Source organism: Chionomys nivalis, chromosome 22, assembly GCF_950005125.1.
Source record: "Chionomys nivalis chromosome 22, mChiNiv1.1, whole genome shotgun sequence".
In the NCBI taxonomy this organism is placed as follows: Eukaryota; Metazoa; Chordata; class Mammalia; order Rodentia; family Cricetidae; genus Chionomys; species Chionomys nivalis.
In genome coordinates, this window is record NC_080107.1 from 1,962,476 (window position 1) to 2,034,564 (window position 72,089).

Here is a 72,089-nt window from a genome sequence, read left to right on the forward strand (position 1 = left end):
CACAATAGTGTCGCTACCCCAGAACAAGCCTTTAACACATGGACTTTTTGGGAGGATATTTCTTATATAGCCCCAAACAATCTCATTCTGCATCAGCTCTTGGATACACACAAACAGGGACTTAGATCCACTGTAACTCACATCCCATTTAAATCTTTGTCTTTATGTCTGCCTTCTACAATGTTATGAGACTGTTAAGGCACTTTAGTAGGTGGAATTCTGTCATGACTCCTAAGATTCCAGCCTGTTGGAATAATCCTCCTCTCCTGTTAAATGTGGGAAGCTCTTGTGATGAGATGGTTGCTACTTTGATTAGGATTCTTTAAATGGATAAGATGACTATTCCACTTTGTATACAGCTATCAAATTAGAGATTACTTTGCTGACCTTAAATAATTAAGCCACTTGACTGAACAGATGCAGGGAATGCATTTGAACGCAAATGGATGGAAGTGGAAAAAATCACCTTGAGTGAGGTAACTTAGACCCAGAAAGACAAACATGGCATGTGTTTACTTAAAAGTGGTATTAGCTGTAAAGTAAATGATAACCATGCTACAGATAATCTACAAATCTAGAAGGCTAGGTAACAAGGAGTACACACACACACACACACACACACAGAGAGAGAGAGAGAGAGAGAGAGAGAGAGAGAGAGAGAGAGAATGCATCAATCTCTCAGCAAAGGGGAAGTAGAAGAGATCTCGTGAATGCACGAGGGGTGGCTGGGGATGGGAACTTGGGGGACTGGGTTAAGAAGTAACTGGAGAGGGAGAGTACTGAAAGAGATGACTGGAAAGGGGGGCATTTTGGGGTCAGGTAGAAACCTGGTATAAACAAAACTTCCAGGAATATACAAGGATGACCCCAGCTAAGATTGTTTTTTGAGCGAGGGGTTCTCTCTGTAGCTTTTGTGCCTGTCCTGGAACTTGCTCTGTAGGCCTCAAACTTACAGAGATCCACCTGCCTCTGCCTCCGAAATGAAATTGCCAAATAATGGGGAGACTGAGACCCAACGGGCCACCTCTTCATACAAAATGAAGCTTCTGGTACCGGGATTAGGTTACATCTAATTGAGTTGTTGGCCAAAAGGGTCCAATGGGAATCTCCAAACAACCTATTCTGTTGCTAAGACAATAGGTTGCTCTCCACAAATTGGCACCAAGGCCCTGTTGCTGAAACAACACCTACACAACTTATTGATCATGGAGAAGTCAAGTTGGTGCCTTCTTCCCTCCATTCTAGTGTCTTTGGTGCACGAAGGTACTCTGCACACTACCAAAAGAGAAGCAGACACCAACCTAGACACAGTCTTTGATGTACAATGGTGTCTTGCCTGTAAGATACGCTAGGGCAATGGGGGCACAAAGCTTGTGGGAGTAATCAACCAACATCCAATTTGATGCAAGGCCTGCTCTAAGAGATGGAATCCATGCCCAGCACTGCTTGGGTGACCAAGAACTGGAAACTAGTTAGCCCAGAGACCTAGGTGTTGTAGTACTAGTGTTAAAAAACAAAAAAAGTAGTTATGAAATGACTCCTAATGATATTCTGCTATACTCATAGATCAGTGCCATTGTTCAGCCATCATCAGAGAGGCATCCTGCAGTAGATGGGAACAAATATAGAGACCTAGAACCAGACACTATACAGAGATTAAGAAGCTTTGCAACACTGAGCCCTAAGTGGGATATTTTCATCAGATCCCTCACAGCTCTGGGAACCCCATGGAAGAGGAGGCAGAAAGGGTGGAAGAGCCAGAGGGGTTAGAAGAGACCAAGAAAACAAGGCCCTCTAAGCGACATAAGGAAAGCTCATGAGACCTCACAGACTGAAGCAGCAGGCGCAGGGCATGCGTGGGTATCAACCACATCATCTGCATCGATATTATGACTTTCAGGTTAGCGTTTTCGGTGTGGGTGTCTAATTCTTTGGATTTCTTTTGGATTCTTTTAGTTGGATATGATTTTTCCCCTTTGTTTCGATGTGATTCTTGTTTTATTATATTTTATTCTGTTATATTTTTAATATCATCTCTTAGAAGCCTGTTCTTTCCTATTGAGAGACAGAAACGGGGTGGATATGGATAAGAGGGGAAGTGGGAAGGAGCTGGGAGTAGGAGACAGAAGGAAAACCATGATCAGGATATATTATGTGAGAAAATAAACTATTTTCCACTATGGGAAGCAAAATCCTATTAGAATTCTTATATTCTGCTTAGTATTAATACTTTAAAAGTCCAAATGCTTAAGTATTTAGGATATTTAGTAATATATTTTTTTGAAAAATATATTAAAATCAAGTTGTCAGAGGACAGAGGGCTGTAAGATCATTAGTGACCAGATAATACTTCAGACTGTCCGGGTCTAAGAGGACTCTTATTCAGCCAGGGAGCTATCTCATTGACGAGGAGCTTACTGAACACTAAACACAAGAAAGCCCATTTACAAGAAATGAGCCATTTGGTGCATCAGATCAATGGTTAATCTAAGTGTGGCAGGGAATTAAGGCATTGCGGTAGCTTACTAGAATGAATATGGGTTCTGCGTTTTCTTTCTCATTTGTTCTAATCACAAAGCAATTCAGCTTTCTGGCTTGTGTTCTGAAGGGCCTGTCCATGGATACATGGAGAGAAATTTAGAAATAGTGTGCAGAAAATTTAGATTATGCAATCTACTTAGGGACATACTTAAATATAGCAAATTCTGTGCAGCTGTAGCAATGTGAATATAGATTAGCTTCCCTTATGCAAAATTATGTAAGCTTTTATCTCCACAAATCTTATTTTCAGGAATACAAAAGAATAATATTGAATTTGAAATTTAAAACATTTTGTAAGAAATTGAGGCTAGAAGGGATAAAACCGGACTCTCTGAACATGGCGGACAATGAGAGCTGATGAGAGGCCAAGGACAATAGCACGGGGTTTTGATCCTACTTCATGTTCTGGCTTTGTGGGAGCCTAGACAGTTTGGATGTTCACCTTTCTAGACCTGGATGGAGTGGGGAGGACCTTGGACTTTCCACAGGGCAGGGAACCCTGACTGCTCTTGGGGCTGGAGAGGGAGGAGAAGAGGAGTGGGGGGAGGGGGAGAGGGGCGGGAGGAGGGGGAGGGAAATGGGAGGCGGGGAGGAGGCGGAAATTTTTTTTTTCAATAAAAAAAAAAAGAAATTGAGGCTAGGACTATTATACTACTAACTACAATTGGATTTCCTCAAAAAATGCAACAGAAATTTTATTTAAACATTATGGCATCACAGGACAGGTGTGCAGGAAGAAATCCTGGCTGGATGGGTATCTGTGTGAGTGTGGCAAAGAGATTTAACAGCTCAGGTAGGACTTATGCCATTGTGAGGCTTACACTTTGCTTGAAATGAGTTTGGAGGTTACGGGAGGGTTTTATGAGAAGTGTGATTATAGAGCTGGTGTCACAAAGTGAATTTCCCTGAGCATTTTGTTGATAATGTCTCTTCTGTGCATAAAGTTACATTTATTATACAATGTAATAAAAGTTATAGGTAAAAAGTTACATATGAAGATTGTAAAACTGTATTACACAAATGTACAAGTCTGCATAAAGGTTCTACCAGTGGTCCCCACCTCTGCTTCTTTATTTCTGAATAACTAGAGCTCTCAGCGGAGGAGGAAAGAGCTCCCAAACAAGCAGCACAAATCCTTCAGAGACTTCAGTTCCTTCAAAATAAAATCTCTAAAAATTGTCAGGTGGAGAAATATCACACGAAGTGTTCTTAACACAATAGAATCAAAATTGAAAAATGGTAACAAATTAAAAATGCAGTAATATCTATTATTGTGGGTTTTTTTTGTTTTGTTTTTGTTTGAGACAAGGTTTCTCCATGTAACAGCTCTGGCTGTCCTGGAACTCACTTTGTAGACTAGGCTGGCCCCAAACTCACTGAGATCCATTTGCTTCCTGAGTTCTGGGATTAAAGGTGTGTACCAGCACTGCCCTGCTATTTCTGTGATGGTTTGAATAAAAGTGGCCCTCACAGGCTCATAGATTTGAATGTTTGGACACCATAGATTTGCAGCCTTGTTGGAGGAAGTGTATCTGTGGGTAGGCTTTGAGATTTCAGAAGCACAAGTCAGGCCCAGTGTCTGTTCCTGTAGATCAGGACGTAGAACTCCCTCCAGCACCCTGTGCTTCCTGCCATGAGGATAATGAGCTAAGCCTCTGAACCTGTAAGTCAGCCTCAATTAAATGTTTTCCCTTAAAGAGTTGCCTTGCTCATGCAGTCTTTTCACAGCAATAAAACACTAAGACAGTCCTTGTAGGTGCACATATTTGAATTCTTGGTCCCTAGTTGCTGGAACTGTTTCTGGAACTGTTTCTGGAAAGATTATGATGAGTGCCCTTATTATTATGAGGAGTTGTGTCACTGGGCTTTGTCAGTCCAATCTTTTTCCCTCTGCCTCCAACTTGTGGATCAGATGTAAATTCTCACCTGCTACTCCAGCACCGTGCCTTCCTGCCTGGTGTCACACTCCCTGTTGTGGCCATAAGTTAATTTGTGTTGACAAAAGCAGCAAACGAAGTCATTACATCAGATCTTGTGATCCCGGTTATTTTGCCTGTAGTTGGTTTCATCGTGTTGCTTTTTGTTTGTCTTTTTGAGACAGGGTTTCTCTGTGTACCCCTAGTTGTCCTGGAACTCACTATATAGACCAGGTTGTTCTTGAACTCCCAGAGATCTGCCAGCCTCTGCCTTCCAAGTGCTCAGATTAAAGGCATGCCCCACTCCACTTGGCACTGTATGGCTTTTAAATTGTCTTAGCATCACTGTCTTCTCTTTAGAGGAGAAGGTTATAGGGTGCAGCTTCGTCATTTCATAGCATTTTCTGCCTGTACCCACAAAGCAGAACCCATATAATTTTCTTTTATTCAGTATGAAACTGAAGACCATGGAAGCACAATGATGTGCTCAAGTTCATGTTGTTAATGCAAATTTGCAATTAAAAATGGAATCTCATGCACAGATCTCCCGATTCTACTTCTAGTCACATAGCAATTGTGAATAATTTCTATAAGCAGAATCTTGTCTGGAAATGTTAGAGATTATTCACCCTTAAAGAACTTCCTTAATTTGGACAGATACCATTCTTGCTCCCACTGTGCTGAAAAGCATAACCGGAGTCTTGGGGAATTATACATTGGCATTTGTAACAGCAGCATTTCTAAATGAAATCGAATCATTCATAAGCTTTTATGTATACTGATGATTACTAACAATATTTCTAGTAAATCTTCATGTAAGCTACTTTCCCCAAAATATTTGATTCTGATCTGGATTATGAGAAAATTGAAAAATTAATATGTAAGGTTTTTAGTAACAGTAATGCTGTATCCAAAGCAAATACTACTTTCTACAAATAAGAAATTTCTTATCTTGTTTCTTAAAACTCTTAGGAACATAACTAATTTTTGTTACTAATTGAGGAATTAAAAAAAATAAGCCTAATTGTGAAGAATTATTTAGGACTGGCAAGACAGTATTCACACACACACACACACACACACTCACACACACTCATACACATACCATCACCATCACTAAAAATGCAGTAAAATCAGAAAGATTATTTATAGGATGAAGGAGTATTTTTGTCAATATTATATTTTGGAGCTGTTTTGTACAAGCAGTTTCTTTTTCTATATGTTAACAGTTTTATAGAGTAGTTTGCAAGTAGATGACATTTCAGAAAACGAGTCGCAGTGTTGCAGTGCACATCTAAGTCGGTAAACAATTTCTCCCGGAGATAAGAAAAGTAGTTAAATTGTTGCAGGATCTGTGCATTAAAGATATATTTTAAATTATAATAAGGATCTCATTGAGCAAGAGTGCAGTGTTGTAATCCTATAAATAAACTAATTAGTAATTTGAATGTTATTATGTATAAATAGAGAGATAGCTGACAAATGCTTTAAAGACTCTTGTGTGTACACACAGGCGTGTGTTTTCAATAGGAAAATAGATCTATTCCTATATGGGTTAAATTATAACCAGTAAAAATTTAATACTGAGGTAAAAATATACCTATTTTATACCTTGAATTCCACATCAAAAAATGTCTTTCACTAAGATTCCAACGTTTAAAATTACCTGCATTATAGTTTTCTGAACATTTTCAATTTGATACCGAAGTGGTAAATTCAGTAATAAATATTTTTACCATATTTATAGTGGATATATTTTCTCCCAGAGACAGAGACAATTTTCCAGTCAGTCTTGCACAAGCAATTTCTCATATGTTCTTCAGGACAGAATTTGTGAGATAGAGAGTCTGTGTTTCACCCACCACCAAGCTTCCTGTGAGACTTCACTAGGGTTCAGTCCAAGTTACCAGGTTATATTTCCTGCAATGAGCCACATAAAACCACCTGACAGCATAGAGAGACTCTTATTCTTTTCAAATTATCATCATCATCATCATTATTATTATTACTATTATTTTGTGAGACAGGATTTCTCTGTGTATCCCTGCCTTTCATGGAACTTGCTCTGTGGAGCTCAGAGATCCACTTGCCTCTGCCTCCCGAGTGCTGGGAATAATGGCGTGTACCACCGTTGACAATCAAATAATTATCTTCAACTTCTTAGGGGCATCTTCTGACATAAAAAACATTTCATGGACATTAGAGGCTTGAATAGTCTGGGTGTTATCATTCCCATCACCCAAAATTACCAATGCTCTGGCAAAATGCCTAGCTACCCCACGTGCTGGTACTTCAGGGATCCAAGGCCTTGCATGTACCATCAAGCCTTTCAGGCAGCCTACACAGTCACCTAGGGTCCTCAAGCCCTACGCGATCTACTGGGGCTTGCACTAGACAGTCTTTAAAAGTTGGATGTGCCCACTCCATGGTCTCTTCCCGCACAAGTTTCTGATAGGCCTAAGCACTTTCTTTCTCTCCTCTTAATAAACTCTTAAAGTGGGTTCTGTTGTGTATCTTGTGATCCATTCTCGTGCCTGGTAATATCACCGGAGACCTAGGCTAGGACCAAACACGACTGGTCAGTCTCATAGCCAAACATTAGGCAAAGCTATGTGAATCCTAAGGAAAAGGAGGAGGAGAGATTGTAAGGAGCCAGAGGGGCCAAGGATACCACAAGAAAAGGAGAATAAACTAACCTGGGCTCATAGGGGTTCACAGAGACTGAACTGACAATCAGGGAGCCTGCGGGGGACTGACTTAAATTCTCTCCATATATGTTACAGTTGTGTAGCTTGGTCTTCTTGTGGAACACCTAACAGCAGGAGCAGGGGCTGTCTCTTACTCTTTTATTGGCATTTGGGACCCTTTTCTTCGTACTGGGTTGCTTTCTCTAGCCTTAACAGGAGAGGAGATGCCTAGTCTCACTACAACTTGATATACCAAGGCTGACTGATATCCATGGAAGGCAAGCCCTTTCTGAAGACAAACAGAGGAGGAAAAGTAGATTGGGGACAGAATGGGGGGGGGGAACTTCAGTCAGGATGTAAATAATAATAAGAATAATATCATCAAAATATTAGGAAAATTAAAATGAATCAGCACAGTGGATGTGGCCAATGAAGGAAAACATCAGCATAGTCCTGTAAGTGTTAGCATTCAATTACCAGATATAAAATACTATAGCCATGAAAGCAATTGCTTCCGGAAAGGTCCTTTACCTGTATAATTGTCCCCTCCTGCTGTGTGTGTTCTCTTGTGTGTGTGTGTGTGTGTGTGTGTGTGTGTATGCCATCTAGAGAGGCATAGATAATCCTATTTGTAGGGTGTTTTGTACTCTCTGGAAATGTAAAATGAAGAGAAAATTATGTAGCTCCCTGCATAATCAGGACCTCTCAATTTCTTTGATATTCATCAATAGGTTTCAAGAAGGCACACCGATTTTATAACAATACCAAGATGCTCTTTGTTTTTTTCCCATAGTGCTGTCAATGTAGTAGTGGACAGAATAACCAGCACATTGTCCTAACTCAGGGCAGTATCACCAAACCATACTAACTCAAGGCAGTATCACCAAACCATACTAATTGCCTTATTCCATGTTGTCATGTACTCCCAGCTTCCAAATGGCCAGGTTTACTTACTTAAAAATGTCTTTGAAGGCCGGGCGGTGGTGGTGCACGCCTTTAATCCCAGCACTCTGGAGGCAGAGGCAGGCGGATCTCTGTGAGTTCGAGGCCAGCCTGGTCTAGAAGAGCTAGTTCCAGGACAGGAACCGAAAAAGCTACAGAGAAACCCTGTCTCGAAAAATCCAAGAAAAAAAAAAAGTCTTTGAAGAAGGAACCAAATGATTAAAAATCTGCTGGATAAGAACATTTAATTTTTTTTGTATGATATAATGGATAGTCCATATATAGCTCTTCTGTCACTTCCTAGGCTACCATGGGGTCTTCAGAAAATGAAGATGGAGATAGCTCAGTGGCCAAGAGCGCTTGCCGTTCTTGTAGAGGAATGAGTTCCCTTCTAAATACCCTTGTCAAGGTGATCCAAAGCCCTCTTCTGGCCTTATCAGGCATCTGTGCATGTGTGTGCATGCATCATACATCTCTCTGTCTCTCTGTCTCTGTCTCTCTCTCTCTCTCGCACACACACACACAGAAAAAAGAATATGCGTGTTTTGCTAGAATGACTTTTTTTTTCCTTTAGAAAATAGCTGAAAGACAAACTGTGACTATTCAGACTTGGATATTCACCAGCATTTCCCACAATCAATTAGGTAAACCTGTCACTTACATGCTGGCTTTCTTGTCAGTGATAAAATTTTAGAGTTTGTTGAAAATTAGATAATTAGAAAAAAATTTATCTGCTATTGTGATTCTGACAGCTTCCCAGCAAAGTATTGTTAAATAAAACCTTCATTGTAGAGAAGAGTGGTGACATTAAAATATGTGATTTTTATGTTGTAATTGAAATGTATCAATATTTGGTAGTTCTGTGATACTCAACTATGATTTCAAAGGACATAAAAGGATACATGACCCAAAGATCCCTTGAAACTGTAAAACAGATCATTACATTGAAATGAAACAGTATGTAAAGTAAAATGCTTTCTTAGTTTTCTATTTCCCAGGGCCCTTTCTTGCTAGGCTTTATTTTCTTCATATACTTTAGTTGGAGCAAAACAGTGACTGCCAGAGGAGGTGTGAGGGCTTAGTTGTTCTCAGGGTACCATATGCTGAAGAAACCTGAAAAATGCAAACATTTTTCTCTTAATTTCTTTGTTTTGTTTTCTTAAATCATAGTTACATTAACATTTAATGGGAATATTCCTGCTTTAATATAACTGTTTAACTATTCCTCAATTTTTATTTCACACACGGCACATGGTGAACACTGAAGGTTATAATCTAGTATAAGTGGAAACCCTGACTTTCCTTGAATTTAAAAAGATTCCAAAGCTGGGCAGTGGTGCCACACACCTTCAGTACCAGCACTCAGGAGGCAGAGGCAGAAGAATCTGTGAGTTCTAGACCAGCCTGGTCTACAGAGCAAATTCCAGGACAGCTGAGGCTACACAGAGAAACCCTTTCTCCACAGAGAAACCCTTTCTTGACTCCCCTCCCCTGCCCCAAAATTAAAAAAAGGATTCAGAGACAGAGTCAGAGATCTGCCTACCTTTACTGTGGAGAGCTACAGGAGAGTCTTTGTCTTCCCTTTTATGAATGGAAGCTAGATTTTTTTCCAAGTTCCATTCATTTGCCTGCAAATTTTGTTATTACATTTTTAAAAATTTTAAATAACAGAATAATGCTCTATTGTGTAAGTGTATCACATTTTCTTTATCCATTCTGCTGTCGAGAGACATTTAGGTTGTTTCCAGGTTTTTGCTATTATGAATTAAGTATGCAGAGGCAGGAACAGCATGAGAACATGTTAGTACATTAGCACATCTCCTCAGTGCACATGATCCTTTCTGGTGCACAAGAAATCATTCTCTGTGAGGAACCTTAGGTCTGCTCACCTACTGTTCCAAATGGATTTATGGATAAGGTGGAGGGAGGCTGTTTATCCATGTTCTGAAGGCAAGGATTGACTGAGCTTTTGCAGATATTATTAAACCGCATCAAATTTCTCAAACAAACAAGAGTGAGAAGTCCCGCAAATCAAGAGAAAATAGCAAGTTGCCGTGCTTGTCATGCTAATGGAGGCAGAACGTAGAGAAGATGTTGAAAGTGAAGCAATTTTCTAAAACTCTGCAGTGCTCTTTTTCTGTGCAGTTAGTTTATATGAACACATTGTATTTAGAAACAGTCCAGAATTTAGCAACATTCACCAGTGTTTGATCTTTGCAAACTTCTAATCCTGCACCGATGTTTTTACAATACCAAATGATATATCAAAAAATGAATTGCAGCAAAGTTTGCTGAAATTTGAATGTTGTTTGCATTATTTTGGACCTGAAAATGATCAAAGACAGTGAATTTTCTCAATTTTTCCTCTACAGTGTCCATGAAGGGCTGTTTTATTCCTGAAATGCTGCAGAGGAGACTATTTGAATCAGTCATACGATACTGGCAAGGCATGAAAGTCAGGTAAAACCACTGTGGATGGGAAGGAGCTGGGGTGTGGGAAGAAGTCGAGAAACACCTGGGCTAAATACTGGAGTTTTCATTTTTTAGCAGTGGTGAACAAACCATTTATGAGCCTAGATGCCCCCCTGTGCACTGGAATTACAGTTATGTTTTGTTGTGTCGCTGGTCTGTGTTGATCAGAGGACACTTGCATGAAGGATGTGCTCAGGGAACAGGGCCTTTCTGTCCCTCTGCTTCAATCCATGAAAACTAGCGCACTCTGTACTTACTGAGCCCAGAATGTTCAAGACAGTACATATGTGATTTTATAACTAAACAGCGAAGAATTCAGGATATCAACATGATTCATAGTATGCCTTCAAGGAAAGTATCCTCTTTTTATTGGGGATAACTAGTGCAATGCATTCAGGGGCTCTTTTATATTTTGAATTTATATATTTTTTTGTATACACTGGTCTAACAGGATTTTATTTTACCATATCTGGAAGACATCCTGTTGAGTTAATTTTATAACTGATAAGTACCAAATTCTTTGTCAGGTCATATTATTCCCTATCTGATTTCACATCTTCCTGGAGGGAGCATCAAGATCCTTTTAGACATAGAAGATGCAAAAAGTTTCCAAGCATGTAATTTCCGAGTACAAAATAACTCAGTTCAGGTATTTGGATAAATATTTGCCTAGAACTTTGTATTTTGATATCTCTGTGTGCATAAATATGAAGGCACATGTTTACTAGTCATGGAGAAATCTCATCTTAGGCGATGAGGGTTTGAGCAAAGGAAAGCGGCTTCATGGGAGAAACAGAACCATGAAGTCCAGTTCACCAGCCATGATGTTTGAGCCTCTGAACTTTTATAGAAGAGAGATGACACAGTACTGTGGTTATTTTCATTTTTCTATTTCCTATCTGTTTTCTGGTAAGACATTCTGGTTGTTAATATTTTAATAAAGTTATGCTTGGGTGGAAATTAACCTTAACAGTTTTACGTGACAATTAGAAAATGTGCAGCCATCTATGTAACAAGTTATCCTCAGTAAATACAATCTAGCAACACATTTTATCTTCATGTTCACTTTTAATGTGTACTTTAAATAGAAATGCTTTCTACATATTTTCATGGAAATGAAAGGGATTTTTTTTTGTATAAGATGGCCATGGGATAGAAAATTGTTCTTTCAGATTTTGCTGTTTCATTGCCTGTATTTTATTGTAAGTGATGGTTCAAAGATTTCTTTTACCTTCAAGTAGCGATTTTTTATTAAAAGGTAGGAAAATTGGAAAATAGAACTGGGCATGGATGTTGTTCTCTAGGATTACTGAATGCCTTGGAATGGATTTATTTCTGAGGTGCCTGTAAGAAGTTGCCTGGGGTTGACAAATTGCTGTTTGCTGACCGCTTTTGCAGGCTTGTCCTATCCTTGTAATGTTTTTGTTTTCCTTTAGCTTGAAAAGATTCTGGAGGAAGCCCCCCTCCCCCCTGTTTTCCACAGAAAAGGACAAATTTAAAATTATTTTATATAGGAATTTCTGTAACATCCTGAAATTGCTATTTGAGATATATTGGTTTTCCCTTTTTAATCTCTTGGAAAAGATTACTTTCTCTGTATTCAATAACTTGTAGTATGTTATAGCTCTGGCCTGTTACCATTTCCCCAGACATGGGATTCAGGACGCGTTCAGCAATGATTCACAGGGTAGCAAATGCTGGCCAGGAAGTCAGTCTGCAGGGACCTCTGCACGTTAATAAGTGTGGGTGCTGAACCCTTGTTAGAGTGACTAAATACAGCGCTGACCTATACCTGTGTCTCTCTGTTTCAACAAGTACAGATTGATTTTTCTGTGTCTGTTTCCTCTTTTGACTTTGGTTCTTGCTTGCAAAAAGCAGGTATTTCATACAACTATTTAGAGCACTGTCTGTCTGTTTTGTGCCATTATTAAGCCTGGGTAGTTACTTCCTATAACACCTTAGCAGAATAATACGGGAAATATTTGGAGTCCTAGGCTATCCTGTTGGTAACTATGCAGTCCTTTCCCAAATAGAGTTCTGTTTCTCACTGCTTTCTTTCCAAATATGTGGAAATAACAATTTGCTTACGTAATATCGCCTATGCGAAATACATTAGATAACAGTAACAAACACTTCAAATTACTTATTTTAAAATAAAATCTCCAGTATCTGTTTGCTTTACCTTTGTCCACTCCTTTAGTGTCTTTGTTCTCTGTCTCTAGTTGATTCAGGCTGCTTTTCCTAAGACAATTAAATCTAATTGTCTCTAAAGTGCTACTTGAAATTAATCTTATTCATACACCATATTTACTTCTCATCATGTTGCTCACTAAATTTCTTCTTCCTTCCTGCCTCCCTCTATCCTTCCCCCTCCCTTCCTCACCTCTCTCTCTTTCTCTCCTCTCTTTTCCTCCTCTTTCTTGAGACATGGCTTCTCCATGTTATCTCTTGTTGTCCTGGAACTCTGTGTAAACCAGGCTGACCTTGAACTCACAGACATCTACCTGCCTTTGCCTCCAACACAATGAAATTAAAGTCATGCACTGCCATCCCCAGAGGTTCTAAAATTCCAACATAATCTCTGACTTGCAATTTATTATTCTGGAATTTTCTGGAACTTTCTAGAATTAAGATAATTTTACTTATAATGTGCTATGTATAACGTGTTTGATTATATTGAGAGACATATCCATATGCTACATTGAATTATGAATGAAGTGATAGGAAATAGTGAATGATGTTAGATTTTAACATTAAAAATCTCTTGAAAGTTTTTCTTCTTGTTGACTTAGGTTTCTGTCCTGCCTGGACCTGCAGTCATTCAGTCCCAAATAAACACACAGAGGTCTACATTAACTATGCTCTGATTGGCTTATTAGCTCAGGATTCTTATTAACTCTTATATCTTATATTAGCCCATAATTCTCTTCTGTGTTAGCCACATGGCTTGATACCTTTTCCGAGAGGCAGTCACATCTTGTGTCCTCTCTGCCTGAGTGATGTATGCAGACTGAATCTTTCCTCTTCTCAGAATTTCCATGTTCTCATGGCCCCACCTACACTTCCTGCCTGGCTACTGGCCAATCAGCATTTTTATTAAAATACAATTGACAGGGTACAGACCATTGTCCCACAGCATCTTCTTTTTCTTAGTATTAAAAATCTTAAAGAGGATGGATTGGAAGAAGAATTTCTCTATCAAATTACAACTTCTGAGAGATGCAAAAATTTTCATCTTTCATGTGTCTGGATGATGCAGGATGTAAACAGCTACACACTGTCAATGGGCAGTTTGAAGTCCAGGACAGGTAACATGTGTTTGAGTTGTGAGCATTTAATTTTATTCAAGGCAGGACATCTATTTCATGAAACATCCTTCAGCAGATCACTGTCCATAATTACCATGTGTTAGGAGGTCTAAGAAGTGGAAAATAAATAGACAGGGAAATATTGGCAAACTATGCTATAATCATTTAAGCAAAGACAGGTGAAGAAAATGAGAAGTAGATTTATTCAGGTAGGCAATATAGAACGATAAACAAAACAGCTTAAGGGAGATATAAAGTTATTAATAGTAAAGTTGAGTGGGGTCGAAGGTGAGGGAAAGTTCACACTGCAAGCCAAGAACTAGTAGCAAACGGAATGATTGCCTACACCGTGTGTGCTCCATCACGAGCAGAGTTAAAGTGCCATTGTCGTTCTTGAACTTGTCTGTTGTGCTTTATCTGGTGATGAATTACACCACGTTACTTCCAAAGTAGCCCAGGAAGTGTCCGGGAGCCTCTTTTCTCTAGTTACTTAGAAAGATGAGCAACTCTGAATGTTCTAAAACAAATGATGCTTTTAATTCCAAGATTTTAATTCCTTGGATTGTTATCACAAGGTAGAGGTGACTTATTTGTTTAATTAAAAAGACTGATGTTCATGAGAAAAAAATGTCTAACAGTGTAAAGCAAAAGCCAATACCAGAACCTGAGTTTACATGAGTGAGTTATCTTTGTACAGATCATTAAATGAAATCCATCTCTCTATGCCACTTAAGGGAGGTAGTTCAAAACACTTTATATGTTTTGTGGAACTTGCACATTACATGGTATTTATCCGAGTGTTTAGTGAAGTAATGTTTGTTCAAATAATTTGTCAACAGCTTGACTTTAGTTTTTTTTAGCACTAAACCCTTTTTTAACACAAGTTGTTAATTTCTTATAAAAATGAATTATGTCAAAGTAATTAAGAACACTGAAGAAATTAACTCAATCTCTTTTCTTTATATTTAAAAAAGTTAGAAATGTTATGTCTTGAGGTATAAACAGTAATATTAATTCCTTTTTTTATAATTTAAGTTTTTATTTTACATACCAAGCCCAGTTCCCCCTCCCTCCCCTTCTCCTAATTCCCCTACTCCCCCCTCATACCAACCCCATCCACTCTTCAGAGAGGGTAGAGCCTCCCGTGGCATGCTAAGTTGAGGCAGGGCCAAGTCCTTCAACCCTGTAATCAAGGATGAACAAGGTCTCCCACCATAGGAAATGGGCTCCAAAAAGCCAGTTAATGCGTTCAGAATAAGTCCTGATCCCACTATCAGCATTTACCCCCGCAGCAGATCAAGCCACATACTGTGATCCATATTCAGAGCACCTAGATCAGTCCTATGCACGTTCTCCAGCTGTCAGTCCTGAGTATCTGAGCTCACAGCACCTCAGGTCAGCACCTCAGGTCAGCCGTCTCTGTGGTTTTCCCAGTCATGATCTTGAACCCCCCTTGCTCATGTGATCCTTTCTTTCTCTCTTCAACTAAGCTCCAGGAACTCAGCCCGGTGCTTGGCTGTGGGTTACTGCATTTGATTTCATCAGTTACTTGATGTGGGTTCTAAAGGAACTTCCAGAGCTAGCACCATCCCTGACTTCAAACTCTACTATAGAGCTATAATAATAAAAACAATGTGGTATTGGCATAAAAAAAGATATATGGATCAGTGTAATTGAATTGAAGACCATGACATAAATCCACACAACTGTGACCTTCTGATTTTTGACAAAGAAGTCAAAATTGTACAATGGAAAAAAGAAAACGTCTTCAACAAATGGTGCTGGCATAGCATAACTGAATGTCAACACGTAGAGTAACTTTTGGTCTAATCCTTACCCTGGGAGCTTGCATCATGCCTGGTGGTAGTATTACAGCTAGTCCTTAGGGAGGAGGCTTTCAGGTCAGATCCAGCTTGGATCCTGTGTCTGAAGAACATGGTATCTTCAGCAATAGGGACCTACCTTCAGCCCATGTGGGAAAATTTAAATAAATGGATAATTATGTGAATACCTATGACTTTTGCAGACATCCATACTCCATCTACCTCCCTGATTGCTCCCCTCCCCATTATGTTTTAGATTCACCCTTTAAATCAGCAGTAAAGCACTGGAATTATAAAAACCTCTCATACAATTCTAATGGTGAGTGGTGAGCGGGTATCATTACCACCATATGGCTCTACCTAGACACATACAGCTTTGTGCTCCTTAAAGCAGGGGGAAAGTCTCATAAACAAATATTAGGCTATGCTGTCACTGTGAGAATGTTACAGGGTGCTTATAAAGACCTAGATGGTAAAGTCTACCACAAACTATGCTGTGTGCTGAATAAATGCATATATAGGTATGCATTTGTATATCACATTGTATACTAGAGTATGCACAATATGATCTTTTGAGCAAATGGCAAACAAAACAACTTGCAACAAAGTCATGCTTAAGAGAAAAAGGAAGCAATTAAGAGACATGAACAGATGAACTGGGTGCTGCCTGTGTAACAGGCATACTGCTGTATAGTGAACACCCTTTTGCATGTATTGATACAACAAGTGTGCTCCCTAGTAAAGGTGAGAAGCAAACTAGAACAAGTACATTAGACAGTAGTATACATGTTTATTATGATTAACAAGCATTATGTAATGCGCACAATTAAATGTGCCGCGCAGTATGCTTGTTTATGCAGCATCCCTATGGCGATGCGAGAGATGTATGGTAGGGTGACAGCACAGCTGTCACCCTGGGATGGGAAATTTGGGGCTCCAGTATGTCTAACCTTAGGGGACCACTACTATATCTATATCTGAATTGATCTCAGCGTTTTTGGGTAACACTCCACCGTGTGTGTGTGTGTGTGTGTGTGTGTGTGTGTATGTACAGATGTATATACTCTATTACTCCAGCAAACTTTGAAAGCGATTATAGATAAATCTATCAAACTCTTTTGAGCTAAAATTGTTCAGACTCTCTCTTGATCTATTATTTGTATTTGTCTTTTCAAAAACCATCCCATGAAACAGTCGAATCCTTTCTTTGGTTCTTCATAGGCTAATTTACCTTTCAGAAAGCCCTGTAACTGGAAATCTCCCTGTTTTGTTAGGTGACCATACAGAATCATTAAATTTGTCCTAAATGTTCTGTGAGATTTTTCAACCAGAAAAGCCCGGAAATACTGGTGCGGGGGGTGGGAGGGGGGAAGAGGAAGGAAAAGATAATTTCTGACTTCTGAGGTCACATTTTTGTTATATTGAATTCCAAACTCAGAAATAAATCAGATGAATAAGAAGGCTTAATATATCATTTCCAACAACTGATTTAAATGTTTCAGTCCAAAACATAAATTCTCAATTACAAAAGTTTAGACATTCAGTAAGACATCTTTGAGGGAAAGTGGTGGGATATGCTTTGAAATCATTCAGATAAACTGATTCCTTAAGTAGGCTTAAGAGTCCTTTTCACATGACATTGCTAAATTGGGGTGAAAAGGAAATTATAAGATAAATATGTTTTACTCAAGAGTGTGACTTGGGGTAATATAACTTACTACATCTCTCTGTATTTCTTGCCTGCACTACTATTTTTTATTTTCTGCTATGTTACAACCTTAATTTACTATTCATTGTGCTTACAGAGTATCTCTAATCCTACGTCCCAGGAAATGTATTTTCATCAGCACAGAGAATCAAATGGTGACATGTTTATGGGTTAATATCATGAAATAATAAATATTTACCAGACAAAATACACAAAAGAATTGAATAAATTTTGCTCAATATTTCTTACAGTATCACCAGGAGACCAGTTGAAAAATATTAGCACTGAAGTAGATTTTTGTGCGTGAAAATTTATAGCAATAGGAAGCAGAACTTTAAGATGAAGCTGCCGGCATAATCTTACCGCATGATCCCTAGGCTCTGTCGGGGAGATTGAAACTTTTGATCTCCATCATTATTTTTAGGTAGTGCATTCATAAACCGAGCAGAGGTGAGTAATGTTCTCCAACAAACTCCGTTGGTAGAGCCAGTGTCTTGAAAGGCACCTCCATCCCTGCTTCCCACCATCTATCGACAGGGGACCACTCGTCTCAGCTCTTCTGGTTGTGTTACAAAAGCCCACTGTTTACCTTAAACTTCTCTTTTTCCTTACCAAAATTTTTTTTCATAGTATTCAGACAATTTTTGCTAAGGTATTTCCTTTTGGGGGGGGATTACAGTTTCTTCTTTAACGCTTAGTATCCCTTCTAATAACTACAGGAAAGAAACTGGGGTCTCTAAGTTAGATGCTTTGTGTGTGTGACAGTAAAGCTTTGAAGCGATTCTTATGTTCATATGCTTATGTGCACACAGTGGCCATGATGTCAACCACAGGAGCTGTTCCTCTGACGCCGTCGGTCATGTTTCTGTGATGGCCAATTAGACGAGGCTGGTGGACCAGGGAGCCTAGAGGTTCATCTATTTCTGCTTCCCCAGTGTTGTCAATACAAGTGTGTGCCATCATGTTGGCTTTCTGTGTGGATGCTGGGGAGAGAATTCAGGCTTTGCGCCTGATTCAGGATTATTGATTTCTGTCAATCAGCAGTTGGTAAATAATTCACTGCTAAAGAAACACTCATGCTTGCTTTCTTTTGATCTCATAAAATAGTCTTTTCATTTGAAACATTTCTAAATAAAACAGTATTAAATAATCTTATTAACTGTTTAAAAGAGGAAAGTGAATTCAAGTGTGACTGATTAAAATACAATTATCTTTTATAGCCTTAGTGTCATGGTCAATTTGTTTAATTTTATTCTCCACTGGTTAAAGGTTTTTGAAAATAAAATGAAATATATACTTATTTATAGAGGAAACCATTGTAAAATTCATAAACAATTTTTTTTAGTCATGTTTGTTCTACCCTAGGCATTTGGGCTATGCAGTCTATTGTTCTTGGCCATTCAGGCAGTGGAGGGAGGGCATGGACTCAGTTAAACCAAACAGTGTTTGGCCACTCTCACAAGTTCTAGATGTCATCTCTTGGAGGTCTGCTTTCTCCAGTCTTTGGTCTTGGGAATGAGAAAGTAATAAATACAATTGGTCAATGTCGTTCACATGGTCATCCTATTACTTTGTGATTTTGAGACTGGCTTACAGAGCACAGCTGGAGTAGGGCAGAAATGGCAGTCTGCATGCTAGAGAGGCTGGGAACCTCCTAGCTCTTCAGTTCATTGTGTTGTAGGTGCTCAAGTAGTCTCAATCTGTAGCGAAAGGCCTGGGGCAATTCCTGGAGAGCTGCTGGCCTTCAGTCAAGGATAGCAGGGGTGGTGCTAAAAATCCTAGCAGCAACAGAACAGACACAGTTACAAGGAAGACACCAAGGCAGGCAAATAAGTAGCCCTGCTTTTTCACTCAGATTTCAGTGCTGCTGAGAGAAGGTACTGCCTACTTATGTAAAGGGTCTTTCTTCACCAAGTTAACCCTTGCCAGAAATGCCTTTATGAACCCTCCCTGAGGCTTAGTTGAATCTAGATGCTGCTAAACTGACCGTCAAGATTCACCACCTCGCAGTTAGGTTGTGTCTCTGTTGGTTTAAATCTGGATCACTACAAACAGGAGAACCTAAGGCAATTTTACTATCAAGAGAGGCATATGGATTCATCTGAGGAAGACGGAAAAGGGATGTGTCAGTCTCTGTATTTGTTCACGTACGAGTGGGGGGTCTACATTCTGAAGTGCATGTTGAGTTTATTGGGGGCAACGATTCAGAGTCAGTTGTGTGTAAATAAGATTTTCTGCTTTTGTAGACTGTGGTGGATTGAATGGAAAATGGCCCCCATAGCATCAGAAATGTGAACTTTCCCAGTTGGTGATTCTACTGGGGGAGATTATGGAACCACTAAGTTGGGAGCCTACTGGAGGAGGTTTATCACTAATGGTGGGCTTTGAGCAATACAGACTTGCCGCCTTTCTCTTCTCGTTCTGCTTCCTGTGTGTGACGAGTGAGCTTCCTTCTCCTACTCCTGTTGCCAGGCCGTGCCTTTCCCGCCACGATGGACTCTATCCCTCTGCCGCTAGCTGAGAACCAAAATTAAGTCCTTCTTTCTTAGGTTGCATCTGCTTGCAGTATTTTATCAAATCAGCAGGAAAGTAACTAACACGCAGCTCATGGATGAGGCTGACAGATCCAGCGCTTAGATGACTCACTGCAGCTACTGCTCTGCTCACAGAGGCCCAGGCACCAGGCAGAAGGAACACACTTATCAATCAGCGGCTGTGCTCACTGTGGTTCCCTGACCTACTCATGGGGAAATGGGGGCATACTTACTGCATGCTTGGAATTGGTGACTTTCTGTACGACTCGAGCAGTAAGCAGAGGCAAAGCAACAGGAGCTTCCCGGAGAGATGCCAGGCACTGCAGCATCATCAAACACTCAAAGGACTTGACTCATACTCCCTCCTCCACAAGGTTGCTCGTTTTGTCTCGTGCAGCTGACAAGCAAACCTCCGGGGAGGACTGCAGAATACCTGAAACTGAATAAAGGGCTTTGTCTGCGGGTAGTGTTCTCAATGCGATTTCAGCTTTCCTGCTTGAGGAAGCCGACTTTGCTCATGGTACTTTGTCCTGAGTTACTGATTAGGAAACCTCTTTTCATAAAAAAAAAAAAAAATCTGAACAGGGGAAAATCCACAATGGTTTTAGAAGAGAGTGCAGGCTAAAGGAGTACCAATTAGAATTGGGGTTACAGACTGCATTGGTGGCCAGAACTTGCAAAGTGGCTTGAAAGTAGCATGGAACAAAGTTGTGAAATCTGGCCGGGTGTTGTATAACTCAATTATAATCTTAAAATCAATCAAACAAACAAAGCTAGAAACCTATGGCTGGAAGCTCATAAACCCTAGGGGAAAACCCACTACTGTTATTTTGCTAAATGGACATAGTATCAAAAGGCCTTCTAAATATACATGTCTTATACCTAGACATTAGAATAGCTCTTGGTCCTCACTAAAGAAGTGTTTTGTTTGCTTGTTTGTTTCTTTGTTTATCTTAGTGGGTGACATCATCACGGAGATTTACAATGGACCAAAGTGCAGAGAATAAGTATCTGTGGAATGCTAGCCATAAACAAGATATAAATAGCACATCCTTACCCCCCCCCACCCCAGTTCACAGGGAACATCTCACAGGAGAGTATCAAGATTGTGAGAGGCAGAGTCAGAAAGAACTGGGTTGGAAGCCTGTCTTGTGGACATGACAGGACCATTGCACACAAAACCCCACAGCAGCTGTGGACGCTTGCACAGGACCAGCTCAACACCAAGCCAGTCAGCATCCCAGCACAGTGGGGACAGTCCATGAGTCTCTACTTCCAGCTAAGGAGCTACAACAGCGGGTGGATGCTGAGGGAGGTCAAGTCCATTTTATTAACAGCTAGGGCTTCTGGAAGATTGACTATGCTCCAGGGGATGGCGCAACCCGTATGGTATTTGGGCAGCACAAAATACAAGAATAGTAGAACAGGAAGTTGGGTAATGGACATAGGGTAGAGACCTGGGGGAGTGTGAAAGGGGCACTAGGTGGTGCCTATAATCAAAATACATAGTATACTTGCATAAAATTCTCAAACAAAAATAGATTGTAAAGACATGCATAGAGTTTGGTGGTGGTATCGCATAAAGAATTTAAATATATTGCTTTAAGTCTCAGTTTAAACACAGTTAGGAGGGCAGAGAAAATATTTCCTGTTAGAAAATTCTTGGCTTTGACATGAAGACTAGGTTGGGTGGGACACGGTGTGAGGTAGAAGTTACAAGGCCAGTTCATCGTCCAAATGAGAGCTGATACTGGCTTAGACCGAGATAGTAGCAGTGGAAACGGACCAAAATGGGTGGACTAGAGAAACACTTCTGAAAGCCGAGCTAATAGAATTTGGTGATGGATTGAAGGTGAGAGAGGAATCAAGAAAGGAAGGCACTAGACGTTTGTCCTGAGCTTAATGTGGACATGAGAGGAAATCCTTAGGGGAGATATGGCGGGAGACTTGAAAGACAGCTATTTCTCCACTTAAGTGTATAAGGCTCCAGATATGCACTTAAATAGGCAGTGGAGATGCTAAACAGGCAGGCGGATAAATGAGTCTGACCTTCGAGGGATCAGCTAGGGTTAGGGCTAGGGTTATAGCAGTGCTGTCTAAAGCCACAAGATTCCTTAGCGCAAAGGGGATACAGAGATGAATGGAGCCGAATGGCTGTCAGTGGAGTACTCTTAATGTTTCTCAAAAGAGAAAGAGATAACACGAGAGTCTACTGCCGTACAACTAAAACAAGAAAAAGTTGGATCCCAGAAGCCGGAAGAGAAATCGTTCACAAATGAGGCAAAGATCAATTATTTCAAATGTGATTGAATTTCAGACAGGGTCAGGACAGAGTCACGATCTCTGACAAGACATAGCATGGGACTGTAGAGACCTTTTTTTAAGACTTTCTGTAAAATGAAGAAAGTTAGCTATCATAAACAATTTCCATAAAGTTAGACAATATTCCAACATCTAAATAAATGTTTAGGAATAAAAATGTCTTATGAAAAATGTGTCTGTTTTAGTTCTTAATGTATAAATATAGAAGAACTATCCATAGAAATATTTTATCCCTATAAAATGTTGAAAGCTGATCAGAAAATCAGTTCTTATAGAATAATTAATCAGATGTTTAATAAGACATAAATGGTGCAAGGAGAGATTACCACTATGAATTTTAATTAGTGACAACTCACTTAAGACCAGACTGGAAATATTGCTTGGGATGTGAATAGCAGGTATTTAAGGTGCGTTTTCATGGTACTTTACTGTGTGATACTGTAATGTAATGCATATATACAAAGAAATTAAGGCTATGATTATGACCTTAAAGAACAATATTTACTCCAGCCATTCAGTCAAAGTTATATGAATAATGATTGGCTGAAGTATTTTTGTTAGTAGGAAGAAGTTCTAAATTAAATGAGAACAGTTTTAAGGAGAACGAGGCATTTATGGGGGCCAAGTAGCATTAGTGGGAATTACAGAAGAAACTGTGGAGAAATAGAATTCCAGGCAAAGGAATGAAGTGGGCACTGAGGTGGAAATGCCATGAATGGGTTTAAGTACTTGTTGAATTTCTTTGATCTGCTTTGAGAAAAACATGGATTTTGGATTTTTTCCACCATATTTTGGAATATGTATTATACATCAGGAGTTACAAGGTGTTATTTTGGGTAAAATACTCAAATCTAAATGCAAAAGTCATTTATGCTTTGCATAGCCTCAGGTAACTTTACATAATATTTTTTAATGTTCCGGCATTTTGCTTGCACTTGGTAATCTGAGGATAGGTGTAGATTATCCTCTCATGACACAATGCTGTCAGGTAAAAAGTTTGGGGGTTTGGAGCCTTTTGTGGTTTAGACTCTTGGGTGAGGGATATGCAACCTGCATCTGGTCCTGAAGTGTGGATTTTTGGAGACAGTGGATATGATGGCTAATCTTGATTGTCAACTTAATGGAATTTAGCACCACCATGGAAACAAACCTCTAGACTTCTTTGTGAGGAATGTTCCTGAAGAGGTTGAGGTAGGAAGACCCAGTCTAAAATGTGGTAGCACATCCCAAGGACTGAATGAAGAGGAGAAAACTCTGGAGAGTCAACATCTACCTCTTTGCTTCCTGACTATGGGTGGATACAATGTGACCGGATACCTTACATTCTTGCTGTTAGACCTTCTGCCTGATGATAGACTACATTCCCCAATTGTGAGCTGAAACACACCTTTCCTTCCTTAAGTTGCTTGATAGATATTTGATTATAGCATGAGCAAAGTAACTGGACTATAATGGACAAGTATATAACTTGCGTTGGTGGCAAAATGAGGACACATATTTAAGTGCTGTATAAAATGCAGAGGCAGGGGGCCAGGCTGTGGGTTTCTAATTATGCTACTTGTGTCTGAAGAAAACAGCAAAGAATGTTGCATTCTTGGTATGTACCCACCTGAGGTTCTCACTTTCAGGGTGGACTCTAGGATTGTGGGGTCCTTCGGAGACAAATTAGCTGCTCCTTGCATACACCAACTTTCATGGCAAACCTCTTGTTCATGGCAAACCACCCCATCCTTTGATGGGTCCTACACTATCCTGCCCGAGTTAGACAGCTTGCCATGACCATTTTGCACAATTTAAATTTTCTGGAAATCTTAGTTTTGCTGATTAATAAAAGGACTTGTGAACCAGATGCATCCCTATTTGGTTTCTACTTCTTGTTTTTGTTAGGAAAACTACATTTCTCTGAGCCTCCGTTCTCTGGTTTTAAGATTGAAAATGTCCAATGAGACAAATTATGTAAATAATTAATCTAGCTGTGGTGGTCCATACCTATAATACTGGCACTTGGGAGGTTGAAGCAGGAGCACTAAAAGCTTGGCGCAGCCTGGACTACATCGTAAAACCTGCCTTAACAACAATAAAAAGCTTATTGACTTTTATGTGTAATCAATAAACAAGTCTTTTTCTTATTTTATCTTACCTTTTCAGGGCAGAAATCAGAGTTATTGATGATTTTGGAGTGTGTATGGTACAGGGGATCCAACCCAAGGTGTTATACACACTAGACAAGCACTGAGTTGCTCCCCAGTCCGGGGTTTCCCTTCTTTAATCTCACCCCTCCCTGTTTAATTGTTTTTATGACATCAATTTGTTTTTGGATTCTTCTCGCATTCTGTTTGGCCTCCGCATCCTCTGCTCTTCCACTAGCTGGGTGAGTTACTGTGACTAAATGCCTGACAGAAGTAGCTTAAGGGAGGACAAGTTAATTCTGGCTCAGGTTTCACAGGCTCATGCCCATCTGAGTGAGGAAGTGAGGATGGAGCAACTCCTGTCCATGACAGTGGGAGCTTGAGGCAGCTGGGCCCCTTTGAGGGACAGACAGAAAGCACAGGGCATGGCTCAAAGCAATCTAGGCTATTGCCCTTAAAGGTCAACACCTAATGACCCACCTCCACCAGCTGTCTGTTAGTCACAGCTTGTAGTGGAAGCATCCAAACACATGAGCCAAGAGGAGACAACCGAAATTCAAACTAAAGCTTTTTCTTACCTTCTACACATGTCTTTCCTGGAGATTCAGTCTCTGCCCTTTAGCCATATTCTTAAGCCAATCTATCTAATGCCCACAGCTTCATAGAGGATGTGGAAAATAATGACTCAAAATTTTTGTCTTCAGTAGACTGGGTCCTCTTCAAAGATTTTTAAGTTCTGTTCCTATTTGTGTCTTCTCTGTGTGTGGGTGGTTGTGTGTTACAACCGTGTTTGAAGGTCAGAGGGCAGCAGTGGGAGTCAGTTCTCTCCTTCTTCTATGTGTGCACCAAAGACTGAACTCAGCGACTCAGGTCTGGCAGCAGGTATCTTTACTTGCCGAACCGTTGTGTTGGTCCTTTTTGTCCTATTGGGTTCTGTGAGAGAGCCGAGGAACATACCTCTATTTTTTTCCTAAGTACCTGTAAAGCACTACTAAGATGATGATTAGTGTTAATAAGTTCCCTAAGGTCTTATTGCTAGTGGACCTTCTAATGCTGATTTATATATAAATAGGACAAGAAAGTAGGGAATGAAGAAATTTAACTCTATAATTCACAGCTGATGGCCTCTCCTTTGCATCCATCCATGGATGTCTTGAACACAAGACTTATCAGCCGGCTAGCCAGCTGGATTATCATTACAGGAACATCAGTCATTTGAGCTTTCCTCGGATACCTAGAGAATTCTGTGATGAGCACAGCTGCTTGCCCTGTCTACTGAAGGAGTGACCACAGCCAACACTGTTGAATAGGATTTGTTCCAGATTTTATCACACACTTTGATGAGTATCAGATGACCCTGCAACATCTACACCTTGACCAGAAGGGACACATTTCTTGTGTTCTAGAAGAAGGATTTGCCACCCCAAAGTCAAGACTATGATTGGTCCAAAGAAACAACTGCTATTGGCCCCAGACTAAAGACGGTGATTAATCCCGTACAGGCAGGATGCTTAGACTCAGAGAGTTGGGGGGTGCCATTCTCCTGTGCTGCCATGCCTGGTGGTATAGCATTAGCTGCAGCGAATGGCTCTCCCAAATGGTCCTTTCTGACCCATTTCCAGTAGGGCAGGTTGAGCTGGCTAGAGAAGGAAGTGTTAGACACGGCAAACTGAGAGATGGGCAGGAGGGCAGCAGTGGCAGCTACAGGTGAGCAGTCCTCAGGCTAGCTGCAGAAGTGGTGGACAAGCAGCTGTCTGGCAGCAGAAGAAAGAATTGCTAAACAGTTTAGAGTAGCCAGGGTGGGAATAACAGAAGCAGAAGTAGAAAATTAGCAAGATAGCCAAGACTGAAGGATAAAAGGCTGCAGAGCACTAGAGAAGAGAAACTGCCGGCCTTCCTTGGTTGCTAGAAACGTTCTCAGAGCTGTGAAGGCTCAGTGCTTGAAGGTATTGGATACCTAAGCCAGCAATTATACTACTGACGACTGTCAAGGGTTGAGGAACGCTCATGCTTAGGCTTGGAAGCTGCAGCGTTAGCTGCTAACTAATGCTGAAGGAAACTGATCTAGGTCCACACAGGGCTGTAGCACTTAGGACTAAGGACCCTGAAAGCCGAGGGCTCTGACACCAGAGGGCGCCACCTGATGCTGTTCTTAACTGCTTACTTCTGCAAAACACCAACATTGAAGATTTTACCCTTTCCTATAACCATTTCCTTCTGGATGGAGCTAAGGGCTCCCAGCACATGATTAAAACCTTTTCCTTTTCTTTTTTAAAAAATAAATCTCTGAATATTCACTGGTAGATATCTCACAAAGTTTTAAAACCCTGTGTGTTCCAAACTGTGTGTGATGTCTTCCTATTCCTTTATCTTAAGCTGTGTGAGTTTCAGGGAGAAAACAGCTCAGTGGATTGGCATGTACAGAGAGCATATTTATCACAGTTAGAGAGGCAGGAACTCTACAGCCAAAGGGCTGGCAGATTCAGTGTCTGGCAAGTTCAGTATTTGGTATGTCTAGCTGCCTAATTTACAGATAAAAAGAAGACTTTTCATTGTAACTGTCCATGGAAGAGGCCTCTATGCAAGGACTAATGTGATAAGGATTTGATGAGGCAGAATCCTTATCACATTGATTAGCCTTATGTCCAATTTCATAACACCAGCACATAGGTTTTAATATATTTACCTATAATAGTTTTGTGCATTTATTTTCTTAAGCTCCCAGTAATGATATCTTGACAAGTAAACTTTCTCAAGCTAAAATTCCAACCCAAGAACATTCTAGATACTTCCTCTTGTGTTATCTTTTTTGAAGATATTTATATTTTATTTCTGCTGTTTAGAAATTTAATAGCAGCATATATGTAACAATCCTCTGAGGCAGAGGAAGACCATGACACAGAAATTCTATAACTCAACAGTAACATATTCAATGGGCTGTTTCTCAATGTGATACGTCAAGTGACAGATTGACTCAGGGGGACTGGCTCCAGTTACATGATGTAAATCGACTTATTACTAAGTGGACATTGCACATAATAGCAAAGGGTTGCACAGACTTACAAAGTTCAGAATTTTCTGTAAGAGTATATGCTTGTGTGCACATGTGTGTGTGCAGACAGACTTATAAAAACTGGTCTGTATAGCATTATTTCAGCAAAGCCACACATCACAAACATGTTCGCCACACAGTGCGACTTTACTGTGTAAGACATGAGTGTGTTTCGATCCAGAGTCAAATTCAAATACACAGAATGCAATCTTAACGCTTGACTATCGAAGAAACGAAACACATACTCGTTTTCAGAATTAAGCTGTAATCCAAGTACAATTATCTTTAGTGCAAACCTAGTCAATCTCTAAGGACTAAGGAATAGGGTTCTAGATCTGCTTATGGCGTCCCTGACCTTTCCCAGAATGCGCAATCTTAAAAGCGGATCCAATTCTTCAGTTCAACAGACAGAGGGTAGGGGAATTAGTCTTCCCCAGGGACAATGTTTTTAGTTGGTTATACAACACCACATGGTCAGCCCTGAAATCATCCAGACAAGTAATGCTAAACAGATTCAGGAAGTTGCATTTATATATGTATGTCTTTCTACAAACATGTGAAGATGGCAATTAAGGAACAAGAGCTCTGAGATTCTAGACATATGACATGTACGTTGGGTACCGCGTGTGCTGTCGTGTAGAGCATCAACCAACACGGTTTGGGGTACTTCAGCTCAGAGTCAAGACCATCAAATGTTATGGCTTACAGTGTTTCCTTCTATGTACACACACAATTTTCTGCTCTTACAGAAATATAATGATTTTGTTATGAAGGAAGAAAAAGAACTCTGAATGTGAAAAGCTTTAATAGCTACACTCAGACAAGGGACTAATATTCTGAATTTACAAAGAACTGCAGTAATTAAATTGCAAGTAAATAAACTACCAGTGAACAAATGGGACATCTTCCCGTCTAATAATAACAATAATAAAAATGTGCTTAAAAATTTAAAGAGAGCTAATCAGGTACTGTTGATTTTTCTTAACTGAGGAGGGCTTCCTAGTACACACGTTCCTGGACTATTTTGATTGTGGTGGCCACTGAAATATAGAGGTCTGATAAAGAAAATGGAAAGAACCAGCAACATATCTCCTTAATGGGACTCTTAGGAATACTAAAAACATTTCCACTTCAAGAATCAAATAAACCTAGCCAAAGTAAAACAAAACAACAACAAAAAAAGAGTACTAATTATCCTCACACACAAGAAGAAAGGTTGTCTCAGAGCAATAGTTGAACAAATATTGCTTATCCTAGACTTTTAGGACCTCGCCCCAAGAGTCACCCACACCCTGTGAAGTTTTTGGCGATACCCTTGGGTCCTCAGCAGGCAAAATACCTGGAGCTGTCAGAGCTCAAGGATGCCGCTGGGTGCTTATGTTTTAAACAGCAGCCTCACACCCTTCAGCCGCCTGGAAGAGTGATGTGTTACTTCCCAATGGCAGGGGTTCCTCTGGGGAGTCACCAAGTCTATCTTCCAGTGATGAGTCTCACTGCCAGGTTCTCACGGGCTTTAGTCTTTCACCCCTGCACCGTCCTTGTCTGCCTACTTTTATTTATATAAGTCCTGTACTCGAATCTTGTATCTGCTTCTCATTTGGAATCATTTTGTTTCGCTTGTCTTGAGTGGCTGTGAAACAGGCAGCCTTCTTCCTGTCGTTGCCAGCCTTCCTCTCTTCGCCCCTCCAGATGTTGTTATTTTTCCGTACAGAGAACTGAACACAGCTTCCTGAGCTCAGTACATTCCGTTTGCTTTCTGGGCTCTTTCCCAGAGCTGTTCCACGCACATCTCCCCCACTCCTTGGCATCTTCTTGAGTCAGAAGGCACCTGAGAGCTTGGTTCTCCTGAGCTGTGCTCACTTTCCTTTGAGCTAGGCACACGTTGAGGTCGGCTCGTTTGCTGATGAACACCAGGTTCCTCACAGGATTATCAGCGTGTAAGACACTCCATTGATTGGTCTGGGTTTTGGAGAGCCGCAAAGGCTAACTTCTTCCCTGGAGGAGCAAAGGCAGGGCCAGCAGAGATAGCGGTCACAGCCTGTAATGACTGGCTGGGTCGGGCAGTTCAAGCACGTGGAGCAGAAGAATTCTTTTTGAAAGGCTTGTGGGACGTTTGAGGCCATTTTTCTAGAGAATTTGCCCGCACCTGCTGTGGCTGTGTTCTTCAATCCTATTAGATCAGGACCTCACCGTGTAGAACTGACAGCTTCCCAAATTCTCTGAAGTCAGGTGCGTTGAGAACACACCTGCAAGTCCTGGAAAGGCACAGACCAAAAAAAAAAAAAAAAAAAAAACCTAAACGTGAAAAAAATCAAAAGTCTAAATAGCAAAAATCACCATAGCAAATATTCGACAAATAGAATTTTAGGTAATGTAAGGTCCCATTTAATGTAATTTAATGTAAACATGAGAAAAGATAGCTAGGTAAAAACAATCTTACAGAACAGAGGGTAGCACTTTGCACGGTATTTTTAATTAAAATTATCCTTTAATCCAGGTTTAATAAAGAAGCCTGAAGCTGAACTAATTTGCTAACTTCATACTAAATATTTATTTTTAATCAGAAAGCAATATTAGTCCTAGAAATATTCCTCTAAAGTAAAAAAAAAATCTCTAAACCAGATTTGAGCCATTGATTTTTAAACTACGTTTTTTTATTATTAACATAACTACGGATTTTTAATTGCATGATCATTAAAATATTTTAAGGTTTTCTTCTGTCTTTCTATCTCTCAAAGGCATAATGGATTTTTAAAAATAATTCCTTGAACTAATTTTCTTTTGTTCAAATTCTTTAAAAAAAAACCTTCAAAGTTCCTCTATTTTTGCTGCATGTTATGTATTTTTGAAGCCATAACAGATGAACATAAAGTTCTAGAAATCGTAATATAAAATGCTGATAACTCTGAACCACATTAAGCCGGTAATTTTCCTACATACAATAGTCTATGCAAAGGTTACCTTCAAAATATGTATTCAGATTCACGGCAGAATTTGTAGCAAAATTAAGGTTTTTGTTTTTAAATCCATGTTTACCGTTTTGCTAATAAGCTATTCTTTAAAGTTGTTGTGCTATCGGGTCACCGTTTATTTGTGGTAGAACGAAATGCTTTCGTCCTCTTTGTCACTGAGACTGTGTGTCCTAATGCAGAGACAACATGAATGGAATGATCCCTAGCCAGCTGTTAGGGACTGTCACATAAGATCTGACTGCAGCAGGTCTTTTTCACAGGTCCAAATCTAAGTAGAAAAACCGGCTTCTTGATAACTGAGTAACTAGAGGTAGAACATGCCCATTGGCTCGCTAACAAGACTAATGAGTCATAGGATTTTGGAAAAAAAGTTTATGATAAATGTAAACAAACTTCATTCACATAAATTGAACCTTTTTACCATTTAGGAAAAGAGAACGATGTTATTTTTCCTGCAGAGCAAAGTACTCACTGTGCAGTTGTCCTGGACTGTGTTCTTCCTATGACCCCACTCAGGGACACGGTTAGACACCTCAAGCCTGGCCCTTTCTGATCTGGCTTATTAGAATAGTTAGGGAAGCAGTGGATTTAGAAGCATGTTACCTAAGTAGATTGGATCTAGGTTGATTTCCTTATTCCTAAGAGTTTCAGTCATTTGGAGTTGATGGGGTTGAACTAGGAGGTCCCTATGTGACCTTATTCTGAAACTTCTTGTTTCTAACTCAACTCTGTTGACAACATGAATGCCTTGTTGGTGTGCCTGTGTCAAGCTGCATTGCAGCAATTTCAAAATAATCTTAAAACAACCACGTTATCTTCCAGTAGCTTAAACTAAGTGGTTTTGGGGACAGAACCGCTGTACTGAGCGCTCAGCGTCAACACGGAACACCATGGCTGCTCACGTTCCTATGGTGAGCTCTACAAAGCACCTCAGATGCCAGGTAAGAACTTCTCTACTTCTGTTCACAACATCGCCTATAGTGGGGGTGTGATGAGTGAAAGTGTTCCACAATTTAGTGGAGGGAACAGGCCAGGACGCTGGAGCTAGTAGCAATCCAGACAGTTTGTGCTACTAATGATTTCCTTATCTAGGAACAGGCTCTAAGTTGTGCTCACTCTGTCTCCTTCAGTCTGCCAAAATTAAAGAGCTTAATCTTGGGAAAGAAACTAATCATCATGTATCATTTTAAAACTTTATTTATTTACTTACTCTTTATTGGAGAGAGTGTGTGTGTGTGTGTGTGTGTGTGTGTGTGTGTGTATGTCCCCATATTGGAGGACAATAGATAGGGGAGTCAGTTCTTTCCTTCTCCGTGTTGGTTCTGAGGATCAAACAAAACAGACTGTAAGGTTTGGTGGCAAGCACCTTAATCATGGAGCTACCTTGTCATACCAAAATACCAAATATCTTAAGATGTGTGTGTTTATTGTAGGCATGTGTGTGCAAGTGTCTCACCTTTAGGCACAAGTGCAGTCCAGAATTTGATGTTGGGTGTTTTTCCTTAATAACTTGTTCAGCTTAGAGACAGGATCTGTAAGTTGTGTTTCTTCTGTAGTTTTGTAAATTTTCATAGACACTGCAGTGTGAGCATAATGCTTTACTTCAGTTAGATGTTTTATGTGGAGGAAAATATATTTGAGTTTGAGATGTTATCTTACCTAGAAAATTGACTCTACGATTTTGCATTTCATCTAGTCGGCAGGAAATGTCAGACTGTGTAATATTTAAGACTCCGTATCTCCAAACTATGGCAGTATTTTTAAAATCATATATTCAGAGTAAATGAACTGCCTTTGTTTTTCTATCAGTGATAATGGAATTCATTCTCAGTTTATCCAGACTCTGGGCTATGCATACGATAGGCCAGCAACTACTTTAAGATTATGTTAAACAAGTTAGCAAACAGATGTAATTAGAGGTGGACTATTTAAGTTGATTGCAAACTTCATGTAGTTAAGCCATCCTTAGGAAAAGACACTTTCAGAATCCTAGTAATCACCGAGTTGATCAGCCTCCACTTCCCTGTCTTGGCTATCAGCCTGCAGCTGGAGTCCTATAATTCATTGCTTGCCGGGGGGCTGAGTATATTCTATCACGCTTGTTTCTTTACCATAAGGCCAGAACAGTTTCTTCTGGCAGTCTTAGGATAAAATGATTTCAAAATAATATTTATTCTGGAAATTGTTGTTCTTCTCTTCCTGATAAGTGATTAAACTCGGGCATGCTGCTTTCTGTATTTGCCTTGCTTCCAAAGATTCTGTAATCGTAAATTCAAAAAAAAAAAAAAAAAAAAGGATTAGTGAAAGTCATAGAACCTGCATCTCATTTTAGGGATTATGTTCCCTAAGTCAATCTTTGTTCCAAAGGCTTAATTAAAAAATATTTGTTGACTGAAGAGTCAAGAGCATCGGCAGCTTTTATTCCGTCATGAAACAGTAACTACCTAGTGTTTTTGGAGAAGTATTTGAAAGTGGTAGAAATCTTTTCTTTTGTAAAACTTGTAGTCTATGCAGTCACTTTAAAAAGATAGATTGTATCATTAATAAAAACTTCTTAAATTAATCACACCACTTTTCACTAGGATGTCAGCATATGAGAACTATCCGATTCAGCTAGATGCTCTTAATAAGACGCCCGCATCTCATGGGTAAATCTGGGCCAGCAGTACACAGATTTGTTCTCTGTTAGGTTACATCATCCATGTGCAGCCATGAGCACAGTGCCTTGCACTAATAAACACCCACTAACTGAAGATGCCATTATTAATTCTCGCTGGACTTGGTGGAGACCTACATAGGAAGCCTTCAGAATGCTGTTCCTGAGTGAGAAGGCGGTTCGGTTGTAAGTATTGATCACTGTGAGACTCCTTACTCCGCTGACCGTCTAACATGCTTGCACCAGAGCGTGCAGACGGTACATCTGCTCAGACGTCTGCTATGGAGCCATCACACAGAGGACCCATGCTTGGCCTGTTGCGCTTCTCAGTACCCTAATGCAGCGTTGGCTTTTCCAGATGGAGCCATCCTTTTAGCTTCCAACCACACACCACGCTGCTGCTGGGTGCTGATAAATCTTAACAGAAAAATATTCAACTATTCTTTGTTATTTAAAAAGAGGATCCTTAGGGTTCTAGAGTGGCAACTTCATCTGCAGCATTAAATAAGTTCTGTGTTTTTCCTAATCGCTAATGAAGCATAGCACTACCGTTTTAGTAGTACAGGTCTGGAAACGCCTGGAAGACCATAAATTAGGTATATTTTTGAGGTTTTTCTAGAAAATGTGTGCAGACAAAGGGAAATAGTTCCCTGAATGTTGGGCGATTTCATAAATGTTTGAAACAAACAGCTTTCCTTATAATATACATAGCAACAGACACTGACATAGTTCACAGCTTATATTCTTCTTAGACAAATAAATTGAGTTTTTGTAAAACGAAAATATAGGATAATGTATCTTATCAGAACAATTCCTTTTACTGTCATGTTAAAATAGTAATTTAAATAATATAATATATTTTTTTTGACAAAAAAGGATGATAAATTTTTACAGTGTGCATGTGTTTGTATAAGCAGCACACTGTAGAGTGCAAGAGCGGTCTGACTTCTGCAGTGCGCTTATTGCCCACGCTCTTTGTTGGCACTATTAATCACAGGACGATGCACACACTCATTGCGATAAAGTGCAGCACAGTCTGATGATAAAGATAATGGTGAAGTTGTGCTAGATTGAGATAAAATAATGAAATGTATTGAATAAACACGCACGTTTAGAGATAAAATAGCTTGTAATGAAAATTTTCAGCAAATCTTGTGAAAACAGTAAAATGTATAGACAGTTTTTGCTTGAATCTAGAACTCTAAGTTTCTTTAATTTGTACTTAAAAGATCACTTTCCTCCAATTTCTCTTTCTTTCATTTCCTCTCCTTTTCTCCCTTCCTTCCTGTCCCTCCCCTCTCTTTTCCTCCCCATTCCTTCCCCTTCATGCCTCTCCCTTTGTTCTATGACTGTCTGTATGTACATGTATGTACATGTTCTGTATGTATGTTCTATGTCTGTCTGTATGTACAGTTTGTGTATATACTGTCACGTACTCCTCTGTGCAGGTGAATGTGATGTGTGTTTAGATGCTTATGGAAGCCCAAGGTGGACCCTGGGTGTCTTCCTATCACTCTCCAGGTATGGAGACAGGATTTCTTGGTGAACAGGGCCTGCTGGTTTGGATCCTCTGTCTAACTAGCTAGGGAGAGCTGTGATTATAGGTGGGTCTACTGAATCTCAACTCTGATCCTCACAAACTTATGCCCATCGCTGTGTCCCCTGAGCCATCTCTCCAGCTCTTCCCTGCCTGTGTTTTAGTGTGTGTGTGTGTGTGTGTGTGTGTATGTGTATGTGTGTAATTTTTGTGGGCCTAAGTTGTGCTGCACGTGTGGAGGTCAGAGGACAGCTTTGAGAAGTCTGCTGTGTCCACCTTCATATGGGGCTCGGGATGCAGGTTTCAGGGTTGCATCACCAATCAGAAAGCACATTTACCCACTGAACTATCTTGCCTGCTCTTCTTTCTTTCCTTCCTCCTTTCCCCCTCCATCCCTTTCTTCTTTCCTTTCTTTTTTTCTTCTTATCTTCCCCTTCCACCACCCCCCCCTTGTATTTGGAGACAGTCTTACTCTGTAGCCCAGATGAGCCTCAAATTTGAGATTCTCCTGCCTCAGCCTCCTTGGTTTAGGATCACAGGTAAAGGTCAACGACATTACCCCATTTACTCTTTTCTTTATAAGATGAGATGCAGGTAGACAGGAACATTTTTCCATTGCTTTATGATTTTCATCTGCCTACGATTCAGCTGCTTAGGGAAGGAGGCAGGAGCAATAGAAGATCCTTCTTAGCTAAGTGGATAGCCTATGCCTAGACTAGCACAATCTCTATTGGGTTTGAACTTAATTCCTGGTCTTTCTAGTTTACTTTGCATAGTGAGAGAAGCCCATTGTCACCAAGAGTAAGATGGCCAGGTAGGGAAGGTAGTTCCTCTGAGCAGGATTGGCCACACAACTTCAGTGAAACCTTTTCAGGTTGGGGTGACTCCAGAGAGCTGGATCATTCTCCTGCATTCCAAAGTGACTTGGGAAACAGTTGAACTCTGCAAACTTGCAATTGCTATGCTTGCGCCTGTCATTATCATAACCTATGTCACCAAGGCCCTTCCAAATGAGCCTGCTGGTTCTTCCTAGACAGCAGGTGTAGGAAGAGAATGATGACAGAGGATCCTAACATGCTGCCGTGACCAACCAAACAATGGTGTCTTTTTCTGTATTTGTTTTGTGTTGTAACACCGTGAGCTGAGGTTTCAGACTGTGTTTCCACCAATTATCAAGACAACATTTAACTGCTATCAATAAAGCATGTGCACACCTGCTTTCGGTGCATCCAAAAGTGAAAAATGGAGATAAAAACTGTACTATTGTCCTCAGACTTTCATTTATGCACCAATCAATGTTATGTCCCCTTCTGGTGTCTTATCTAAGGAGCATAGTATATTTAATATTATATATTTATTCTTATGGCCTTTGTGGATCAAAGTGAGCTTCTAGACTCTTATTAAAGATAAACCATGTAATAAAAAAGTGACACAGGATTAATCGCTCTTCCTCTTTTCAATTGTATAGCTCTTGTTTATGTATTCTCTTCTTGACGTTATAGAGACGAGGAAACCCTGCTTTGTTCTTGTTGATCTTGAGTGATTTCTCTTGTGTCCTAGATTTGGGAATCAAATTTGTTTTCTGCTTCATATATATACAGAGATACCTCTCAAGTCTTGGAAGGTATTATCATTTCCCAAGGCAATAAATCTGGGAAGGTGACTGAAAGCTCAAAATAACTTAATTAAATTGTTGAGTTCCTGACATGTTTATGCGATTCATCACTTAAATAATATGCAACCACACTTTTCAAAGTTTGAATTAGCGTGATTCTTTTGGGCAGAGAATGCTAAGAGAAGAATGTATAGAAGAGACTCCTTCATGTTTTGTTAGTTTCAGAGGTTTCTTCTTTGTTCTTTACAGTGCTGGGAGGGTAATGGAAGCATTAGCTTGCTGTGTCTGGCCATGGAGCTATTACTGAGAAACCTGTTAAGTATTAAGAAGAAACATAGCTGATAACAATAAACACGAACTGTCTATTATATTTTAAAAACAAGAGTTACTGTTTTAGCTCTGGTTTCTGTTGCTGTGATAAGGTACCATAACCATCTTGAGGATGAAAGGCTATCATTTCATTTCCACTCCCACATCCCAGCCCATCATCAAGGAAGTCAGGACAGGATCTCAAAGGGGCAGGAACCTGGAGGCAGGATCTGATGCAGAGGCCATGGGAGAGTGCTGCCCCTGACATGGCGTGTTTAACCTACTTATAGCACCCAGGTCTTTAGTCCTTGGGTGGTATTGCCCACCCCACAGTGAGCTGTGCCCTCTTACCTTAGTCATCAATAAAGAAAACGCATCCCAGGCTTCTTTACAGAACAAACTGGTGGGAATAGTTTCTCATGGGGTGCTCTCTTCTAAAATGTATCATCTTTCTTGTGTCAAGTTGACATAAATCTAGTCAGCACACTCTCCAACTTTCATCTTTCATTTGCACATCAATAGGTGCAAAAGTATTTAAAATTAAGAATCTCTGGCTCCTTTTGTAGATTCAACTTCCCTAGCCTCCATGCACACACATGCACATGTACCCTCATACACCTGGAGAGAGAGAGAGAGAGAGAGAGAGAGAGAGAGAGAGAGAGAGGGAGGGAGAGGGAGAGAGAGAGAGAGAGAGAGAGAGAGAGAGAGAGAGAGAGAGAGAGAGAGAGAGAGAGAAGATGTTATTCTTTGGTATCCCAACTGCACTGGCAGCCTCCATTACCTAAAGGATTATCTCTTGAGCGCCTTGTCCTCTGCTTTACAGATTAAAGGTCCAGCCCACCTCCTGATTTTCTCTCTCTAAGATAGCCTGAGTCAGTGATGGAAGTATGGTCATTAGTTTGGGTGGATTCTCTTGCATCTGCAGAGACAGGCAGATAAGAGGCCATGCTTTTAACCAGATGGGGAAAGCTCTGGTGTCTTGTAGACCTGGAGGTATCAGAATGGATATATCTTTACTATTTCATGCTTGTGTATTTAAAACTCACAGATAACCGAAGGATAGCAGAGCTGCCTTCTTTTCTTTTTAGCCAGGATTTGATTGTAACAGGATGGGGACGTCATTGTTTGTGCAATAGCCACATCTTGAAAATGTGTGTCTCTTCAGTACAGGCCTCTTCACTGAAAAGGTAGTTGTCTAAGCCCATAAGCTGGGAAATAACTTTTCAGGCCAATATGCTGAGTTCTCCTTGTAGATTTATACTTTAAGCTCTCTGGGGAGCAATGCTGAGAGAAATTTAGCGTTATAAGAGGTTTGTTGCATCAGATAGTGTTACCATAGCAAAATGCCATAGACTTGGACTCAAATAAGAACTCTGTTTTTCCAGAGATTTAGAAGTCCTAGTTCAGCTGCCAGGAGCTTTGGTTTCTCCTGAGTTTTAGGAGTTAGAAAGTGGGTTCTTGTCTAGAGCAGGACTGGGAATATCGTTACTTGTTGGCTGGGGATGGTCCTCAGGTGAGACAGTGCTTGACTATGTGAGAGACCCTAGGTTCAATCCCCAGCATACATAAACCAGGATGGTGGCAAATGCCTGCAATCCCAGATTCTGGAAGCTGGACTAGGAGGATTTAGAAATTCAAGGTCATCCTTAGTGATATAATGAGTTGGAGAGTAGGCAGGGCTACATGAGAAAAATCTAGTTCTCATTTAAAAAACCAAACCAGACTAACATAGACAATCAAACAAATTGAAAATATAAAATGACCTGTATAGAATAGAATTGAGGGAACAAAAATAATTCAAAACAATTACAATGACAGGGCAGACACTACTTGAATTATATCTTTGAAATGGGTAAATTTTACTATATATAACATACATCTCTATAGAATTGATTAAACAAGTGTCAAAAATAAAATACTTGCTACAAAGTCAGATAAAGTCCTTCACATTTGGGAGAAAGAAGTCTATATAGTCAGTTTTCATCACCAGCTCACAATAACAACATGGAGACTTATTATTAATTACGGAAGCTTGGCCTTAGCTTAGGCTTATTTTTAACTAGTTCTTATCACTTAAATTAACGCATTTCTATTAATCTATGTTCTGTCATGTACTGCCCATCTTGCTTCTTCTGTGTCTTCCGGCGTCTCTCTTGCACCTAGACTCATCTCAAACTCCTTTCCCCCTCTCTGCCTGGAAGTCCTGCCTATGCTGCCTGCCTAGCTATTGGCTGTTCAGCTTTTTATTACACCAATCACAGCAATACATTTTCACACAGTGTACAAATATCCACAACAGCTTTTAGACACAAAGCAAAGAGAAACCAACCTACAATTCACAATTCCAGAGAATCTAGACAACAATGAGGACCCTAAGAGAGACATACATGGATCTAATCTTCATGGGAAGTAGAAAAAGACAAAATTTCCTAAGTAATTGAAAGCATGGGGACCATGGGAAAGTGTAGAAAAATATATAAATTCAACAAAAACAATAAAAAATTAAAAAAAGCAAAAAAGCAAATATCCCACAACACATCTAAAAATGTCTCTTCCTAATATAATCTGTTAGTCAACCTTATCATAAATCGTAAGTAAACTTAAAACATTTTTATGTTGGAATAATTCAGTTTGATACACACTTGAACACACTCATTTTACAGTACAGTTGGCTAACCTTTTCTATTTAGTTGAAAAGTTGTTCAAACTGGACACTACATTAAATGAAAACTGTCTTTCTCATTCCAAATGGACAATGCTGGAGATGTAGTTCCCTGTTAATCTTTTTTTTTTTTTTTTTTGTTTTTGTTTTTGTTTTTTTTCGAAACAGGGTTTCTCTGTGGTTTTGGAGCCTGTCCTGGAACTAGCTCTTGTAGACCAGGCTGGTCTCGAACTCACAGAGATCCGCCTGCCTCTGCCTCCCGAGTGCTGGGATTAAAGGCATGCGCCACCACCGCCCGGCGTTCCCTGTTAATCTTGAAAGAAGGCATTTTGAGAACAACTATCATAGGTGTGAGTACCATCCAATGTTAAAATACACAGCAATGAAAGATATTTGTTATGCCTTGTGGCAGGGCAGAAACAAAGTATGCGCATACGTGGTAAGACTTTCCATGAGTAAGCAAGTTGACCACAGCAGCCTGCGTGAAAGTCATTTCCATCGTAACTCATGATGCACACTCCTGGCCTATCACAACACACCAACAGCAATCACCAGCTACAGAAGGACTAAGCAGAAGTGTCCCTGTGGCAGCTGCATTTCCCTAACCCCATAAACCCCGCCGGCCCTTTTACAATAAAGAGCTTCTATATCAGAAACTCCTGGAGTCTAAGCCCTTGCCTCCATGCCATCTCGTCCCCTACCCCAAGGGCAGAGATGGGTAGAGGGCTCAGCAACAAGGCCTGATGTACAATGACTTGAAGACCCAGTCTGGAAGGCTCCCCAATGCTGGGCACATGATGTATACCCAATGCTGCAAAGTTGTTCTGCATTGTTGACCATAAATTGGATTGGTTAAGTAATTAAACTGTGAGTTTTTGAAGGTCAAAGACATTGTTTCTCTGGCATGTTTTACTTGTACTGTTCTGTACGTATTTAATAATGGCAGAGTACTGGGCCAAATTCTTAAAGTAATTCAATTATAGCAAATGATAATACTCAACTAAGAGAGTCATTAATCACTTGTAATCTATCTTTTGCAGGCATAGGATTATTTCAGGGTGTAGACTTTGTAATGATTTAGTTTTAAGCAATACAATTCAAATATATTTAGTCTTAATAATTCATAGAATGTATAAGTACTGAATTATTGAATGAGTTTAATCAGATTCACAGTAGATTTATTGACTGGAAGAAAGCAGCATAGATGTACATATTTTAACTTGAAACTTTAAAGTTTATGGTATGTTAACTATTGGGATTGAATAATTTTTCATTCAGGTCTGGAATTTGTAGGCCATTTCAGAAGGCTATCGGTGATGCTCTTTGATGCTTCTCCATCACTGATGACATTTTTGTGGCAGTGGGAGCTTTCCATATTCATGGGTTTTAGGTGATGCTATTTATTACTATAATTACTACCATTTTTTGTCCATTTCATAACATTGTCTCGAGTTCTCTTTTTCCTTTTCACTATTTGTCCGGTTTTTGGGCACAACCAACACCTCATCTCTGTGGCTGTTTGAGGTGCTTTCTTTCTGTTTCTGGAGTCAAGAAAGGGTCAGCACAGCACCACTTGCGGTAACTACTTTCAGTCAGTGGCTGCTCTGACTCGACACGTTTTGCCCTCGCTACCTGAATTCTTGAGATCAACTGGAGTGTATCGATGGACACATTAAAGAAACCTCGGGGAGGGCACCAAGATCTGTCAATGTCACATTAAGGAATGAAAACAGAAAGACTTCCTCTTGGAACAGTTTGAACAAGAGTGAGCCCCAGTTTGAATTTTCCACATCTCTCTGTGTGTCTTCCATCTGTCAGCAGTTGTGGTCACTGGCCTGTCTGTATTCTGCTGTATACGTCTGTTCTGTCCAGAATCCCTGCCTGTCTGATGTCTTGGGGCTCTGTCTGGTGCTGGTCCCTAACAAAAAGCTTTTCTATGCATTTACTGAACAGTACAGAATTTATATCCCTGGAAAGGAACAAGGAATTATTTTTAAAGATGTCTTTAATAGAATTTTACAAGGGAAGTTACTTTACTGACCCCAACCGATCCAGACTAATACTCCAACCTTAAATAGATGTCACTAACCTATGTTCCATGTTGTTTCCAACATTTACGGAATACTTGCTTTCTGTAAGTTTGCTTTTAATCTGCTTTAAGCAGTCATTTGATTCAGTTAATGTTTGTCACAGCGCACACATATCCTGTTCCTCATGATGGATGTGGAAGAGTCCATAACTTATGACTAAAGCTATGCATTTAAGCTTATATTGAACATGCTGACTGCATGGGAAATCTAAGGCATGGGAAGTTTGTTACATTGTGCTCTTAAAGCAGATTAAATTTATGCAGGCTGAGTTTACAGTAGCATGGCGGGTTATGTATATGGTATTAAACGATGTAAAGGCATATTATTAACTTGGTGGCAAGATCTGGCAGAAATGTCATTCTCTTTGATGACAAGAATTTTTTTTTTAGAAAAGTATATCATCACAATGAAGTTTGGAGATATTATGAACAGCATGAGGATAGATGTCTAACTAGAAAAGTAACTGCCTAATTATGGGTGGATAGATGAAATGCTCAAGATGATTTTATACTTTTATCATTTGCTTTAAAATTTTTGGCCTATTAGAGACTACAAAGAAGACCTCATTATGAGAGCTAAAGTTCTCTAGACAGGCACATTGGGAGGAAATATCCTTCAATTGAAAAAAGATACTTTATTATGTGAGTCTTTAAAAAACTAATTTAGCTAAAGATTTAAGAAAACTTTTTGACAAGGAAAGAACATTTTATAGTCTTTTCTGGATATGAAAGACATATTGTTCATAGCCAGGAGAAATGTCAGTCCTAAGGTAGTCTTTAAAATACAGTAGGTTTAAAGAAAATTGTTACAGCTTAGAAAAAAATTTAAATGAAGCCAATTTTGAGTATTAAGAAAAGAATTAGCTGGGCAATGGTGGTGCTTCCCCTTAATCCCAACACTGGAGAGGCGGAGGAAGCTGAATTTCTGAGTTTAAGGCCAGTCTGATCTACAGAGTGTGTTCTAGGACAGCCAGAGCTACGCAGAGAAACTCTGTCTCAAAAAATCCAAAACCGAAAACCAAAACCAACCAACCACACAAAAACCTAATAACCAAACAACAAAACAAAAAGAAAAAAAACTAAAAAATAAATAAACTGAATTTAAAAATACCCAGTTCCAGAACTGAACTGGAATGAACAGAAATAGTAGTAAAGACACGGTCCAATCCCTGGGCGCTGTGGTAATTATAAGAGCCCAGCTGGTCTTTTCTAGAGGTCAGGCAGCATTGGAGAGACTTGAAGAAAGATCTTGTACTTACCTGTTGACTGTAGAAGATATCTGAAGAGGGCTAGAAAGATGGCTAAGTGGATAAATATGGCTGCCCGTGGAGTTGAGCATTTGAGTCTGATCTCAGGGGACCTACATGGAGAAAGGAGAAAGCCTACTCCCCCTAACTGTGCCTTTTTATTTGTTTGTTTTATTTTTGTTTCTTTTTTGCGACCAGGCTAGGCTCTGCCAGCGTCTATGAGCTCTCAAGAGCTCAGGTCCGCTGTCTCTGTGGGTTCCCCCATCAAGAACCCCCTGCCTCATACAATCCCTCTTCTCTTTCTTCTGCAAGAATCGGCAAGAATCTCAGAACTCAGTGCAGTGCTTGTCTGTGGATCGCTGTCTCTGCGGATTGCCATCAGTTTATCTCTGGAATAACCTGGGATAATCTCTGGAAGTCACCAATCTGCTTACAATAGATGGCTAGTTCAGGCACCTCTCCACCATTGCTAGGGGTCTTAGTTGGGGTCATCCTTGTGGGTTCCTGGGATCAGGTTTATCCCTAACCCCAAAATGGCTCCCCCATCAAAACGTCTCTTTTGTTATTCTTCTCCTTCAACCTGCCTCCAACCCAGAATTTTCTTTTAAAATAAGACAAATGGCAGTCACTCTGATTGACAGCTGTATCATCAACTGCTGTGGTCTGGTGTTTTCTGTTATCACTGAGAAGGAGAGGGAGGAACTGTGCAGCTGAAAATTAAGTTTCTCTAAGCAAATTGGGATTGCAAAAGAGGCAAGTTAATGTCTTTTCTTAGATAATTTTAATTGGCAATTATAGTGAAAAGGAAATTGAACACTTTTGGTATAAATTAAGAGAGAAGACTGCCCAAACTGGACTCCAGCCATGCTTCTAAAAGTAATAATAAATACTTAAACTTTCATGACTTTTTAAGACCCGGAGACATTGATACTTGTATTTACTATAAAGTACCACAGCATATGATTTTATTTCTCAGAATCACACAGCTAAATCTGTGCATCTTTTATTTTCTATATTTATGGCAATAATGAGAAAAAATATGGTTAAATCAGGACCTTCCTAAAATTAAAAATTCAAAAACAAAACTCAGCTTTCATAACAACATCTATGTGACATACATTAAACACCATGTCTATAAGTCAGAAACCATTTCTCTCTGGGTGCTCACAGGCAGATGCAAAACCCAGAAAAGACAGAGTCCAGAGGCATGGTAAAGCTCCAAGATGATGGAGAAAAGAAAGGAGTTACACCTACTTGCCCAGAAGGAGGGACTTGGGATGGTGTGTTGGGATTGTATCCAGGCATGTGAAGATGTGACAGAATATTGCTCCTGGGGAATTCTGAGTGATGCTCAAGTAGTACGGCGGATGAAGGGAGATGAGGCTGGACAGGCAAACAGGGACATTGATGTGAACGTCACCAGGACTTGTTACAAAGTTCACATTTTTATCCTGAAATTACTGGGGTCCATTTCTGGATTCTGTAGGGGGACTTCAGTGGAGGCAGCAGAGTAGGAAATGGAAGATGGGAGATGCAGAGGAAGCAGGAAGGAGATAGAGAAGGCCAGGTGAGAGACATCACAATCCGGGTAAAGACGATTGTAAGTTTGTCTTAAAGCAATGTCCACATGGGTACTTACCTAGACCTCTTCAGGAAAGGGACTCTAGCACTGTGATGAGAGAACCAGTGAGGAATACCTGGAGCCAACGGGTCTGATTTGTGGGTGAAGAGTGGTACTTTCCAAGAGAAAGTCGAGGAGATCACATGATATACTGATTCTTGCCAAATATGATGTTCCTACCGATTAAAAAATAAAAAGGAAATACTCTTATGTGCAGTCTTAGGAGATAAATACTGATTCCTCATGTCTGTAGTAATGGAAAGATAAGAACATAACATGGCATATTTTAAATAAGAACTGAATATTTAAACGAACCCATTTATATGAGGAAAAGCATGGAAACATCTATGGTAATGAAGTAATTGCTTCTTCATATTATTTCATTTTTATTTCCACAGTTACTGGCACTGGGGATGACCAGATTTAAAGAAGTGACATGGTTTAATGGCAAGCTCATTAAAAAGGCCAATTTAGTTATAAGAATTCAAATAAATCAACAGGCTACAATGGGTACTAATATAATGCAACTAAGAGAAATATGACTATTTTTAGTTGTGATTTTGCAGTTTATGTTCATTTCCAGATTTTATTAGTATACTGGACATCTTTTAGCTGTGAACGGTGATTGCTAAGAAGCAGCAAGTTTAAACAGATGCTGCCTTTCCTATAAAAGCACTGTGTTTACCTAAGAGTGCACAGGTGATCACAGATGCTGTGGCTATGCGCCATTCCCAACCATATCACTTTTGCCAATGGAAGTTATTGGTTGTCTGGAGGATAGTTCCATGGCTGTGTCCTTAGCAGGTGGGGATCTGTGTGTTCGATCCCTAGTGTCACAGAAGTAGGGTAGGGAAAGGAAGCTCCTGCTGTAAACCCTTTCTTCACCTTGGGAACCAATCCGTGAGGAGCAAGAGAAATATTATTGTTTATAATCATTTAAATCCTATTAAATTCTTTTAAGTGTTATGATTATAAAATAATTACTAACTTTACTGAATGTGATCCTGTTTACTTTTGATGTTAGATTCAGTCTATTTCTTCTACTATAGAAATGTTTGTTTAGTAACCGGAATATTCTTCATTATATGCAAGAAAATGCAAAATATTATATTCTAAAAGTTCAGCACTTTGTAGTGGTGATTACCAAGGTTACTGTAAAAATAGAAGGTCATTTAACAAGAATCCTAAAGAATCTGAAGCATGCTCTTGCATCCAGCCAGCATTGAGCATCTTTCCAGCGTAGGAGGCAGATACAAGCTGAGGGGATAGCTCTAACAGCCTATGGTCCCTTCTGTCTTCCCAGTCACCTCTGTGAACACAGTTGCTAGGTCATAAACCAGATAACAGCATTTTATTTTAAAATATTCTTTTGTTGTAGATAATTTTGTTTCCCAGAGTTTAGTTGAAAATTTGAAAATGATTAAGAGGGTTCATAGGCATTTTAATCTTTATTGTTGATCTACATTGACATTTGTATTTGAGCTGGAATTCCTAAGTTCCTGTCGCTTTATTTTATGGGAATAATGATTCAATCATTTCCTCTTAAAATAGCTTTAGAAAATCTTTGCATACTTTAGAGAAAACAACAATTAGAAATTTTTAAAATCACACATTACTTCTTATTTGTATATTTACTTCATTTTTATGCACCACATGATTTAACATAATATATCAACACATATCAATAATGATAATTAGATTGTAAGAATTCATTATGTATTTTATAAGAAACTGGCAGTGAAAGTCTTAAAGTTTCCCAGAAAAAAATGTGTGAGCAGACGGGGCTAATTTGAACATTACACAATACAGCTTTATGAATTGTATCCTTTGAGAATGTACAATTATCATGTACATTCAATTAATTCAAACAGCAAAAATTAAGAAAATAAAATGAAAAAACTCCCAAATATTTAAAAAGTTTTACCAACGGAAAACTTTAGTTTTTGTTGAAGCTTTCATCAAATTCAAACGTAATTCCAATGCATTTAATAGAACTATATGATATGTTCAATACTCAATTCTTGAAAAGTGGTTTTGTGTTAAAAGACATAAAGTCATGAATTTAAGCATCTTTACTGCCATTACTAGAATAAAAACTGATACATGATAAAAAAAAGGGGGCATGCATTACTACCTATGTCCGTGTGATTGAAAAAGAAATGACATTTAGATTTAGATCAAATGTGAGGGGAATTTAAATTATCTACAAGTCAAAAAGAAAAGTCTTTCCCAGTGGCTCAAAAACTCTAGATGGAAAACTTGAAAAAGATTACATCTTTCCCCACGGTAATTGAACAGTTGCATAATTTCAATTTTACCCTATAAGGACACAAGTGAACCTTGGTTATGCCTCGGAAGAAAGTGGGAACTATTTAAGCTCCGTATGCATCTATTTTGTCCTCCCACAGACAGTCATGTGCAATGCGACTTTTTTACAGCTATGGAGAAAAATATAACTTAAAATTTAATCTTTATTCATTGTGGTGTTTTGCACAAAATATACTCTTAATTTATTTACAATAAAATATTTGATGTAGACTTTATACAACAATATTCTTGAAGGTATTGGAAAGTACAGGAGAAAACTCCATTAATTAAATAAAGGGCTAGCTAATGAAACACAGAGAATAAATATATCCCAAGTGTGCCTTCTGGGCATCTAAACAAAGAGCAGCAGGAGAAAGTGCTTCTCTTTCTCCTTCTGCCCTGAAGCAGGCCCTAAGCAAGCTCTTTGACTTTTCCTGCAGCTCATAAGACCTTTCCCTCATCAGCCCCTCCCCTGTGCTCAGAGGAAGACACGTTCTTTCTCTTGAAGTCACAGGGCTTTACTGACCCGTCTGAACATGTGCCCTGATACTTCCTCAGTTTACCACCTATAGACCTTCCTGTTTCTCTACAGCTTTCTATAAAATATAAAGTTCCCCAAATTGGCCCTGTGGAAGACCACATGTCCAGGTTGGATCATCTACACCTCTTCCCGGGAGTGTGGAGGCATGGATGCTCTATTGCTTCACCTTTCTGAGAAAAATCTTTCCCCGGAGAATCTTCTGGTGCACTCTGCTGGATCATTCTCCTTTCTTGCCTTTGCCACAGGGTTCCTCAGCCATTGCCTAGTCTCTGTCAGCTGCACACTCCTGCACATTGGCACCCAGAGCTGTGAACAGTCTTCCTACAACTGCATTTGCTTCCTTACTTTGATTTTTCTTAGACATAAATCTCATTATAGAATACCCCGATTACTACAAAATGTGGCCTGCATTCATTCTTATTTCTTTTTCCGCTATCCCCCTACTCCTAGGCAATTAATAACTTTCTCCCTTGATTTGCCTACTCTGGATGTTTTGAATAGATGGAGCCAGATAATCTTGCCTGACTTCAGTTGTCATGAGATTTGCTCACTTAGCATAATGTAGCCAAGGAATTAATATCCTTTCCATTGGTGAATAATTGTCCATTATTTTTGAAATTGCTATCCATTTATTAGCTTATGAGCCTTGGATTATTTTTATTGTTTGATATTATGAATAACTCTATTATGAATATTTATATACACTTTTTGTTTGGAATGTTTACATTTCTTCTGGGCATATACCTTAAATGTATAATTTCTTCACATGGTAACTCTGTGGTTAACATTTTCAGAAACTATAAAACTGTTTTCCCAAATAACTTCACCATTTTGTACTTTAGTGTTGATGTAGGATGTTTCCAATTCCTCTATATTCTCTTCAGCATTTGCTAACATCTGTCTCCTTGATGATAGCCAAACTTGTGGGTGTAAAGTGCTGCTGTCTCTGTGTGATTTTGATTACCATTTCTCTAATTAATAAGAATTTGTCTTGCTGAGCATTTTGCATGCTCTTGTTGGCTGCTTGTATGCTTTCTTTGGTGACATGTGTAAAATTAGGTCTTAATTTTCAAATCTATATGAATATTCATATAGTTAAGGGCTCTGCTGGTGTGGAGGAAAATCAAATTCGCAGACATTTATGTAAACACTAGACAAAATGACCCTGGAAAACAGTGAGTAATTCAGGGGAATAAACAAACAAAGGAATTCCACACTTGTAGGTGTCCTTAGATGGTCTGAAAGACTCTTTTGCAATCACATGAAGAGGGGCTATGCAAAACATTTTGAGCAATGCTCATCTAAGTCCACAGCTTCAAAGACTTTCTGCTGGTGGGGTAAGGCTCCAAGAACTGTACCTGGGTGAGGGAGAGAGGCTTAGGACATTGCTTTGAAAGTATGTGTGTTGCAGGAGGCCACTTGTTCATTCCCAGCCGCCCAGACTCAAAATAACCACACAGAAACTATATTAATAGAATCCCTGCTCAGCCCATTAGCTCTATTCTGATTGGTTAACTCTTACATCTAAATGTAACCCATTTCTATTAATCTGTGTATCGTCATGTGGTTGTGGCTTACCTGCAAAGTTTTGGCATGTCTGTCTCTGGTGACAGCTCCATGGCTTCTCCTGACTCTGCCTTCTTTCTCCCAGCATTCAGTTTAGTTTTCCCCACCTAGCTCCATTCTGCCCTGCTCTGCTATAGGCTCGAAGCAGTTTCTTATTAACCAGTGGTATTCACAGCATGCAGAGGGAATCCCACATCATATGTGTTAACACACAGAATAGGGTCAAACATCCATGCCAGTGGTAGCTTCCCTGGGTGTTGATTGTGCTGTTAGAGTAAGCTTAATTTTTTAATGTTTCCTGTGAAGGATGTGGCTATAATTTTCTATCTTTGAAATAGAGAAATACATTCCTGTTAATGTCAAGAATTTTAAGCATGTCTTTGTTAAAAATAGAAGGTTTTTACGAAAGTGAATGTTGTGTCCATCTGTGCACAGTAAAGCAAAGAGAGGGGAGTAGTGAAGAATTAGCTTTTTGAGCTAGTCGAAGAAGAATAAAAGGCCAGGTCTCATGAGGTTGAACTCCTGAGGGACACTGACTTCCTTTCTAAATGCTCACACACTGTGCACAGTTAATGAGCAGTCGTTGTTGCTGCCCTCCAGACTACCCCTGCTTGCCAGAATTCACTCATTCATCACAGTCTCACAGTGAGCAACTGCCCAGTTGAGAGAACCCAGGGAGCCTCAGCCTCGTTCTTCCACTTGTCGTAAATTTGTCTGCTTATTCTTTTCCAGGGAAGAAAAATGATTAAAAACCCACCAACTTTTGAAGAGCCTTGTCTCACTCACAAGAAAAATGGCCATTTGCATTAAGCATATCGCACTAAGATATTCACTAGCACATTTACCCTGTGAAAGAATTTTTTACCTTAAAGCTAGCAGCAAGAGATCCTAGGGAAGAGCAGTGATTCTTTTTTTTTCTCCTTTTTATTCATCACACACTTAGTAGGTCTTTCTTGTCTTCTCCTGCCTGGTATTATTGAGTGGAGTGTGGGGAAGTGGAAGAATGGCTCAGTCAAATAAATAAGTTAGCTCTGAAGGCAATTCCTAACATTTGGCAATAGCTAGCCTGAAGGGATGTCCCAACACTTGGTAAGAGCTAGCCTTTGTACCCAGCAATGCTGTCACCACAGAGAGTTTTTACTGCAGAGAATAAGAGACAAAACCCTTGACTTAGCTGAATGAATACTAATGACAGTCATCAATAAAAATAACAAAAGGGCTCATCATCTATGCATAATTACCTTATGTGTAACAACCATGATGAACATCATTAGTATCTGTCTCTACTACAAGTTGCATTCAAGTAAGCCCTATCTTCAACAAGGTTCTGCAGTTCCGTGTTTGAAAATTGAATGCTCTATCACTTCTTCATAACCTCATTTGTGCCGTAGGTAGTAATCTAGGTTACTTTCCTCTTTGACCCTCATTTTACCCATCTCTACATGGTTACTGATCGCTGTCATGCGGAAAGTAAAATAAGAACATCCAGGGATGAGCCCGCTCCTGGTCAGGTTATTGTAAGCACTCTTAAGCATTCACATTTTCTTTAACCTTTCTGATCTTTCTTCTGGCTCACTCTAATCCATTCTTGTTTATCCATAACATCTTCAATCATTGTCCTCTTATAAATTGCTTTGAATTTCTGGTAGTCACCCCTCTCTGCTCCTCTGCCAGGATTCCTAGTGCAGCAGAGAATTGGTTCTCCTACATTCCCCTACAATTCAATCTCTACATTACAGGATCTTCCAGTGTCCTTGGCTTCATTGCTTCTCTTTTGTACTTGTAATTTAAAACATGTATCCTACGTAAAACCTGTCAGATCTATGCCTTAATATTCAAATAATAATAATAACTTCACTGCCAACATTACAGAAAATGTGTGGTTCCTTAGACTCTATGATGACCATTATTGAATACAGGAATCTATCCACAGACTTCTGTCCATTTCAGTGGTCCTGGAGGAATACTCACCATTCTGCACACGGAATGTTCTCCGTATGTGCATCAATGCCATGTTCTAGATCATTCACTATGTTCTTGCTGAGTTAATTTTTGTGTTTCTCACTGTGTATTCTCTATTTTGCAGACAGAATCGCTTTCTCTGGTTAATTCTCTCCATCATCTTGACTTCTTTTCTATGAACATGTTCATATTTTCTTTTTGCAATGTAAAATTCTCACCCTGAGCTTTACTATCTCCTTTCCATGTCAGCCACATTTCATATCTTAAATCTTTCTCCTTTGTTTATTGGCAGTGGGTTGGTAGGGATGACGGAGTTAAAATCCACAGTTAACGCCATAAACCAAAGTCATGAGGATGGTGAGAGTACAAACAAGTGGGTAGGCGGAGGCCTGGCGTGTTGACTGGGAAGCATTAGAATACCTTTATTCAGTGAGAGATGAAGGATTCACTACCTGTGCCTGAGACTGTCCATTCGGCAGCAGTAAGTGCCTGGTGGTAGAAGCGACTGTTCTTGGCCCATGGGTCTGCAAATGCGGGGCAGAACTCCCGGTGCTCATTTGCAGCCGAGATGCACTTACTTGGAGCCACAATTGGATGACATCAGACATCTCCTTCTTGTGCTCCCAGCTCAGGTCTGGATATGGGTAGGGCAAGGTGTGAGTGGCAGCATGTCCCTGGCACAGGAATGGGTGGGTTTGCTCAGTATGGTGTGGGATAAAATGTCCGAGGAGCGAAAGCAGTTAGGGTCACCAGAACCCGAGTTTGTGGTGGGTTCCAAGAGAAAACAGTTTGTTCAGCTCCAGAGGAAGGGAAGGAGGATTTTTTTTTCTTGATGCAACTCTGTTTCATTCTTCTATTGATGAACTTATTGTAGTCGACACTGTTAAAAGTTTCCAGTTATCCCCAAACTGTCAAATCTTTTTTTTGAGTTACATTGTTCTGTTAATTAAATTTATTCATTTATTTTGTATCCTGACTACAGTTTCTCCTTCCTCCTCTCCTCCTATTCCCCCCACCCCTACATCCATTCCTCCTTTGCTTCTGTTCAGAAAAGGGCAGGCCTCCCATAGGTATCAGCAAAGCATGGCATATCAAGTTTGCAGTAGGGTTAAGTGACTCCCCTTCTAGTAATGCTGGGCAAGCCAACTCAGTACGAGGAATGAGTTCCTAAAAGCCATCCAAAACCTTAGGCACAGTCCCCGATCCCACTGCTAGGAGTCCCACAAGTAGTCCAAGCTATACAGATGTCACACATATGTAGAAGGCCTGGTTAGTCCCATGAAGGCTCCCTGTGTGTTGGTCCCATGAGCTCCTATGAGCCCAGATGAGTTGTAGAGGGCCAGACTCCATTTTACACCTGTCAGAATAGCTAAGATCAAAACCACAAATGACAGCTTATGCTGAAGAGGAACAATTGGAACAGTCCTCCACGGCTGGTGGGAGTACAAACTTGTACAGTTATTTTGGAACTCAATATGGCAGTTTCTCGGAAAATTGGGAATCTATCTACCTCAAGACTCAGTTGTATCACCCTTGGGCATATACCCAAAGGATACTCCATCCTAACATGAGGACACTTGCTCAATTATGTTCATAACAACATTATTCATAATAGCTAGAACACGGAAACAACCTAGATGCCCCTCAACTGAAGAATGAATAAAGAGAATGCGGTACTTTTATACAATGGAGTATCACTCAGCTGTTAAAAACAATGAAATCATGAAATTTGCAGGCAAATGGACAGAACCAACTGACAGACTTAATTCACTCTTAATTCTGACATAGTATATTTCTATAGAGTCACAGTGACATAAAATACATGATTTGAATTATTATGTAATGTTTCTTCTCCGTTTTGAAAATTCTTTTTTCCTATTCTACATTTTCCCACCTGGCCTATTCCTTATGGCTTGGGTGTTACTGTTTCATCACACTAATTGATTTAATATGGGGCTTTCTCTGGGGGTTGTCTCCTCTTTTGTCATAGATTCTATGTTATGCCTTACAGGGAACACCCCTCCTCATGTATACTAGAGAATTTCAAGGACATGGACCAACAATTTGTGAGAATGAAGTTTGGCTGCATCCAAATCTCAGAAGGTGTCCACTCGTTCAAGAGTATTCAGCGGGAGGCAATTGCAAATTAATGAGTAGAAAAGAAGGCAGCAACTGTGCTTCCCTTACCTAGTGGGATGTAGCCCCCGGATGTTGATAACTTATTTAAACCCTTTGAACGTCAAATTCTTCAGAAATTTGGATAATGCAACCTATCTTGCACAGCTTTGGGGAAAACAAGGACTATGAATAAAGATACCTTTCATGTTTAAAGGTTTCTGGCCTATACTATAGGCCTCAGACATCCTTCTGTCTTTTGGTTTCCTTTTTTTCCAAACTATTTTCTAAATATACTGCAATGTCACATTTCAGAATCTTCAAATTTTCCCTAAAGTACTGTACTAACTTAAGTTTTCTCATTCCAGGACACTGTTAAGTTCCCAAAACTACACTGGGCTAAGGCACTCAGCTCTGTCCCTTAAGGCCCTTGATAGACGACTTTCTGTATTTAGAAAGATAGTTGAGAAATATCCCCAGTGTTGTAGAAACATTTCCATCACATCACCTCAAACTTCATTCCCTTTCCATGTCTTTAGAAAAATACCTCAGACTTTAAAAGTAATGAAATTCTTGAGAAAAGATTTAAAATTATCGAGTATTATTTTCCTTAATTTATGATAGATGATTATATGTGCCTCACTTGAAACATAAATTTTAAAAGCAAAGTAACAACTCCAAAAACATAGATTTTTTGTTTTCTTAGATTGTATTGTACATACTACGGGTTTATCCACAGATATTTATGTCACAGAATTGTTCTTGGATGAGTTGACAGATATTTTGAATAGAACCTCTTGATTATAGGCTGCACCAGAAAGAAAAACTATTTTACTTTGGTTGCGAGCTCAGCCATTGTGGCTGAGTCACCTCTGCAGCCCAAGCAAAACACTCTTAAATAACAGCTTTGCTTTGTTTCTGTAACAGGGTTTCTCTGTGTAGCCCTGGCTGTCCTGGAACTCACCCTGTAGATCAGGCTTGCCTCCATCTCAGAGATTCACCTGCCTCTGCTTTCCGAGTGCTGAAATGAATGGAGGTGTCACCACCTCCTGGCTAAATAACAGTTTTTATTAACATACATGTTAAATATATATTTAAGAATTTATTTTAATTTACATGTATTTTGAGTATCTTCATACATGTACGTGCACTACATGTGTCCTGGTGCCCTTGAGGCTGGAAGAGGGCATCAGAGTCCCTGGACTGGAGTTACATGTAGGTAACCATGTGGGTGCTCAGTTCTTTACAAGTGCAGTAAATGTTCTTAACACTGAGGCATCTTTCCAGCCCCTATAGGTTATATTTTTAAGAGCACTAGATTTATATTAAAGCATTCTAATTAACATTTTATCAAACTGCCACTGATTAGATCATTCTGAGAGAACTGTCCAAGATAGTGATTATGCAAAATTTGAAGTGTTTTCATTTTATTGGGGCTGTGACATGCTTTTATAGGCTATTCCAATTACCTATTAGATATCATAAGTATCAGGGAATTCCTGGTCTATTCTCTGACAGGGAGGGTAATTGTTTGTGTTTTGACTTGATCATACAGATATCTGGTCCTGGAAGTCAACTCTATTCTTGTAAGGCTTGATTCTTCTTCAGACATTGCTAAATGAAGGGAAAACACTGCCACCTGCCCTTGGTATCTCTGTGTATGATGAGATGTCCTAGTCCAACTCTGAAACTAAAAATCTGTAGCTTTATATCTTAGGAAAACACAGAAATCCTAACATTTCTTTGATTGTGAAAGCTCCTGACTTGATTGGGGATAACTAAGACATGAATTTTGATCTCTGATGGCCATAGTAGTGATTTCTGTTATTTACTAACTGTGCGACCTTGACAAGTCCTTGATACTTTGCTTTTATGTCCTCGTTAATTAGGAAGTAATAGCATGAACCTCAGGGACAGTTTTTAGGACCAAGAAGTTAATGCAACCCAGTGCTTCCATGAGTGTGTCAACTATGACCGTAGAGATACCGCCCTCATCACCCTCATGACTTAGAGGTGAGCCTGCAGAATTTACAGACAGCAGAAGGCCAGAGAAGGCGCTTGTGTGTAGTAAAACTGTTCTGGTGACAAAGTGAAGTCCCCACAAGTTCATCAGGAACTGGCGATTTCTTTCTGCATGGTTCCTGATTTTCCTATGTTCTTTGTGTGTGCCCCAGGGCATGCCTGGCATTAGTGGCATGAGGAATTACACGCCAGGCATCCCCTAAGCTGCTCCTCTTTCTATTTTAATTGCTAGACTCTTTGACTACTTCCTATTGTGTATGTCTGAGGTAAGTATAGGTTGAAGTAATGCCGATAAACTTTATTTTGCTTATTATAGAAAGATACCATTATTACCAAGGAATCTTGATTGCTATTTCTTTTCATTTGGAAGTTACATCATCCCAATATTAGTGAATTATGGATTTCACCAAGAACCTTAATAAACTATATCTCCCAGTCTGACACACTTTACTTTTGAAATGATCAATATATTTTTTTTGTTGGAACTAGTTTTGAGACGATGTTATCTAAGTCTGTGTGACGATGTGACTAGGATTAAGGGATAGAATAAGCTCTTCCAACAAGAACAGAATAGATTCAGTCAAACGTTCCAAGGTTATGAGACATTTGAAAAGCTCGTGTGTGTTAGGTATGACTTGCACTTAGCAGCTTGTGAAAATGCCATTTCCTAACTGGACAGTTGAAACTTTCCAAGCAGCTGTGAAACTTTAAAAAATCTTACATTAATTGAAAAGAAAAACAACTTTGCGTTATTGTCATCTGATAACATACAAATTGAAAGTCATGGGCTACATTCATGGCTCATGCCCTGGACTCACACCCATATAGGCAAACCACTCCCTGGGCGGAATCCCAAGTTATTTCCATAAATGGAACTGGAACTTAGTTGGATCCTTAGACTTGTTTTAGGTAGGAACCAACTACTTCCCTATTTCAGGAACACGAGGTCTGGCAACTAGCCACAGCTGTTGACGATAGCCTTGAGAGAGCAGAACTCTGATTGACAACTAGGTGGGACCTTTGTTAGAAGCACAATAACCTTGAATGAACTAACAGTAAGTCCCAAACTCTCCAACTGTTGGCATCTTTGGGCCTCTACAATTTACATTGTAAATATACATACAAACTGTGATCACTATTTGCTCATATTCATTATAATTGGAGTATAAATTACCCAAAGGTACAATGCTGTCTATCATGTTCCATATATGGATTTATCCCTGGCACATGAAGTGGGTGTTTGGAACCCATTCCCTATGGTGGGAACACTTGTTTGGCCTTGATGCAGGGTCGGGTGGTGAGGGAGGGCTTGTTCTACCTCAACTTGATATGGCTGACTTTGTTGACTCCTTAGGGGAAGTCTTACTGGTTCTGAGTAGTGGATAGGAATGGAGGAAAGTGGTAGAGCTGGAGGACCGGAGAGGGGGAAAACTAGTTGGTACATAAAATGAATAATAAATAAATAAATACACACAAAAATAAAAATAAAAAGATTGTCTTTGAGGATGGAGACAGCTCAGTGACATAGAGCAGTTTTCTAGCATGTCTGAGGCACTGATTTCAATCCTTAGCATAAATATTGGTTTTTATTAACTAAATATCTATTCTTCAAGAATTTTGTACATCTATAAGAAATAATTTTGAGCACATTCACTCTCCATTCCCATTCTTACCCATTCTTGAATTTTTCTCACATTCCTGTCCACAAGGAATTTTAAAGATGTTTAATGATAAAAACCCAGAGGCTCACTCGTTCAAGCCTTTTCTGCTTATGTTTTCATCTGAGGGACCTTTGTCTGGATCTCTAGCACCCATGTAGAAGCCAGGCAAGGAGGCACACATCTGTAACAGCTGGGCTGGGAGTCAAGCAGGTGGATACTGGAGCTGCTGATTAGCCAGCCTAGCCACTCGATGGTGGTGGCGTTCAGTGAAAGAGCCTGTTCACGAAAGTGACAGAGGAAAACAGACTATCTGCATTACCTGCCTCCTCATGCGGGCACACATGTGTCCCTGCAACTGTTTGTGCAACCGCACATTTATGTGCACGCAAATGCATATGACATGCACATGCTCACAGCTCACACAACAAACACAATGGTCTTTACTTCTTCAGAGGGTGAGGGATGTGTCACACAATATTAGCTCTAAGGAAACTGCAGAGTTATCCAGTTATCTCCCTTTGATTTAAAATACAAACATCATTATATATTTAATAGGTACAAGAAATATAGGAAGTAAATGCTTATAAGTAAATTGTAACATAAAGCTGAAATGTTTGAAGTATTAGACAATCTATTGCTTATAAATTATGTAGGTTGATGTCAACCTTTGAATTGTAATTTGATGAATAGACTGTATCTTCTACATTCCTCAGAAATTCAAGGTGAAATAATTTTTAATATAAAGCATGTGTGCAAGATTGAGGTGTTAATTTTCTTTCTAACATTTCGTCTGAGGTGAACCATGCAATCAGTCTCACGAGATTTCCCTTTAAAATTTATTTCTCTGCACAAAAACATTTGATAAAAGTGGGTATTATGTATTGTAGATAAGCACAATTTTCAATACAATATTTTTATTATTTTCTCTTTTCTCTAATTTGTGAGTAAAATATAGGTAGGGGTAGTGAGATACATTAGAGTAGTAATTATATTTTCCTAGGATGATGTTTTCCACAGTGTCCCTATGATTGTTCAGATTAAAACTGTCACCAGTGCTGGGCAGTGGTGGCACACGCCTTTAATCCCAGAACTCGGGAGACAGAGGTGGTTGGATCTTTTGAGTTCAAGGCCAGCCTGGTCTATAAGAGCTAGTTCCAGGACAGGTTCCCAAGTTACAGAGAAACCTTGTCTCAAAACATAAACAAACAACCCCAAAACAACAAAAACAAACCCCATAAAACCCCCAAAGCATCAGATTAAAACTGCATACATAACCATCTTACTTTCAAGGTGTGAAATAGATACATGCAAATGATGGCATTTCCAGGGTGCTGGGTCCTCTCTCAAATGACCTGATGAACAGTGTATGTCGTGTTTTGGTCACTGGCTTTTTGTTTGATGTGTTCAACTGCTGTATTATCTTCAGTGCCGTGTATCTCGTTTAGTAATGAGACATCACAGTTTTCTCTGACAATTTCTGTGTTAAGAATCCAGCACGTCTCCACCACTGGCCTTTCTGCTCAGAGTGCTCATGAATATCGACCGCTTTCATCCAGGTAACTGACTAAAACCACATTGTGGCGGAAGGATCCACCTGAATTCCTGTTTCTTCAGGGTCAGTGGGATAATGATGAATTCTCTTTGCTACCATGCAGACTCACATTATGCCGTCCAATTAAATGAATGGTTTTCCCAGCACTTTCATAGGAATATATGAGGTGTGTGCCTCAGGTGTAGGTGTTGGGAGGCATTTTAGTGGCTGGAAAGTTATTAACTGATTTGGCCTTCTTTTCACATAACACCAACACCCAAAATCTTCAAATATTCAAAACTTTCTCTTTGTTTTAGTGCCTTAACAATGCAAAAATACACTCTTGTAATATGGCTCTTACGAGTTTCTGCTCTGAATGAAACTTCGATAAGCACATGGCACAGTAGTTCTCCTCTCTCTCTCTCTCTCTCTCTCTCTCTCTCTCTCTCTCTCTCTCTCTCTCTCTCTGTTTTTCTCTTTCTTCCTTTGTTTTCTTTTTCAAGACAGGGTTTCTCTGTGTGTGCCCTGGCTGTCTGGGAACTCGTAGTTCATGTTTCTTAAAATAGTAAAATATTCTCAGTACTTAGACATAAACACTTAAAATGTAGATAATGTTAACATTAAAAATTATTTTCAAATAATTTTTCAATATTCAAATAATCCGTAATAATAGATTATATTCAAATTATTAAAAATTTGAATCTTAAAGAGTATTGTTAGTAAGGATTTTCTTTTAAGAGTAACTTGATAGAACAAGATATTTTGTACTGATATTTCATTTGTATCTTAATAAATAAAGCTTGCCTGAAGATCAGAGAGTAAAACAGCCACAATGGTCAGCCTTCCAGACCAGGCAGTGGTGACACACACCTTTAATCCGAGCTGCCACACCTGTTTGTCATAGAAACCAGGTGGTAGTGCTGCACGCCTTTAATCCCAGAACTAGAGAGGAATATAATACGGGAGAAGACAGCTCTCAGACACAGTCTCATTCTGAAGTTTCCAGGAGTCAGGATCCCCATTTCGGACTGAGGTAGAGGTAAGAGCCAGTGGCTGGCTGTTTTGCTTTTCTGACCTTCAGGTTGAACTCCAATTTCTGTCTCTGAATTTTTATTAATTGTACTACAATATTTATTAAGAGGCACATGAATTCTAAAAATTGGTGGAAAGTAATAGTGAGAAATATGGAATTTTTAAATGCTTATTTTTATTATTTTTAATGATGTGTATGTGTGTGTTTGGGTATGTGCTTGTGCGTGCAGACACCTGGAGGCCTGGGGAGGTGGATATCGGGTCCCCTGGAGCTGCGGTTACAGGCAGTTGTGATCCTACTGATGTGGGTTCTGGAAATTGAGCTTGTGTTTCTGGAAGAGTAATATATGTTCTAAACCTCTCAGCCATTTCTGCAGCCCCCGAGGAAATTTAATGCTAGAATCCATGTCAAGATTCTTTCACATATAGCAATATCTCTCTACAGCAGATTAACCTAGAAACATAACAGCTATAAACAGGCTTCTCTTTCTTTTTTTAAAGAGAGAGGATGGAAAGTTCCATTCTCTGAAGAAACATCTCTTATTTTGATCAATGACGAAGTTGGTTGTGACCATAAAATCAAACGGATTAATCAAAACCCCATATTTCGTGTTGTAGGCTAGCTGCAGAGTGCACGGAGTCAATAGAGGAGAGACTTCAAAGGAAATGCAATATAAAATTTAAGTCCGCATGAAGCAAGGGCGGACCTTCCAGGCCCAGTCCTGTGAGGGTCTGGAAGTGCTGTCAGAGGAATGGGTTAGACATAGAAGGAAGGAAGACTGGCGTAGCTTTAAGCTCTCAGTGCGGGCAGGGAGGCCAGGTACCAATTCCTGTCAGTCTGTCAGGCTATTGGCCCTGCACCATCAGAGTGTGGGAAGTGTTTGACCTTTGCCCTGTGCTCGCCTCCGCTCTTTCCCGGAAGAGATGAAGGGGAAGAGCAGATAACTTCGGGGTACTCCCTTTTAATATCAGCTGCAGCTCTTGGATTTTGTGGTTAGCCTTGCAGGTTTCTTGATGTGTGAGATCAATGAATAGCAATTCCCAGTGCAGTTAAAAAATAACACAAAAGCTTTAAGTTGTACTTGTAGAACTGTGTTTCCTGAAAATTCCAAGTTATGTTTCTATCAGAGCTAATGAAAACACACAAAAATGAGGAATTTTGTAATCTTAAGTTAGTTGTGATTTAATGTATTAATAATTAATTTCCATTACCCAGATCCTTTTGCATTTAGTGGGTTACATGGTAATACAGATTACAATTTTGATTTGAATTTTTCTTTTAAAAGATGTATTTGTTTATTATGCATAGTGTTCTGCCTGCATGTATCCCTGCAGGCCAGAAGAGGGCACCAGATCTTATTACAGATGGCTGTGAGCCACCATGTGGGTGCTGGGAAATGAACTCAGGACCTCTGGAAGAACAGACAGTGCTCTTAACCCTGAGCCATCTCTCCAGCCCCTTGATTTGAATTTTTAAGTTTAATTAATGTCCAAACATTAATTTACATGAGTTTATGAGGATTTCAGAGTTACCTTTTATAATGTATTTTGTACAAATCATAGAAGAAACATCTTTTATCATCTATGACACTAGAAAAGGGTATGCGAAGGAGCAATTAATCCTGTTTAAATTAATTTTTATTTCTTTTTATGTCATGCTTTTGCTGCGTACTCGAGACTGCATTAAAAACCACTATGTAGGATAACTCAGGTTTGAACTTTGACTTTTTCTCCTTTAAGTTCCTGAGTGTTGGGATGATATGTATCTACAACATCAAAGATTCTTTAGGTTAATTTTTATCTAAATAGTTTTTTATCCTAATAGCAAAAGAAAATTCTAAAATTCTTACTTATAATATTGCAGATCTTATATACTTAGACTACAGTCAGTTTTTTCTCATTTATAGGTTATACATATATCTTATATACTTAGACTATGGCTCAGTTTTTTTCATTTATGGCTTATACATATATCTTATACACTTAGAATATGGCTCAGTTTTTTTTATTTATAGGTTATACATCTATCTTATATACTTAGACTTATGGCTCAGTTTTTTTCATTTATAGGTTATATATATATTAAAGGTGTATGCCACCACTGCCTGGCTTAATTTAGACTATTTTCTTGCACATTTCCTCAAATACCTAACCTGAGTTTTAGTGGCTTTACCAAAAGAAGAAGAAAAGAAGAAGAAGAAGAAGAAGAAGAAGAGGAGGAGGAGGAGGAGGAGGAGGAGGAGGAGGAGGAGGAGGAGGAGGAAGATGAACAAAAACCTTGCAATCACAGCAAAAATGAAACAGAGCAAAACTATTTTAGAGACGTTGGTACAGTGCAATACTCATTCAATTTCTCATGGAAAGAAAGTTTATGGAAAGCTTTTTAAAGAAGGAAGAAGAAAGATATAAACTAGACGGAGCTGGACCTTTTCCTCATAAGAACATGCAAGTGAAGAGATTCATGTAGACCCTGTGTGAAAATAGTCTACCACACCACTCATGCAGCCTTGGAGAGCAGAGCAGAGATCCTAGGACTATCTTATAGTTTCTCTGTTGTTAAATCTAATTTGTTATTTTTCTTCTGTTAGCAATTGCCTAAAATACTAGACTGAAAATTTGGGGAAACCTAAGCAGATGGTGTTGACAACTAAGGACAAATGTTATGGAAACACCCTTTTCAAAGCACAGCTTGTAGTAATGAAATAGGTGAATTCATAGCTCATAAGAATATTTAAAAAGAACAAAAATTATTTATAAGTACAAAGAAAAAGTCCCAAATCATACCAGCAGTTTGAATCCTACAAGTGGGGTGTCTAAACATAAATCTTTGAAATCTTCAATATATGAAAAATTCCTGTATGTGGCAGAATGGCTTAACCAAGAGAGAGCATATGATTCTGGATCTAGAGTTATTTATGACAAAATAAGTCAGAATATTTTGGTGCTTTAGGGAAGGAAGGTGATTTTAATGCTTCATCTGTCTGGATAATTTAATGTAAATGATGCCATGGTATTTACAATGCTTCTGGTAAAGGAACAAAGCTAAGTTAGAATGAGACCATCATACTGGTGACTGAGTGAAAATTTATAACTGAATCAAAGGGGCTTCTTCTCAACGTGTGTATACATTCATTTTCAACACTAATTAGAGCATTTTTTAAGTATAGTTCGAGCAGAGAGTGATGCTTTTTTAAGTGTGGGCAAATGACCAAATAAATACAAACTGAAAATCTGTGCTACAGAGAAAGAAACATGACTCATGCATTCAAAGGAACTGGCCATTCAAACTTTCTGTCGTTTATTTCACCCCAAAAGGTGCATAGAGAGAACAACCTGTCTTCAGAAAGTGGTTAAGGAAGGCTTCATTGGAGGTGGAAGAGCACTTGACATGCCAAACACCTCCAAAGAGCAGAGCTTCAATAGACCCACCCATTTTCAGTACATCCCCATAAAAGAACCTCTGAGCTCAGATAACTACAGAACACTTGCTTTTGCTAGCTGGCGTCACAAGTCTAACTCTACCTAAGAGCCAGGGAGGTTTAGCCACTCTTGAAAAATCCAGCTGAGCAGGACTTGGGACAGCAAAATTCCTATTGCAAAAATGGCCATGCTCCTAAAGGCATATACAGATTCAGGATAATTACCATCAACTGTTGTAATATGAGCGGCAGGGCTGCGTCCCCGGCACCCGGCCGCCCGCATGGCTAGCTTATGCCCCGAAATAATTACACGGAAACTGTATTCTTTTGAACACTGCCTGGCCCATTAGTTCCAGCCTCTTATTGGCTAGCTCTTACATATTGATCTAACCCATTTCTAATATTCTGTGTAGCACCATGAGCTGGCTTACCAGGGAAGATCTTAACCTGCGTCTGTCTGGAGTGGGAGAATCATGGCGACTCCTGACTCGGCTTCTTTCTCCCAGCATTCTCTCTGTTTACTCCACCCACCTAAGGGCTGGCCTATAAATGGGCCAAGGCAGTTTCTTTATTAAATGAAAGTAATTCCTCCATCAGTCAACATTTCAGTGACTGACTTCAAAAACTAGAAAAGCTGAAAATTCCCATGGGAGCACCAGAGACAGTGAAGAGCCGTCTCAGTTGGGAGAATTTTTATTGTTGACTTGGTACCATTTTTGGAAGGACATCTGGCTGAGGAACTCTGAAGATAAAGCTACTATGTAAGCACACTCCTATTTAGACTATATCTTAAAAACACACACATTTACAGATTCAAAAGAAAATATGGAGAATATAAAATGGGTGAAAAAGGGAGAAATTGACCTTGCTAACTATCAGGGAAATGCAATATAAAGTCACAGGGAGTTAGTATTTACTTCACTGTGTTGTTTAAAAAATGTTAAATGAATAATTTCAAGTACTGGAGATGATTTGAAGAGCTGAGACTCTAATTTCAAATATGAGCTATTTTAGTTATATTTGTTGAAAATATCTTTCTGGTTTTTCTTTAATTCTCTCAGTAATAGCTTTTGATAAACATAAATTCTTAATTTTAATATAGTTTAATTATAAACCATTTTTCTAGTTAATGATTTTATAATCTTATTGTAAAAGATTTTCATAATTTCAATTTATAGTATTTATTATTCTGCATTTCCTTCCAAAAGCTTTATTACTTTTTCTCTTTCATACATATGAAAAATTCTGTGTTACTGTTTCCCACTGTTTTCAAGTGTCTTCCTCTCTTATCAGTGTACAACTGTAAGTGACGTTTACACCTATTTGTAATTGCTTGCTTCTCTGTGTGTTTAGTGACATGTACTCTAATTACTAACTATTTTTGCTGCCTGAATTTCTGATGGTCAAATCCTAACCGCACCCCTCCCAGTGTAATAATATTGAGAGGTAAAGTCCTCAGTAATTAGGTTGGGAAAATGTTTCCTTTGTAAATGGGACCTATACACTTATATAGTAACCCCGAGGGCCTCCCATGCTTTTTCTTCCATCTGAGAACAGAACCAGAGAGGAGTCCTCTATGGGTGTGAAGAAGACTTTCTCCAGACACTGAATCCTCCAGCACCTTGATGCTAGACTACAGAGCACCAGATCTGTAATAAAATTAAAGAAAACAGACACTTTAAAAACATTTTAAAATCATGTGTATGTGTGTGTATGTATGCACAAATAATTTTCTACTCACCTCCGTATTCATCTTTGCGTGTGCTACTGCGTGAGTGTGGAGGTCTGCGAACAAGCGGTAGGAAGAGTTGGTTCTCCCGTCTACCATGGTGGTCCAGACATTGGCCTCAGGTCATCAGGCTTACAGACGAGGGCCTCTACCTGACACGCCATCTCCCCTGCCCCACGATATTCTTTTATATGAGATTAAGATATCAATTTAGTTTTTGTTGCTATATTTACTGTAAAGCTATGTTCAGACCTAAGTGGGATGTTTCTATCATGTGCCCAAAGCCTAGAAAACGTCTGGAAAAGGTGCCTCAAATGCATAAGAGCTGGAGGATGGAAAGGGTGGCTGGAAAAATGCTGCTGTTTGGACAGGATGTGGCTGTGGCGCCCAGGAATGTACAAGAGCAATGCCCACCTGCACAAGACTTTGCTCAGCAGCCTTCTATCAGAAATGCTGGAAGAGCTCATAAAGGGACTCCCCCGCCCAGAGGAGATAGAGGAATTTAAAGGTTGCAGGAGTAGGAGAGAATGTAATTCCTTAGGGGAGTTGCCACTGGTACATTTCCCTCACTCAAGCAATTAACCTCATACACTTGCTTATTCAGGCAACCCTAACTAAACCGGTAGCTCTTGCTTGCATTCCCAGCAGGAGAGAGACTAGGGAAGAAGGGATTTGATGGAAGTGGGAAGGAGATAAGAGAGGGCAATAAGGAAGACATGGATCATGGAACATCATATATACAGATATGGATATGTATATGTTATGCATATGATGTATATATTATTTATATGCATATTTATAAAATTGTGAGGGAAAATTGATAGAGTTCACAAACACACTATATTCTTTTGTAATTGTTTTCTGTTTTTCCCTGCTCTTTTTTACTTTTAATGTGTGTTTGTGCAAGTTTGTATGTGTATGTGCATGTGAGTATGTGTGTATGTGTGTGTGTGTCTGTCGTACACAAATGTGTGTTCTTGAGAAGACCAGAAAAGAACTTTGGGTATTGTTTCTCGTGCGCTGTCCACACAGATATTGGAAATAGGATATCTCAGCTGCCTGGAACTTGCCAGGTAGGGCAGTCTGGTTGATCAGCAAGTTCCAGGAGCTTACCTAGTTCAGTTTCCCCAGCATTGGGGTTACAAACGTGCACCTCCTCCCCGTTTCCCATTTCCCTCCCCTCCTCCCACATATTGCCCTCTCCCCCCACTCCCCTCCCCCATCCCCACTCCTCTTCTCCTCCCCCCACTCCATTCCCCCTCCCTCTTGATACTGAAGAGCTGATTTCCTTTTTCTTTGATTGCTTTTAAGCTCCTACTTTAATAAACTTTTATTTCAAAATGCTAGATCGATATTTCCTTCCCCTTCACCTTTTTGTGGAAATCTCAGGATGGTGTGTTGCTTTGAATGAGGCAAGTCTTAGGCATTTGAATACTTGGTCCCCAGTTGGGGGAAATGTTTGGAGGATTAGGAGGTGTGGCCTTGTTGAAGGAGGTATGGACTCTCACTGTTTCCCAGTGTGCTCTCTGCTCCTGCCTGTGGATCAAGATGTGAGCTCTGCACTGCTACTCCAGCCACCAACCTCCATGCTCTTGCTCCCCCATCACGGTCTCTGACCCTCTGTAACTAAATGTAACTAGATCCAGTTAAGTCTTTCTTTTACAAGTTGCTTTGGTCGTGGTGTTTTATCACAGCAATGGAAAAGTAGCCAAAGCAGAAACGGTTTAACGTAACTGTTCCAAAGAAATCTCGCTCATTTCCTCTTCACCTGTTGCTTTCTTTTTATTGTGTATGGCATGGTCTATATCACTGAATTTCTAATATTTATTATATGCTTTTCATTTATAAGTTCTAATGTCTCTTTTATATATTATAATCCTTCCTTAATTTCCTTTCATCTCTTTAAGTATATTAAACACACCTATTTTTCATAGTCTTCTCATAGTCCATTATCACAGTAATTGCAGCATTTCTCCACCTTGCTTTTTCAGCAGATTCTTGTCACAGCTTTTCCTCCTCCACCTCCTCCCAGATCCTCCCCATTCTCGCACCCGCCCCAATCCACCATCTTTCCTTCTCTTTCTCATTAGAATACAAATAGCCATCTAAAAATAATAATGGAATGAAATTATATTAAATAAAAACAAAACAAAGAACAAAACAAACAGAAGAAAACAGTCAAAAAAGTTCAAGGAACACTTACAGATGCAGGGACACACGTGTTTGTACACATAGAAATCCCATAAAAACACAAAACTGGAAGCCATTACATATATGCAAAGGACCTGTAAGGTTAAAAAATTGATTAAAGCCCTGCCAAAGCATTATGAAAAAAAAATCTCTAAAAATGCCATATTTACTACTGGGAAAGTCGCCTGGCTCTAAGAATGGTTTGTATATCCAGTGAGACTCAATGGAAGAAAAGTAGGTTTTCCATTTGTGAGTGGTTATCACTTGGCAATAACTCTGAGTTAGAGACTGAGACTTGTGTTTATGTCTGTTCAGTCTTGGGACCCTGTCTGGTTTAAACTCGAGCAGGCCCTGGGCATGCTGCCCCAGTCTCTGTGAGTTTGTTAGTCTCAACTGTAGGGTAAAAAGGCCAGCCAAAGAAACTCACCCTGGCCCTGAAATCAGAGCTAGTGAAGGAAACCCACCCTGGACCTGAAACCAGTGTCAGTGAAATAAACACTTTATCCCTGAACCCAGAACCCAAGCAGCATACCCAGACTCTGAAACCAGAGTCAAAGAAACACACTTTGGCCCTGGAACCAGAACCAGTGAAAGAAATATGTCCTGACCCCAACACTAGAGACAAAAAGAAAAAAAAAAAAGCTAGTGAAAGAAATACAGTTGGGCCTTGAAACCAGAGCCAACTCTGTCCTTGATCAACTGGACACAAAACCCACCAATCCCTGAGGAGGAAACCAACCAGTCCCTGAGCACAAAAATCTAGCACTCTGACCTTAAACCCAGAGTCAGTAAAAGAAACACACCTGGGTCTGAACCTGAGCCATTGAAAGAAACACTTTAGCTCTGAACTTAGAACCAAAGAAACATACTTTGTCCCTAGAACCACAGCTGCTGAAAGAAATACCCCTTAGCTTTGAAACTAAAGCCCAAAGGCTAAAAAGGGCCAGTAAAAGAAACAGTTTGGTCTTGAAACCAGAGCTAACTCTGCCCCTAACCATCTAAACCAACCAATCCCTGAGCAGGAAAACTATAATCCTTAAGCAGAAAATCTTTTCCCTGGGAAAACTCTGTCCCAAAGAAGTCCTATATAAGCCCCTTTGCCTGTTCAGAAAGATCTCAAAGAACAAGGCAAGTAAAATTGTGTTCTGAAGCCAGTAAAAGAAGACAGCATGGTCGCAAGATGTGAGCTATTTACCACGTAAAGTGAAGCTGCTTGGCTTGTTCTGTGTGTCTGTCACTCTACGCTCAGGAAGCGAGGAAGGAGGAGCCAAGTTCCAGCACAGCCTCAGTTACACGGAAAGATGTTGTCTCAAAATCCCACCCAAACCAAACCCCAAACCAAAATATATGTCTAACAATTTCTTTTATATTAGCCATAATAAATTCAAATCAGAAATTTAGAACAAATAATATTTCTGTTTATACCAATAAGTAAAGCGCTTAGGTGTTTCTAACAAAGCTTTTAATACCTACCCGTACTAGGAAAACCCCCAAAAAACTCCAATAAAAGAAAAAGACTTGAATAAATGGAGAAACGGTTTGTTTGTGGATACAAAGTCCCAGTCTTCCTCTGTTTCCCTTGTGAAAGTACAGGTCTCCCAGTGTTATCAAACAAATATAGAATAGCAAATTACAATGAGACTAGGCACAAACCCTTATATCAAGGCTGGACAAGGCAACCCAGCAGGAGGAAAAAAGTCCCCAAAGCTGGCAAAGGACTCAGAAACTGCCCCTACTTCCACTGTTAGGAGCTCAGAAGATCATGGAGATGCACAAGGACCTAGGGAAGACCCCTGCAGGCTCCCTGACCGTCACTTCAGTCTCTTTGAGCCCCTATCTGCCCTGCTCAGGTGATTCTGTGGGCTGTGTTTTCCTAGTGTCCTTGACCCCCTTGGCTCCTACAATTCTTCTTTTCCCTCTTCTTTAGGGTTTCCTGTAAGGGGAGGGATTGATGGGAATCTCCAATTTGGGTTGTCTGTCTACCTAATGCTTGTCTATGGATCCTGCATCTTCTCCCATCAGTTGCCAGAGGAAACTCCTGTGATGATGATTGGTACTGGTCTGTGAGTACTGTAGAATAGCATTAGGAATCATTTTATTGATTCTTTTCTATCCTGTGTCTCTGGGCTATCCAGCCAGTGTCAGACATGGGCTTTCTCTTATGGCAGGGGCTTCAAATTAAACCAAAGACTCAGTATTTTAAGCTATCAGTTTTCCCTGCTTCATTTAGATGACATGGTTATCTAATACCAAATGATTAACCCTGCAAACACGCATGCAAGTAAAACTTGCTGTATAGACTGAATAGATTGCATGTATTTATGAATATATGTATATATTTATGTGTGTGTGAGGCCATGAATTTGAAAGAAAGCAAGAGAATGGGGTACCTGAGAAGGTTTTGAGGAAGTAAAGGGGAATAATGTAATTATTATAATTTCAAAAATATTTTTTAAGAGCCAAAGACCTAGAATAACCATGCAAAATGGACACTGTAGGCATGCAGAGGGAGAAAACCATTTACATCGCAGGAATTGGTTCTCTCCTGTGGGCCAGGGAAGAGTGATAGCACACATTTCCCCTGTGCTCACAGCTAGTAGCCATGTTACACATAGCAGATGCAGTTCACAGGTGTTGATGATCCATAAAAGTGCAAATCCAGAAAAATATCCAATTATCTATTGGCAGAAAAGAGTTCCAAAAAAATAATTTGATTATTTAGCTTGTGGAAAGGTTAAAGATGTCATGAAAATAAGATCAAACTCAATGACTTGTAATTAATGTGGGAAAGAGATTAATTTTTAATGCTTTGTAGGTCAAAGAGTTGCTGGGTTGGTCTGGGATCTCTTAATAATTTTTGGGCGAATTGTTTACTCAAACATGTACGTATTATTTAATGCAAATCCTGAATATTTTAGTGTTGTCAAAAATGTTTCATTACTTTGCAATTTCAGCCTGAATTTAGTCATATAACCTGTTCTCTCTTCCTTCCAAACCCAAAAACTTATGTAATACTGATAAGTAAGAATATTCTTTTTCTGTATTCCTAATGATAGGATAGATCAAGTATTGGCTGACAAATAAAATAAAAGCATTTTACAGAAATTATTAAAAGGAACTCTTATATAATCTTATTGTATGATGCCTTGTGCATGCTAAGCAAACCCTCTGACCCTGATATGTCGCCACACCTCCTATGTCTCACTTTAATTGTTGCTGTGCTTTGGGGTTTTCTTTTGCAATCTCTCTGCCTGCTTTCAGCCCCGTACAGGACTTCGATAAATCTCAGTATACTGAGATGCAAGTGCAGACAGCCCATAAGTCTTTCACAAACCCACAGTCTCTATTTATAAGCGGTTATTGATCATTGTCAGAGGACTCTATCACAAACAACTCAGACTCCACATATTAAATCTTTTTACTATATTTCTTCAGTAAACTCTTTTATTTATATTTAGTTAACGGCAAGATCCTCTTTCAATTATATTTGGTTAATGACATTGCTTGTTACACAGTACCCTGTAAGCAAGAAAATCGGGTGGTATATAAAGAAATAGCCACATCACATCGGAGTATGGAGAACCTGCTCTTCCTACTGTTGATATCTGTTTATCCCTCAGCTCCCCTAGTCCTACTGCTACCTGTTGGTGTGTACTGTGGCTTGACTCGTTATGTCATGCCTAAGTTCCGCTTTGGAAGCATTACTCTTCAGTGAAATGGCAATAGGAGATAGAGCCATTGGAAGGTAATTATGTCATGAAGAGGGAATCCTCATGAGTGGGATGAAAACACTTAGCATAAATGAGAAAAGACATGGTCTTTCTCTTTATGCTGTGTCACGTAAAGACACAATAGGAAGAGAACTCTAACAACCGCCTATGCTGGGCACTTGAGCTCAGCTTTTCATGCTACAGAGTAGTTTAATTTCTGTTTAACCCACACAGCAGCACAGTGCATAGGAGTGTGCGGCATACCACCCCTCCACTTAATAGTTTAAAATGCTGTATTATTACTGCTTGTTTCTCGTGTGCTGATGGCTTTAGGTAGACAGTTTTACACAGACACTGTCTTTTAGTGTCGGATTTTGCTTTGGGTTGAAGTCATTTCAAAGATGGACAGAAGTAGATACCGGAAACTTCACGGTGACGGCTAAGCAACACCTGCGAGTCCCTCTACCAGAGAGCCTGCCCATCTCATAGTGTGGTGATTGCTTCCAGGCAGCAGTGTTCTAAAAGCCAGTGCTTTGAGAGATGGGTAGAAAAAGCCAGAGGGAATGGAAGGGCTATTCTCACAAATGACAGAGCCTCCCTGCTCCCACACTGTTGGCCACAGCAGTGATAAGACAGAGAAAAGTTGAGAATGAACGCTCCTCAGTGAGAACAAGGTTGAGTTGCAGAGAGGCAGAAGGGACAGGAGCTGTCTTCTGCAATGCTCTTCGGAAAACACAATCTTAAAACCACCACATCTTTTCTTTTGTCCTTACTTGTAACTCCTCAGTAGGAGCCAGGTCGACTGAGTAACTGATTACCTGTTGAATAATCTCACCATCTGACCAGTCCCTTACTGTACCCCAGTCATCCGTTTACCTCAAATAATAGTTCTTAAAGGCATGCGGCAATCACTAATGAGCCATGTTATTTCTGACCCGTCAGGCTGCTGTTCTCTTGGTACTCAACCTCGCCTCTTTGTGATTTCCTCTGCTCCCTCTCTCCTCATTTTCTATCTCTTCTGCTTATTTTTCCCATCACTCAGCTCTCAGCTTGCTCTCCTTCATCACAGCGGAGGCTCTGGGCTGTGCTCAATGCTGATTGTCCTTCTCATCCGTCTCCCATGAGCTCCACTTACTCAGATTTTTTTTCCCTGCATGGCACTCTTCAGTACACATCACATTCCTTATTTATATTATTTACTTTCCGTGTTCCTCACTGAGTGGAGCAACCGGAGGTCACAGGCAGTGTCCTGGTCACCTTTACAGCATCATTACCAAGTCTGATTCAGAGTCGGGTATCAGTAACTGTTTGTTTATCGAGATACTTATGATTTTAAAGATTTTGGCTTTTTATATGGGTCAGAAGCAAGAAGATGAAGCGGCAGCAGCAAATATAAAATTCATTGTTGAGACTCGAGTGATTTGCTTTGGTGCAATTTGAGAATCAGTCTGTTGGTCATATGGAAGAAAAATGCCATAGGATTTGGTAAATGCAATTGCAATACAAATCATGTATTTAAAAACTGGTGCAATGTTAAACATGATACACTCTCTACAAATAATTTAATTTGAACAAATATAAAGAAAATAAAGAGAGAATACTTTGGAGAATAGAAAACTTTGAATAACTATGATATACTTTGAAAATGCCTGTCAAAATAGCATTTGCAGACTCTACCTATTTCTGAGTCTGTCTGTCCTGATTGTGTATTTCAGAACTGAAGGGAAAATCATAGAACAACCTCAAGGACCCCATAGTCTACTGTAAAGTAGCCCAGCACAGAACTGCATAATCACTCTGACATAGCCCTGATATAATCACCTCACCTCTGTAGCACGCACCCTGATGGACGGGACATTGCAACGTTTTAGGACTTTGTGCCAGTTCAGGTCTTGTGTCTCTTAGTACCTGGGAGTTCTTTTAATCATTTTTCTTTTCCAAAGCACATTTATAATGTAAATAGTCACTAGATAGGTATAGTTGTGCATGCCTGGAATCTCAGCACTTGGGAGGCTGGGGCAGGAGAATTGTCGTGAGTTTAAGATTAAGCTCTGGCTACAAAGCAAGATCCTGCCTCAACACATATCCCACCCAAAAGAGGGGGAAAAAAGAATTACAAAGGAAAGCCATAAATCGTGAGCCTGTAGGTATTGCACAAATGA